We start from the raw sequence: 72,089 nt of genomic DNA on the forward strand, positions 1-72,089 counted from the left end.
CCTCTCCTGCCCTTAGTCTCTCTGCTAGGTACCACCCCATACTCACACCTCTAGGAGCACACACAGTGATGAACGGTCGGGATAGGAAATCTTCGTTAAGGAGGTAACCCCCGGACCCTGTTGGTACTCGGTTCTTCTCCTAACTCTGTGTGTGATCATCAGTGCTCATATGTGTACATACCTCCTTGCAGTGGGTAACGTGGACCCATGTGACTCTCTCAGCTTTCCTACTGGCAAAGGCAATGGTTTAATAGCACCTGGTATGGGCCTTCCCAACGGGACTGCTTCCAGTTTTTTCTCCTCAGGGACTGGATCCACACTCAGTCTCCTAGTTGGATTGAGTGAATCACCTTCTCTTGCAATTCACCTGTTGGACACAAAATCTTGGACATACGGGTTTGGTTAACAGTCTTACATTTACATTTTACATTTAGGTCATTTAGCAGACGCTCTTATCCAGAGCGACTTACAGTAGTGAATGCATACATTTCATACATGTCATACATGTGCTCTTCTCATGTGCTCTGCTAGTATATCTTTAACTTATATGTCTACCTGTTCTGGTATTTCTATTCTCCCTAACTCTGGCATTCTATAGGCTCTACCTGATTAGCTAAACTGTCATCCATCATTTAAAGAGATGGCTCTAGTAAACCAACTCTAGGGATAATATCTTGACCTAATATTCTAGCTACCATAATCATGTCCACCAAGTAAGTTGTGAATGCTTCTACCCATTTGCTATACTTATCTGTTATTGTTAAACACCCCTTCTTCCCCTCAATTCGGAATAGTTCAATAAGTCCATTTCCAAATGTTGGAATGGACATTCTACAAATTTTTTTTTTGTTCTAGTAGCATCCTATCCTGTTCTATCGCCTGCTCTACTATACTCCCCCTTTTTATACATGGCTCAAGCCATGTATCAATTCTGCTGCATTTCTTAACAATGTCTTTGGTAAGATCAGTAAATTATCCTTATGTCAGCCCTTCTCTTTTAGGATTGCCCCCTTCCATTTACCACATGTCCAATTCTCCCTGGGGCATTCATCCTTAGCTACCCTGTGCATTCCTCTATCAAGTGTCTTATCTTCTTTAAGATTTACCTACTTTCCACTAAATTATCATATCTTTTCCTAGCGAATTTTACCAAACATAACTTAAAATCAAAACTATAATACATGCCTATGGAGCCGATAGTCTCTCCATGTATTAATATCCTAACTAAATGAACCTAACTAAGTTATCCTTCTATCTTCTATTCGTATGTCTTTTCTGTCTCTCCCAGTGTTATTTCTGTCCTCACCTGTTTATAATTTAACTATGCTGGTCTCCACTCACTAACCGTTATCTAATTCTTCTGTGTCACTTTTATCTTCTCTTCCTTGCTTATGCTCTCCTCCTACTTCCAACCCATCAAGGTCTCAGCAGTGCAGGGGAGTACTAGAGGTCTCATTGTCTTATTCCATAGCTACTTAAATTTATCTCGATATCCTCAATGATCCTGGATCACCTACTGATGTCATATATTCCTGTCCTGTTGGCTTAGAATATATCCTGATACTTGACAGAAGTCTACCATTATTAAACTTATTCACAACAAAATATAATAATACTATTATGTCGATTCCATAGCCTTGTTGTGTTAAATCTCTTACACTGAATACAACCACCGCTGACTTTCTAAGGGAAAATAAACTTATCTAGATAATGTAAAAAGTACCCCTAATTATCAAACGATATTCACATAACATAATCAGATCAAAATGACTAATCTGAACTACTCCACAAAGAAAAATTATTGTACCCTTATCGTCATTCTCATTGGTTCAAATTATCCACTTGTGTGTAAGAACTTTAATTCCACCATGTGTGTATACCCCTTTAAGATATCCTGTCCCTAGGTATTTTTCCCAAAGATAGTTAAGCGCTCCCTTTTCCATAAAATAACCACTTGGTCAGCATTTCCTCATACTACACCGATTCAAAAACCCAAACGTTAACTACAAACAAAACCTAAAAATACTTTATAATTCCATTATACTCCCCCCAATCATTAGTTTTAAACTTAATTGAAAATGCGCTACCCTTGGATACAATACTGTACTTCAAACCTATTAAACTCCCCTACTTTAACATACTACTTGACTAATTTAACCCAAGATTTCTTAAAACCTTAAACCCCTTCAGTTTGTCTGCAAACCGGCCCATTCTGTTTGCTAAGAATACCCTGCCATTATACACAACTGTGTTTAATGTGCACCGTCCCTGTAAAAATAAAATTAACTCCACCTGCAATTCACTTTACTAACTTAATATTTTTCCATGCAATGTTCAAATCCCCACCAGTGAGAGTTCCTAAGGATACTCCGGCAATGATTATGAAAATAACAAACAGGGGAGCTGATATCCCCAGCCTCTCCCAGGGAGGGAGATAACCCGACCCTGGGCGTGGCGCCTTAGGTCGTGGAAACGGGAGCTGTTGTCCCATTTTCCCCAACTAAGGTTTCAGTGGTTGGAATCGAATTTTAGGGCGCGCAAATCGGCCCTGGTTTCAGTCAAAGTTCTGGAAGGGGTTGGGGCCGGAGTGCAGTGTGTAAGGTGGTGCCAAGGCGCGCCTGATTTACCTTTGACCTGGACAGAGTGTGAAGTAACTTCCTTCACTTCGTACGGTCCAGTCCACCTGGGTTCCAGCCACTTTCTCTTGTGGACTTTGACCCTCACCCAGTCCCCAACTTTTACCTTCAGTGGTGGCGAATCTCCCGACAGCTCCCCCTCTTGGACCTTGCGGATCTGTGTGGAGAGAGCTGCAGAAAGTTCCGTCAGTTTTCTCACATAGTCAGACATTGCAATTTGTTGTACATCAAGGGCGGGCATATGACCTCCCTCCCTTGGTGGACCAGGCATGACTCTACCAGTCATTATCTCATGAGGAGAGAGATGGGTGCCTGCACCTGGAGAGGCTCTCATAGCCATCAACGCCAGGGGCAGGGCTTCCACCCAAGTCAACTTCGATCCTGCACATACCTTAGCTATTTTAGCCTTAAGGGATTGATTGGCGCATTCCACGAGGCCCTGAGATTGGGGCCTGCACACCGACCCAAATTTGTGTACAATCCCGAATCTCTCCCACCAATTGCTTTATACTGTTCCTTTCCCCCAGCTCTATCCTGTATTTTTTGTTCCAAATATTCACTAAATTTGAGCTTGGTTGGTGGAGTAGTTGCCATCTTATTATCTGTATAAGTGTCTCTCTATCTTTGTATACTTAGCCCGTCGCTGGTAAAGACCAGCGATGTATTCACGGCGCGGACACCGACTTATCTCTGGTGTCCCACCCTCGTAAACAAAGTGTTATGTGGTTATATTTTATTTGTTCCCCACAACCCCAACAGCACGGCGGCCCTCAAATTGTTTAAATATCACCTTGGTATTGGAGGTCTCATGGAACGAACACCCAAATCATGCAGTCATCAGGGTTATATAGTTACAATGAGTTATATTTACTTTAATTCCTCCACATGTACATGGGTGGTCTCATCTGGTTGCCATTCCAGTAGCCCTCCCAAGTTAACGGATATATTCTATCAATGACGTGCCACACAGGCTCACAGTCTACACGGGGAGTCACACAGACTTTGACCCACACAGGATCGCCACACAGGCTCACAGATCCACACAGGATCGCCACACAGGCTCTCTATTCAGTCAAATATCTTTGTATTCAGCCTTAACATTTGTTAACACAATTTACATACAATTTAACAACAATTCATACTCACGCCCAGTACTACTGATCAAAATTTGGATAAAGACTATAATATAATATGCAGATTTTTGTTTTAACAGGCTCTGCTTACCTTTTTTTAGTCGAGCTCGTTGATCAGTTTCCCGGGGCAAGTAGAATCGCCGATGGCTCCTGCGGACAGGTCACCCGTCCTCACGAGATTGTCCTGGACTTGTCTCCTCTCACATCAACCATTTATGGACCGAATTCAGAAGTATGAAACCATCCTCTGCTACCAAGTTTTGTTGATGATCAGTTACTTGAGAAGGAGACCAAGTCAAGACGCTGGACAGGGTGGATTCAATTATAGTAAGGCAGTTTTATTAAGAGACAAAGATATTTGGCAAAGCGTGCACGGACTCGTTCGTTTAGCTCTTAGGGAACTAGCAGAAGAGAGCCCCAAAACATAGTGTGCATCTGTTTTATACAACATGATTGTAATGCTATGACGTAGGTTGAGTCTTGTAGATTCGTCCTCCTGACTGGTCGTTGAGTGGAGGGTTGATCCGGTCTCGGGTCGGTGTCGACTCCCCATTGGTCCATGAGTGTGTTCTCTGTTCCTCTAACCCAGCCCTCAGGGATGGGTTTGTGTGTGTGTGTACGTGTGTGTTTTGTGCTGAGTCATTGTCTGTGTGTCTCTGTAGTCACAAGATGTTATTGCGAGACTGGCCGCTGGCCCCTGTGATCAGGGCATTTCCTGTTTTATCAGTGCTGTGTAAGGTCTAAGTCGGCCATCTGTTTCCGTATCCGTTCAACACAGAATGTGTCTTTTGTATCAGCAGATAAGTGTTGCGCAATAGACCAGCTTATGCGATATATTTATTACAGCGGACAGAAATACTAGGAGAGAGGGGTACCCCTACACAGAACTGAACCGGATCAAAGATGGCGGACAGATATACTAGGATGGAAGCAAATGTAAGGGATTATAACGTCATAACGAATCATGCAGAAACATGTACAGTTTACAGGAATGTTAGTTAATGTAGAGACAAACGATTATGCTTTTTTTAATCGTAAAGTTCATTTACGAAAATCGCGATTTAGCAAGCTAGCTGACTAGCTAACATTAGCCAACTAGCTGACTAGCTAACATTAGCCAGCTAGCTGACTAGCTAACATTAACCAACTAGCTGACTAGCTAACATTAACCAGCTAGCTGACTAGCTAACATTAACCAGCTAGCTGACTAGCTAACATTAACCAGCTAGCTGACTAGCTAAAATTAACCAGCTAGCTGACTAGCTAACATTAACCAGCTAGCTGACTAGCTAACATTAACCAGCTAGCTGACTAGCTAACATTAACCAGCTAGCTGACTAGCTAAAATTAACCAGCTAGCTGACTAGCTAACATTAACCAGCTAGCTGACTAGCTAACATTAACCAGCTAGCTGACTAGCTAACATTAACCAGCTAGCTGACTAGCTAACATTAGCCAGCTAGCTGACTAGCTAACATTAACCAGCTAGCTGACTAGCTAACATTAACCAACTAACTGACTAGCTAACATTAACCAGCTAGCTGACTAGCTAACAATAGCCAGCTAGCTAACATTAACCAGCTAGCTGACTAGCTAACATTAACCAGCTAGCTGACTAGCTAACATTAGCCAGCTAGCTGACTAGCTTTATGGGTGTTGTGACATGAGTATGAAATTGTAATTCTGGTTGTTTTAGGGACTCCTGAAACAACCAGCAAACCAGGCTGTCGTTTTGTGAAACAGTGGATGTATAGAATCTAGCTAGCTGAAGAATTTACTGCAAATTGAATGTACAATTGTGTTAGCTTGCCTTGCTGATATTTGCCATGCAGATAGATGAAATAACGTAGCTAGCTATGTTCTTGCTTATTGTGCAGTGGATGATTATAATACCTGTATGCCTATGGATGTGTAGCTAGCTATCTAGCCGATCTGTGTATGGACCCAAACGTTTGGTATACATATTAGTTCAGAACCTATGAACCTCAGCTATCATAGCCAGTTGTATCAACTTCAAAACAGCCTGAATGACATTAATGAAGCCTATGGATTGAGTAGAATATAATGTAACTTTGTGCCAAGGATGCAAGTCGTATATACATGTAGTTATTACCATGCATGAGATCCCCACATTGTAGCCTGTACATTTAATATATTCACTGATCATGTACTATACCTTGGAAAATAAAGGTGCAGTTTAGGTATGAATGTCTTTGAGATTATTTTTCAGTCATATCCAATACCAGGAGTATCAAATTCCAGTCTTTGAATGACGCTGTGTCTGCATGTATGTATTACAATTATACACTTCAACAGTGTTTACCAATCTTGGTCCTGGGACATCAATGGTTACACATTGTAACTAATAGACTAGAAACAGGATTTAACTAGTTAATTCATATATAATGTTAAAAAACAGAACACTACACTTCCTATGCATCATGTAAATACTCTAACACTGGTTCATCTCAACATCTAATGCCCTTCATCTGCATTGATCTGATAAACACAGGATAGGTGGAGTATTTCATCACATTACACTTCATTTCAACCAGTAGCGAATGTGAAACGCTTTATTGAAAAGCTCATTAACCAAGTGTTATAAATACAAGTTTCAATCTGTACTTCAATGCACATCTGTTGTGCATTATAAAAACAGAGGAAGAAAGAGGAGGTGGTGAGAGAGGTGTAAAAGACAGAAAGGGAAAGAGGTAAGCACATAGGAGCAGGGAAGGCAGCACATGATTAATGAATCACAGTGCTACATAAATATTCTCTCAGTTCATCACAATTACATAATAGTGTCTCTCGTCGGCCCAAAGGTTCTTAAAAGCAGGTGATGAGGCGATGATGGGACTGGGGGTTGGCATCCTCTCACATCAAAACATATCTGCAGACGAGAGACAGATGGAGAGAGAGAGCATGTTTAAGCCTTGTGTTTTTATTTTTTATTCTAACATTTTTAGTCATCAATCAGGAGGTGAAATGTAAAACTGACCTTGGATCATTAACTCTGGGACTACTGCATCTCTATCTGTATTTCAATGTAAAGCATCTCTTTAATAATACTTCCTGTATAATATAAACTGACCTTGGATCATTAACTCTGGGACTACTGCATCTCTGTCTGTATTTCAATGTAAAGCATCTCTTTAATAATACTTCCTGTATAATATAAACTGACCTTGGATCATTAACTCTGGCACTACTGCATCGCTATCTGTATTTCAATGTAAAGCATCTCTTTAATAATACTTCCTGTATAATATAAACTGACCTGGGATCATTAACTCTGGGACTACTGCATCTCTATCTGTATTTCAATGTAAAGCATCTCTTTAATAATACTTCCTGTATAATATAAACTGACCTGGGATCATTAACTCTGGGACTACTGCATCTCTATCTGTATTTCAATGTAAAGCATCTCTTTAATAATACTTCCTATATAATATAAACTGACTTGGGATCATTAACTCTGGGACTACTGCATCTCTATCTGTATTTCAATGTAAAGCATCTCTTTAATAATACTTCGTGTATAATATAAACTGACCTGGGATCATTAACTCTGGGACTACTGCATCTCTATCTGTATTTCAATGTAAAGCATCTCTTTAATAATACTTCCTGTTGACCTGACCAAGTGACCTCTCACCTCTGATCATGCTGTGCCCTCTATGAACCAGTTCAGATGCAGGAGGGGTTCACCGACACAGCTGATATAACCTAGAGGATTTAGGGAGAAGGGGAGAGAGGGATGAAGTGAAGGAGAGAGACTGTTATTGAGAAAATAAGGTAGTTAAAGCGACAGTGTTCAACAGGAATCTGTGTGTGGCCTCACCTGGTGTCCACACCACACTAAGTGGCTGCAGAGTACTTTATGCTGAAAAACATGAACGGACCCACAAGGACAAACAATATAGCGTAGTTATATAAATAATGAAGTGTCTTACTATTCTCCATGGTTGGCCCTCTTGCCTATTCTTTGAAGGTGGAAGGAGCCACAGTTATACACCTGAACCTGCTCACTGCACAACACAATCCATCAATCAGATTGATTCATGAGTGTGTAGGTGTGGGTTATAGGGTGTCTAATTGTTCTAGATTTTTTAAATATGGGTGATTTTAAAATAGCCTGTTTTGTTTTTGCACAGACATCACACACTTACCTAAACAGCACCCTCACCTGAGAAGTAGAAATCAAAGGGAGAGAAACTGTGAACTGAATAACTGCAGTTGACATAGCTCAGTAAATGGAAGAATACTCTTATTGCGATGTGAATGGCTCTTAAAAGAGCCTTTGGTTGTGCATAGTGTAGTCTATGGTGTTGCCAGGGAACAGCACCCTCTTTGAAGAAGTAGGAGGTGAAGATCTCCTGCACACGAATTGCCTCTCTTGCTGCGTTGTTGGACCCCATCCTTGAAACATCCTGCAGAGCAGCAGACTCCTCCTCTGGCACACGGCGGCGAGCTGCAGATCCCCTCCTGGTCCTCGTGTCCATCCTCATGAAGTTACGCAGGACACAAGTAGCCTTCATGTAACAGTTGTTAAAGTACTGTGTGAATTTCCCCAAGTTCATATATTAATATGGCATGTCGATTTGTTATTATGCATGTCTGCATCCTGGGAGTAGGGGAGTGTGTACTTAGTACAGTACAGCACCGGTTACACTATTTACACACAAACATCTGCCACAATAGTAATCATATAGACTGCACAAGCACCAGAAACGCTGTTGTTTTGACAAGTAGCGATAAATCACTGATATCAATTAGGGGTGAAATCCGGTTGTACGTGATGTTGTAACTAACTCAACTAAAAAAACACATGAACATTTAGAGATATCTTTTACCTCACTGATTAGAGGACAACGTGCAGAAGACAGTTAGCTACTGTTAGGGTTGCGTCAATTCGAATCTGGTATCAGTACAAAAATAGTCAGCACGGAGTAACTTCTGATTTCTTTGTACTTTAATTAATGCAAACACTTGAATGGTAAATATGATGTTCGTATATACGGGCTCACTGAAACACCACACAGGGTGTTTCATTCAGATCTAGGTTGTGTTGTTTAAATGTTCCCTTTATTTTTTTTAGCAGTATATGTTGCTCCATCTATGTTAATACAATATAAACCTCTTATGTTTAGCATTAGTATTCATAAGCTACGCACAACAACTAGTTTAAGAAAATATAACCCAACACTACATTTTGGAGTGATGCATTTAAATATAGGGGTCGCTAAACAAAGGAACGCAACACTTATTTGTCATCACTCATCGATATCATGTTGAAATCAATTGTACCGAGAGGAGGGAGATGAGGTTGCACGTCCTGTTAAAACTAACAGCTCAAAAACCACACGGAATCTGGGAATGATGTGTACATCCCTGGTTAGAGGACAACTTGTATAAAACAGCTAGATACATTTTGGAGTGTTGCATTTTGATTCATTTACATTTACATTTAAGTCATTTTGGTGGTGTCGTGGAAATTCAGTAGAGAGAGAGACTTGGTCAAACAATCACCTTTATTTAATATTGATTAATTATTGCAATAATGAAACCATCAGCCCAACAGTCTTAACTGACTGTTAGGTTGAGAGTCTACCCTTTACAGACAATACACAGTTTATATAGCTTATACCCAGAATGCTTGGATCCACCCCTCCCATCTAGATTGGGGGGCACCATAAGCCACTTTGGGCTCATCCTGTCTTCATCTGCACCTGGTGTTATATTAACCCCGGGCCCTGGCCTAATTTCCCAGATGCCAGGATGTCTACGGACCATTGATTGGGGGGCACCATAAGCCACTTTGGGCCCATCCTGTCTTCATCTGCACCTGGTGTTATATTAACCCCGGGCCCTGGCCTAATTTCCCAGATGCCAGGATGTCTACGGACCATTGAGGCCTTTGTTCTACTCCTCTCTATCCCAGCTAAACATACACCATATCTTGTCTATGGAATGCAGGCTCAATCAGACCGGAGACATATGTCTCACCTGCACCACTAATCGTAGAATGGAATGTGGCCGTTTGGTTTTTAATCACGAGACATTAATCAATTGTCAGCTTCAAGCCATCTCTAGTGAAATCCATGTCCTCGACACCCAGACTAGCTGCAGGAAGCTAGAGTGGACACCATAAAACTCAGAATTAGCAGGACAGAAATATCTTACTGTTTGTTAAGTAAATAATTGTTGAATATCCACCAAATGAGGTAAATTGACATCATTAAAATACTCCTACTACAATGTTTAAACATTCTACATTGTGACATCATTACAATACTCCTACTACAATGTTAAAACATTCTACATTGTGACATAATTTCATTGATATCATGAAACAACTCCTTCATGTATTTTCTGATGTTTGATCAGAGATCTTTTATCAGAGTATCTCTTGTCACATTCACCACAGCTATAAGGTTTCTCTCCTGTGTGAGTTCTCCGGTGTGATATTAGGGTGCTTGGGTGACTAAAACTCTTCCCACATTGAGTACAGCTAAAAGGTTTCTCTCCTGTGTGTGTTCTATGGTGTGAAGTCAGCTGGCGAGATGTAGTAAAACTCTTCCCACATTGATCACAGCTATAAGATTTCTCTCCTGTGTGCATCCTCTGGTGTAAAGTCAGCTGGCTAGATGTAGTAAAACTCTTCCCACATTGATCACAGCTATAAGATTTCTCTCCTGTGTGTGTTCTCTGGTGTGAAGTCAGATATCTAGATGTAGTAAAACTCTTCCCACATTGATCACAGCTATAAGATTTCTCTCCTGTGTGCATCCTCTGGTGTAAAGTCAGCTGGCTAGATGTAGTAAAACTCTTCCCACATTGATCACAGCTATAAGATTTCTCTCCTGTGTGTGTTCTCTGGTGTGAAGTCAGCTGGCTAGATGTAGTAAAACTCTTCCCACATTGATCACAGCTATAAGATTTCTCTCCTGTGTGTGTTCTCTGGTGTGAAGACAGCTGGCTAGATGTATAAAAACTCTTTACACACTGATCACAGCCATAAGGTTTCTCTCCTGTGTGTGTACGCTGGTGTACTATCAGGTTGTTTAGCTGAGTAAAACTCTTCCCACATTGACCACAGCTATAAGGTTTCTCTCCTGTGTGTGTTCTCTGGTGTATAGTTAGATAGCTAGATGTTGAAAAACTTCTCCCACATTGATTACAGCTATACGGTTTTTCTCCTGTATGTCCCCGCTGGTGTACTATCAGGCTGTTTAGCTGAGTAAAACTCTTCCCACATTGATCACAGCCAAAAGGTTTCTCTCCAGTGTGTATTCTCTGGTGTGATTTCAGGGTTTGTAGCTGAATAAAACTCTTCCCACATTCATCACAGCCATAAGGTTTCTCTCCATTGTGAATTCTTTGATGTATTTTAAGGTCTCCTGAAGAGTTGAATCTCTTCCCACAGTCAGAGCAGCAGTGAGTTCTCTTCCCTGTGGGTCTCTGCTGGTTTTTCTTGAGGAGTTCTGATGTGGAGAGACTCTTCTCTGCCTCGTCAGCATGATGTTGTTGAGGCTCCCCAGAGGACCCACGATAGTCCCGCCTCTCTCCTGTGTGAATGGCAAAGTCAGACAGATGGTTAAAGGCCCACAACAGTAGAAATCAACTTTTTATTTGAGGTAAAAGGTGATGCCCAGAGCATACCCATGAAGTTCTACAACAATTGACGTCTGTTAAATGATTTGACAATAAAGACAGACAAGTTAGCAACAAGTCATATTTTGTCTTGTTTTCACATTAGTGTTAACTAGAAATAAGTTATTAATGCCGGCGAACCAAAACAAAACAACGACCCAAAACAACGGTGCCGCAGAAGGGGCAGACGGAGCGGTCTTCTGGTCAGGCTCCGTAGACGGGCACATCGCGCACCGCTCCCGAGCATACTACTCTCCAATGTCCAGTCTCTTGACAACAAGGTAAACGAAATCCGAGCAAGGGTTGCCTTCCAGAGAGACATCAGAGAAACATGGCTCATTGTTCTCAGCCCTCTCCTGTACTCCCTGTTCACCCATGACTGCGTGGCCATGCACGCCCCCAACTCAATCATCAAATTTGCAGACGACACTACAGTGGTAGGCTTGATTACCAAAAACAACGACAGGCCCTCGGAGTGTGGTGTCAGGAATTTTTGTTTAAATATTTGTTTTAACCTTTATTTAGCCTTCATCAAAATCACATTTTCCTATAAGAAAAATGTTATTACCTTTCTTGTTCTTCGTCAGAATGCACTCCCAGGACTTCTACTTCAATAACAAATGTAGGTTTGGTCCCAAATAATCCATCGTTATGTTCCAACAGCGGCGTTTTGTTCGTGAGTTCTAGACACTATCAGAATACTAAATCACGGTCACGAGCATGGCGCATGGCGTGACAAAAAATATCTAAATATTCCATTACCGTACTTCGAAGCATGTCAACCGCTGTTTAAAACCAATTTTTATGCCATTTATCTCGTAGAAAAGCGATAATATTCCGACCGGGAATCTGCAATGAGCCTAAACAGCCGACTGAAATTTCTCCACGGGGGCAAATCGCGCACGCGCCTCATTGCATTGACACCTAATGGGACACTTGGAAAAGGCGATAATGTGTTTCAGCCAGAGGCCGCCTCGTCATCATTCAGGTTTTTCCCGGGTTCTGAGAGCCTATTGGAGCCCTAGGAATTGTCACGTTACAGCTAAGATCCTTACTCTTCAATAAACAGATGCAAGACGCACGACTCCTTGTCAGACAGGCCACTTCGTGCATGAAACCTTGTCAGGTTTTTGCCTGCCATAGGAATTCTGTTATACTCACAGACACCATTCAAACAGTTTTAGAAACTTTAGGGTGTTTTCTATCCAATCCTGAACAATAATATGCATATTCTAGCTTCTGAGTTGGTGTAGGAGGCAGTTAAAAATGGGAACATATTTTTTCCAAAATTCTCAATGCTGCCCCCTAGCCCCAACAGGTTAAATGGGCCAACAAGTACATACGACAGAAGTGTGTTTAATACACAGCGACTAATATACACCAAAACAGTGTAAAGAGCGTGAATGTTGTAGCTATGTTTGCTAGAAAGCTACCGAGGAGTCTGACTAGCTGTTGTTGTTGAAGGAGCGTCCCGTCCACTAGATTATATGTCACACTGGCAGCATCGCCTGAACCTAAAAGACGCACATCGCCATCTGCTGACTGGAGTGGGCAACCCCCAAGCAGACACATCGACGGCCCTGAAAGAACTTCATTGGACTCTATGCAAACTGGAAACCACATATCCTGAGGTTGCATTTATTGTAGCTGGGGATTTTTACAAGGCTAATCTGAAAACAAGGCTCCCTAAATGTTATCAGCATATCGATTGCGCAACCAGGGCTGGCAAAAACCCTAGATCATTGATATTCTAACTTCCGCGACACATACAAAGCCCTCCCCTGCCCTCCTTTCGGAAAATCTGACCACTACTCCATTTTGTTGCTCCAGCCTATAGACAGAAACTACAACAGGAAACACTCAGGTCTGTTCAACGCTGATCCGACCAATCGGAGTCCACGCTTCAAGATTGCTTCGATCACGTGGACTGGGATATGGTCTGCATAGCGTCGGACAATAACATTGATGAATACACTGATTCGGTGAGCGAGTTTATTAGCAAGTGCATCGGTGATGTTGTACCTACAGCGACTATTAAAACCTTCCCCAACCAGAAACTGTGGATTGATGGCAGCATTCGCGCAAAAATGTATGCGCGAACCACTGCTTTTAATCAGGGCAAGGCAACCGGAAACATGACCGAATACAAACAGTGTAGCTATTCCCTCCGCAAGGCAATCAAACAAGCTAAGCGTCAGTATAGAGACAAAGTCGCAATTTACGGCTCAGACACGAGAGGTATGTGGCAGGGTCTACAGTCAATCATGGATAACAAAAAGAAAACCAGCCCCGTCGCGGACCACAATGTCTTGTTCCCAGACAAACTAAACAACTTCTTTGCTCGCTTTGAGGACAATACAGTGCCACTGACACGGCCCGCTACCAAAACCTGTGGGCTCTCCTTCACTGCAGCCAACGTAAGTAAAACATTTAAATGTGTTAACGCTCGCTAGGCTGCCGGCCCAGACGACATCCTTAGCCGCGTCCTCAGAGCATGCGCAGACCAGCTGGCTGGTGTGTTTACGGACATATTCAATCCATCCTTATGACAGTCTGCTGTTCCCACATGCTTCAAGAGGGCCATCATTGTTCCTGTTCCCAAGAAAGGTAAGGTAACTGAGCTAAATGACTATCGCCCCATAGCACTCACTTCCGTCATCATGAAGTGCTTTGAGAGACTAGTCAAGGACCATATCACCTCCACCCTACCTGACACCCTAGACCCACTCCAATTTGCTTACTGCCCCAATAGGTCCACAGACGACGCAATCGCCATCCCACTGCACACTGCCCTAACCCATCTGGACAAGAGGAATACATATGTAAGAAGGCTGTTCATCGACTACAGCTCAGCATTTAACACCATAGTACCCTCCAAACTCGTCATTAAGCTCGAGACCCTGGGTCTCGACCCCGCCCTGTGCAACTGGGTACAGAACTTCCTGACGGGCCGCCCCCAGATGGTGAGTGTAGGAAACAACATCTCCACCCCGCTGATCCTCAACACTGGGGCCCCACAAGGGTGTGTTCTCAGCCCTCTCCTGTACTCCCTGTTCACCCATGACTGCGTGGCCATGCACGCCCCCAACTCAATCATCAAATTTGCAGACGACACTACAGTGGTAGGCTTGATTACCAAAAACAATGACGGGCCCTCGGAGTGTGGTGTCAGGAATTTTTGTTTAAATATTTGTTTTAACCTTTATTTAACTAGGCAACCTCAGGAGGCTGAAAAAATTTGGCTTGTCACCAAAAACACTCACAAACTTTTATAGATGCACAATCGAGAGCATCCTGTCGGGCTGTATCACAGCCTGCTCCGCCCACAACCGTAAGGATCTCCAGAGGGTAGTGAGGTCTGCACAACGCATCACCGGGGGCAAACTACCTGCCCTCCAGGACACCTACACCACCCAATGTCACAGGAAGGCCAGAAAGATCATCAAGGACAACAACCACCCGAGCCACTGCCTGTTCACCCCGCTATCATCCAGAAGGCGAGGTCAGTACAGGTGCATCAAAGCTGGGACCAAGAGACTGAAAAACAGCTTCTATCTCAAGGCCATCAGACTGTTAAACAGCCATCATTAACATTGAGTGGCTGCTGCCAACATACTGACTCATCTCTAGCCACATTAATAATAAAACATTTGATGTAATAAAATGTATCACTAGCCACTTTATATAATGTTTACATACTCTACATTACTCATCTCATATGTATATACTGTACTCTATACCGGGGCGGCAGGGTAGCCTAGTGGTTAGAGCGTTGGGCTAGTAACCGAAAGGTTGCAAGTTCGAATGCCCGAGCTGACAAGGTAAAAACTTGTCGTTCTGCCCCTGAACAAGGCACTTAACCTAGGCCGTCATTGAAAATAAGAATTTGTTCTTAACTGACTTGCCTAGTCAAATAAATTTAAAAAAAATACTGCATTTTGCCTATGCCGGTCGGCCATCGCTCATCCATATATTTATATGTACATATTCTTATTCATTCCTTTACACTTAAGGTAGTTGTGAAATTGTTAGATTATGTGTTAGATATTACTGCATGGTCAGAACTAGAAGCACAAGCATTTCACTACAGTCGCATTAACATCTGCTAACCATGTGTATGTGACAAATAAAATGAAATGTTATTATATATATATTATATATAGCGCAACATAAGGAGACACTAAATGTGACAAGTTAGCATTTCAGAATACAAAAAAACTGTCTAATTTACATAACACTCCCCTTTATGTAAAGGATTAATACCCTTTAGCCTTGGCCACCGTTATCTTTTTGCTTAGTTTCCATTCTCTGATTGGCTCAGACATTAGGGCATAGATTCTATTGGTGGCGTGACCATTGCAATGACACAAAAATAAACAGACATGCACACTCCTATTGCAAGTGCCTATAACTGATTAACTAATGTTCCTGTCTTGGCCATTGGGCCTTCACAAGTCCAAGCCTATGGTGCTTACAAATGATTAACCAATGTTCCTGTCCAAAGGCCTTCACAAGACCCACAATGACCAGGTGTGTTGATCCAGCTTTGCACAATCACATGGATTCTGCTTCCATATGTCTAATGGTTAACCCTATATTGATTTTGCTTACTACTTCTAAGAAAACAGTGTAGATACTGGAAAATGTCCAATAAACTCCAGAAATGTAAAATAGGAATGGGGTTGCCCTAACGCCGGGGGAACACGAGTAAGCATAATTCACTGGAAGGGGAACACATTGCATGCCAGCCAATGTTAGTCAATGTTGGGCTCCCGAGTGGCGCAATGGTCTACGGCACTACATCTCACTGCTTGAGGCGTCACTACAGACACCCTGGTTCAATTCCAGGCTGTATCACAACCGGCAGTGATTGGGAGTCACATAGGGCGTCGCAAATTGGCCCAGCATCGTCCGGGTTTGGCTGGGATAGGCCATTATTGTAAATAAGAATTTGTTCTTAACTGACTTGTCTAGTTAAATAAAGGTTCAATTTTAAACAAATTAAAATAGTGTTTTATGATAAACCGTTTTTTACAAAACCGTCAAGGCACCAACTTTGAGAAGGTTTTAAAACAAACGTTTCAAACCAATTCATGGAATTAAACAAAGAATGAATGTTAATGAATCTAGGTATGTTTCGCTTTTAATGTAAATGCTATTAATAAATTTGACTGAATATTATATAATGACTTATCAACAGATCTAACAATTTGACCCCAACATAAAATCTACACTGGTAATTCTAGAATATACTATACATCCTAGAAACCTGGTTAAACTATCATTATGACATCATGGATGAATTCTAGAATATACTATATAGCCTAGAAACCTGGTTAAACTATCATTATGACATCATGGATGAATTCTAGAATATACTATATAGCCTAGAAACATGGTTAAACTATCATTATGACATCATGGATGGCCAGTCTTTGTATTTATAGGGTAGTGAATTCATGGGGTAGCCCTGAGCTTAACTCAAACCTGGGTCCACTGAAAGTCAAGCCAACACCTTATAACTGTTATGCCAAGATGTCTGAACTTCTTGAGGAGGTCGCTAGGTTTTGGGTTACGGTTGCTACAATAGCTTTTTCTATGAATTTGAGAATGGTAACATTTCTCCAGCCCCCATTCCTCAGCTGTTTACCAAACCAAGTCTATGGGCAGCCATTTTGTTGTTGTTTAAACCCTAGGTTGTCCCTTTAAAAAAGCCACATCACATCAAAAAGCCAAGTCACATCTGTAGTTCAAACAATAACAAAGCTGTCATTCCACCACTAGTTTGGTAATAAGATGATGATGGGGCTGGAGAAATGTAACTACTCTCAAATTCATAGACAGACCTACGGATTCAAGGACTGACCATCCATGATATCAACATTATAGTTTTAACCATGTTGAGGCTATACAGTGTTGATTTACATTGTTTCTAAACATTGGAGTAAAAAAAAGCTTATTTGGGATTGTGATGGGGTACAACAGTTGAACTAAGCTCATGAGGCCATTTGCACACACTGTACACTGTATATAGACTTTTTCTATTGTGTTATTAACTGTACATTTGTTTATGTGTAACTCTGTGTTGTTGTTTGTGTCGCACTGCTTTGCTTTATCTTGGCCAGGTCGTAGTTGTAAATGAGAACTTGTTCTCAACTGGTCACCTGGTTAAATAAAGATGAAATAAAAAACATTTAAAACATGAGGCATCTGATGGGGTACAACAGTTGAACTAAGCTCATGTGTTATATTCTTCAAGAATCAATGGCTATAAATAAATAATTTAAAAGTCTAAATATGGATGTAGCTATTGCATATTTCCCCTGTAACACCACACATCAGTTCAACAACTGCAGAGTTTGTGCCTCTGTATTTAAGACAGTACTTACTAGTGTTAATCAGGTCCTGTTCATCGTTAGAACCATTGGACGCCTTAAGATGCGTTTGGGAAACCGGGCCCAGATATAACGTTTGATCCTCTTCTTCCTCCTTTTTCACTCCAAAAACTCCACTTCCTCTTCTTTCACTGTAACGTCTTTCTCTTCTTCTTTCACTGTAACAGCCTCACCCTCTACTTGTTTTCGTATTGTAACATCTTTCTCTTCCTCCTCCTCTTTCACCATAACTTCTTTCTCCGTCCAGCAGACCTCCTCTTCAGCAGGAGGAGAGTAGCTTAGTGAACTCATGGTCGGAGATGTTAGCTAGCTAGCATTAGCGACTAGCCTAGTTCTAAGCTAACTTAGTAAACCAGCTAGCTGACAAACAACGTAAATATATAATTAAATGGGCCAACAAGTACATACGACAGAAGTGTGTTTAATACACAGCGACTAATATACACCAAACCAGTGTAAAGAGCGTGAATGTTGTAGCTATGTTTGCTAGAAAGCTACCGAGGTGTCTGACTAGCTGTTGTTGTTGAAGGAGCGTCCCGTCCACTAGATTATACGTCACACTGGCAGCATCGCCTGAACCTAAAAGACGCACATCGCCATCTGCTGACTGGAGGGGGCAACGCAGTTGAGGAACCAAACGTTTATTTTTCATTTATTTCAGAAAAGTTTAATATTATATTAAGTCGTTCAAAGAGAAGCATGTGTTGATTGATTCGTTTTTAATGAGTGAGAAATTAAAACAAACTTTACACCCACTAAATATTTGCGTTGAACCATACTTCTGACATGGATCATTTTGACCCCAGAGGCATATCTTTTATCATAGCCAAAATGTATTTTATTCAATTCTTCCAATTTTTCATGACTTTGTCAATCAACTGGTTGTTAATACATCTAAATCATGGTTTAGTGTTTCTGTATCAATATGGACTTTTAACAAATTCAAATCCTTTGGAGTCATTTTGAACCCAGACAAAAGCACCTTTGATAAATAGGACGTTTATTTCAAATCAAAATCACATTTTATTGGTTACATCACGTGTTGAGCAGATATTATTGTGGGTGTAGTGAAATGCTTGTGATTCTAGCTCCGACAGTGCAGTAATATCTAACATGTAATATCTAACAATTTCACAACATATACCCAATACACACAAATCTAAGTATTTGAATCTAGGTTTCTCTGTAGACATGATGCATCCCACCAGAGGGTGGAGGGGCACCTGTATCAGTGGTTTTGACCAGATAGACACCTGCAGACACACAGTATAGTGCCTCCCATATACTCTCCTAAGATTGGACTTTTCTATGCCACGTATCACATGACTGTGTACAAAACTGCTAATGCGGCGGCAGGGTAGCCTAGTGGTTAGAGCGTTGGACTAGTAACCAAAAGGTTGCAAGTTCAAATTCTTGAGCTGACGAGGTACAAATCTGTTGTTCTGCCCCTGAACAAGGCAGTTAACCCACTGTTCATAGGCCGTCATTGAAAATAAGAATTTGTTCTTAACTGACTTTTCTAGTTAAATAAAGATAAACATTTTTTGTTGTTGAAAACTCTACACAATCCCAAAGCAGGTTTTTAGACATTTTTACAAATGTACTTAAGTATTGAGACTCGAAATTGAGTTCAGATGCATCCTGATTCCATTAATCATCCTTGAGATGTTTCTACAACTTGATTGGAGTCCACCTGTGGTAAATTAATTGGTTGGACATGATTTAGAAAGGCACACACCTCTCTATATAAGGTTCACAGTGCATGTCAGAGCAAAAACCAAGCCATGAGGTCAAAGGAATTGTCCATAGAGCTCTGAGACATTATTGTGTCAAGGCACAGATCTGGGGAAAGGCACCAAAAAATGTCTGCAAGAACACAGTGGCCTCCATCATTCTGAAATGGAAGAAGTTTGGAACCACCAAGACTCTTCCCACAGCTGGCTGCCTGGCCAAACTGAGCAATCAGGGGAGAAGTGCCTTGGTCAGGGAGGTGACCAAGAATCCGATGGTCACTCTGACAGAGCTCCAGAGTTCCTCTGTGGAGATGGGAGAACCTTCCAGAAGGACCATAATCTCTGCAGCACTCCACCAATCAGGCCTTTATGGTAGAGAGGCTAGACGGGGGCCACTCCTCAGTAAAAGGCACATGACAGCCCACTTGGAGTTTGCCAAAAGGCACCTAAAGGACTCTGAGACAATGAGAAACAAGATTCACTGGTCTGATTAAACTAAGATTGAACTCTTTGGCCTGAATGCCAAGTGTCACGTCTGGAGGAAAATTGGCACCATCCCTACGGTGAAGCATGGTGGTGGCAGCATCATGCTGTGGGGATGTGTTTCAGCAGCAGTGCAAATTGTCCACTGATATTGGTGTAACTTCTCACCCCTTTTGGCTGTATGAAAGTTAATTTCCCCTCAGGCACACATTTGTTCTTTGATATAATGAAGGTCATTTGTGTAGAATGTACTTTTCCCCAACTCTTTATTTTTTTTTCCAAGAGAAAAACTGCTGATGCACAACCACATTTCTAAATGACACCTGGTCTATTCTTCTATTCTAACTCTCAACAGTAAGTTTAGACCCCGACTGATTTAAATATATATATATATATTATTATTTATTACAAACAACACAAGGAAGGGGTAACATTAAAGTATTAGAACATGAAGGACAAACAATACAGCATCAAGACACTATCCAACATGTATCAGTCTGTCCACAACAGAGCCATCCTTATGTGTGAGGGTGCGTGTGCATGATAGTGATATAAAATATATGTCATAGTTTCCTTTTTCATGATCACAATCTAGTGAAACCCGAACCCTCCAAGATCCCCCCACAGTTCCCCAATAGCTGTCCCTCAACCCTCCAAGATCCCCCCACAGTTCCCCAATAGCTGTCCCTCAACCCTCCATGATCCCCCCCACAGTTCCCCAATAGCTGGCCCTCATCCCTCCAAGATCCCACCCACAGTTCCCCAATAGCTGTCCCTCAACCCTCCAAGATCCCACCCACAGTTCCCCAATAGCTGTCCCTTAACCCTCCAAGATCCCCCCCACAGTTCCCCAATAGCTGTCCCTCAACCCTCCATGATCCCCCCCACAGTTCCCCAATAGCTGTTCCTCAACCCTCCAAGATCCCCCCACAGTTCCCCAATAGCTGTCCCTCAACCTTCCAAGATCCCCCCCACAGTTCCCCAATAGCTGTTCCTCAACCCTCCAAGATCCCCCCCACAGCTCCCCAATAGCTGTTCCTCAACCCTCCAAGATCCCCCCCACAGTTCCCCAATAGCTGTCCCTCAACCCTCCAAGACCCCCCCCACAGTTCCCCAATAGCTGTCCCTCAACCATTCGAGACCCCTCCCACAGTCCCCCCCAATAGAAAAAGACAATTGATTCCATTCCCCACCTCCAAGAACCCCCCAATGCACCAACAACCAAGAGAATGAACTAAAGAGAAAAAAGGAAAAGACAGAAGAAAACAGTAAACAACAATGCAAAAAAATTATAAAACAAAATAATACATTTAAAACAAAGGACATCAAGGACAACTAAAATCATAACAGCAATGCCAACTGTATATGTTTTTGTGCATGTCTGGCACTATTACATGTATGTGTGTGTTCTTGTATGTGTTTGTTTGAATGAGAGTGTGTGAATATGCATGTGTTCCAACACCTGCACGGCATCAGCCTCAGGCAAACCGGCATTAGTTGTAAAAACACTGCCACTTAGTGTCATTCAAATGTACTTTTTATTATGTTTGATTTTGACTTAAAAAAAATAAAAAACTTTTATCTTTTGACCATCTCCTATCATCTACCATGAGGTAGTCACCTGGAATGCATTTCAATTTACAGGTGTGCCTTGTTAAATGTTAATATGTGGAATTTCTTTCTTTCTTAAATGCATTTGAGCCAATCAGTTGTGTTGTGACAATGTAGGGGTGGTATACAGAAAATAGCCCTATTTGTCTATATTATGGCAAGAACAGCTCAAATAAGCAAAAAGAAATGACAGTCCGTCATTACTTTAACACATGAAGGTCAGTCAAAACGTAAACTTTCAAAAACTTTGAATGAATCTTCAAGTGCAGTCACAAAAACCATCCATCGCTATGATGAAGCTGGCTCTCATGAGGATTGCCACAGGAAAGGAAGACCCCGAGTTACTTCTGCTGCAGAAGATAAGTTCATTAGAGTTAACTGTGAAGACAACAACTATGCCTATGAGATGGTTTGAGATTAATCGGACTGCAGAGTGAAAGAAATGCAGCCAACAAGTGCTCAGCATATGTGGGAACTCCTTCAAGACTGTTGGAAAAGCATTCCAGGTGAAGCTGGTTGAGGGACTGCAAAGAATGTGACAAGCTGTCATGAAGGCGACTACTTTGAAGGATTTCAAATATAAAATATATTTGGATTTGTTTAACACTTTTTTGGTTACTACATGATTCCATATGAGTTATTTCATAGTTGTGTTCTCTTCACTATTATTCTACAATGTAGACAATAGGTAAAATAAAGAAAAAACTGAATTTGTAGGTGTGTCCAAACAATTGACCGGTACTGAATATGCATTGTGGAGGAGAACTGATCCTAGATCTGTACAAAGGCAAAACATTTACAGCAGGAACAACTGTCTATGTTAGAGAGCATATACAGTGAGGGAAAAAAGTATTTGATCCCCTGCTGATTTTGTATGTTTGCCCACTGACAAAGAAATGATCAGTCTATAATTTTAACTGTAGGTTTATTTGAACAGTGAGAGACAGAAAAACAACAAAAAAATCCAGAAAAATGCATGTCAAAAATGTTATAAATTGATTTGCATTTTAATGAGGGAAATACGTATTGAACTAAGGCCTTGCCATTTCAGATATTTTTTAAAAGATTGGGGAATTTTTTACAATTAGGAAATAATATGTCATGTTTTACTCGTACCTCAGCGGGCATTGTGAATGGTTAGGAAATAATATGTCATGTTTTACTCGTACCTCATTCGGCATTTTGAATGGTTAGGAAATAATATGTCATGTTTTACTCGTACCTCAGCCAGCATTGTGAATGGTGTCTAATGCAGTGACATACTAGACCATGGCAGTAAATCTAATACTTAGGTGTTTTTAGTCATGCATGAAAGGTCTGGGGTAGTTCTGTGGTTATAAGTTACTGACCTTGGAATACATTTCTGGCCATGCTGGCAGGGTCTGAATCAAACCCAATGTCCACCTGGTACACTGACAGGGTCTGAATCAAACCCAATGTCCACCTGGCACACTGACAGGGTCTGAATCAAACCCAATGTCCACCTGGTACACTGACAGGGTCTGAATCAAACCCAATGTCCACCTGGTACACTGACAGGGTCTGAATCCAACCCAATGTCCACCTGGTACACTGACAGGGTCTGAATCCAACCCAATGTCCACCTGGTACACTGACAGGGTCTGAATCAAACCCAATGTCCACCTGGTACACTGGCAGGGTCTGAATCAACCCAATGTCCACCTGGTACACTGACAGGGTCTGAATCAAACCCAATGTCCACCTGGTACACTGGCAGGGTCTGAATCAACCCAATGTCCACCTGGGACACTGAAAGGGTCTGAATCAACCCAACGTTAAGGGGAGGGAAGATTGGTCAAGAGGGTGATGATTATTGTTGTTCTACTCCCTGATTGTTATGCAACAACACTGTTTACAAAAGCTTTGTTAAATCAGCACAAAAGTTTTCAGCTGTGCTAACATAATTGCAAAATGGTTTTCTAATGATCAATTAGCCTTTTAAAATGATAAACTTGGATTAACTAACACAAAGTGCCATTGGTACACAGGAGTGATGGTTGCTGGAAATGGGCCTCTGTACGCCTATGTAGATATTCCATAAACAACCTGCAGTTTTCAGCTACAATAGTCATTTACAACATTAACAATGTCTACACTGTATTTCTGATCAATTTGATGTTATTTTAATGGACAATTTTTTTGATTTTCTTTCAAAAACAAGGACATTTCTAAGTCACCCCAAACTTTTGTTACACAATGTAGGAGCAGTATAGACCTAGTCTGTTCATTATATACATCTACATGATGTATTGTTACACCATGTAGGAGCAGTATAGACCTAGTCTGTTCATTATATACATCTACATGATGTATTGTTACACCATGTAGGAGCAGTATAGACCTAGTCTGTTCATTATATACATCTACATGATGTATTGTTACACCATGTAGGAGCAGTATAGACATAGTCTGTTCATTATATACATCTACATGATGTATTGTTACACCATGTAGGAGCAGTATAGACCTAGTCTGGTCATTATATACATCTACATGATATATTGTTACACCATGTAGGAGCAGTATAGACCTAGTCTGTTCATTATATACATCTACATGATGTATTGTTACACCATGTAGCAGCAGTATAGACCTAGTCTGTTCATTATATACATCTACATGATGTATTGTTACACCATGTAGGAGCAGTATAGACCTAGTCTGTTCATTATATACATCTACATGATGTATTGTTACACCATGTAGCAGCAGTATAGACCTAGTCTGTTCATTATATACATCTACATGATGTATTGTTACACCATGTAGCAGCAGTATAGACCTAGTCTGTTCATTATATACATCTACATGATGTATTGTTACACCATGTAGGAGCAGTATAGACCTAGTCTGTTCATTATATACATCTACATGATGTATTGTTACACCACGTAGGAGCAGTATAGACCTAGTCTGTTCATTATATACATCTACATGATGTATTGTTACACCATGTAGCAGCAGTATGGACCTAGTCTGTTCATTATATACATCTACATGATGTATTGTTACACCATGTAGCAGCAGTATGGAGGTCAGTGGTAAATTGTTGATAAAGATGAGCAAAAACGACTCTATAAAATAAAGAATTAAAATACTGAGCTATATTGTATGTAAAACATTTTTTGGGGGAAGTTACATTTTATACTAATACAATTGCTCAGAGAAAGAGATTTAGTTTAACATGTAATTCTCAAAAGGTAGGGGTATGAATTATTGCCACCCTTGTTTTCAATACTCCAACACCCTCCCCTTTGGAGGATAACGACACTGAAATGTTTAATGAGATTAGAGAACACATTGGAAGGGATCTTAGACCATTCCTCCAAACAGAATCTCTCCAGGTCCTTGTTTTATTTAGTCTGTTCTTATGGACTGCCCTGTTCAATTCAAACCACAGGTTTTCAATGGAGTTCAAGTCCGAAGACTGAGTTGGCCATAGAATTTTTTTGATTTTGTGCCCAATTTACAGTTTCTTTGTTTTGCTGGAAGACCCACTTATGGCCAAGAAGACCCACTTATGGCCAAGTTTCAGCCTCCTTATGGCCAAGTTTCAGCCTCCTAGCAGAGAGGTAACCAGGTTTTGGGCTACAGGATCGGGTCACCGCCTGAACCTACAGGCGGTGACCCGATCCTGTAGGTTCATGCTCTACAACATTCGCAGAGTACGACCCTGCCTCACACAGGAAGCGGCGCAGGTCCCAATCCAGGCACTTGTCATCTCCCGTCTGGATTACTGCAACTCGCTGTTGGCTGGGCTCCCTGCCTGTGCCATTAAACCCCTACAACTCATCCAGAACGCCGCAGCCCGTCTGGTGTTCAACCTTCCTAAGTTCTCTCACGTCACCTCGCTCCTCCGCTCTCTCCACTGGCTTCCAGTTGAAGCTCGCATCCGCTACAAGACCATGGTGCTTGCCTACGGAGCTGTGAGGGGAACGCCACCTCCGTACCTTCAGGCTCTGATCAGGCCCTACACCCAAACAAGGGCACTGCGTTCATCCACCTCTGGCCTGCTCGCCTCCCTACCTCTGAGGAAGCACAGTTCCCGCTCAGCCCAGTCAAAACTGTTCGCTGCTCTGGCACCCCAATGGTGGAACAAGCTCCCTCACGACGCCAGGACAGCGGAGTCAATCACCACCTTCCGGAGACACCTGAAACCCGACCTCTTTAAGGAATACCTGGGATAGGATAAAGTAATCCTTCTAACCCCCCCCCCCAAAAAAAGATTTAGATGCACTATTGTAAAGTGGTTGTTCCACTGGATATCATAAGGTGAATGCACCGATTTGTAAGTCGCTCTGGATAAGAGCGTCTGCTAAATGACTTAAATGTAAATGTGATGTAAATGTAAAATATCCTGGTAGTGGTTAAAGTTGATTTATTTTATACATTTTTGCTCGTCTTTATCAAGGGTATTAATAACTAGGTGCTTATTTTGATATCTTGTTTTTTGACTGAGTCAGGAATACAGATGTGGAGTAGATGTAGAGTTTGTTTTAAATTCTCATAAAAAAACTGAACTAATTAAACAACACTTGTTGCTCTTTGTACGTGTTGATATAATATTAATATTTAATGGAGAGAAAAAAACGTTTCCCTAAACTGCTTTATAATATTATAATTCAATGAAGAGGAAAAATAGTTTTCCCTCCTCAACTGCGTTTCCTCCCTCCAGACAGCAGATGGCGATATGTGTCTTTCAGGCGATGTTTCTAGTGTGACGTATAATCTAGTGGACGGAACGCTTCTTCAACAACTGCAGCCACCTCGGTAGCTCGCTAGCCGACAAAGTCTGAACATTCAAGCTCTTTAGACAATTTCGTGGTTTATTTGCCACTTTGCTTTAAACATACTTATGTGGAAACAACTAGCTACCCCATTAAATTTAATATTTACGTTGTAAGTCAACTATCTGGCTGGTTAAGTTAGCACTAGCCTAGCTAGCTAACATCCCCGACCATGCGCTCACTAAGCTACTCTCCTCCTGCTAAAGAAGAGGAGGTCTGTTGGACGGAGAAAGAAGCACTGGGGCTGAACATTGTCGTGAAAGAGGAGAAGGAAGAGGAGGATGTCACATTACAAAGACAAGTAGAGGGTGAGGCTGTTACCGTGAAAGAAGAAGAGAAAGACGTTACAGTGAAAGACGAGGAAGACGCGTTCAGAGTGAAAGAGGAGGAGGATGCAGTTTTTGGAATGAAGGATGAAGAGGGGGAGATTACTGTCACATTAGAGGAGGACGAAGAAGAGAAGACTGGAGAACTGATTAACACCAGTAAATACAGTGAGTACTATCTTATAAAACAGGGACATTGATCTGATTAACACCAGTAAATACAGTGAGTACTATCTAATAAAACAGGGACATTGATCTGATTAACACCAGTAAATACAGTGAGTACTATCTTATAAAACAGGAACATTGATCTGATTAACACCAGTAAATACAGTGAGTACTATCTAATAAAACAGGGACATTGATCTGATTAACACCAGTAAATACAGTGAGTACTATCTAATAAAACAGGGACATTGATCTGATTAACACCAGTAAATACAGTGAGTACTATCTAATAAAACAGGGACATAGATCTGATTAACACCAGTAAATACAGTGAGTACTATCTAATAAAACAGGGACATTGATCTGATTAACACCAGTAAATACAGTGAGTACTATCTTATAAAACAGGGACATTGATCTGGTTAACACCAGTAAATACAGTGAGTACTATCTAATAAAACAGGGACATTGATCTGATTAACACCAGTAAATACAGTGAGTACTATCTTATAAAACAGGGACACAAACCATTTTCAAGTCTTGCCATAGACTTTCAAGATGATTTAAGTCCAAACTGTAACTAGGCCACTCAGGAACATTCAATGTCATCTTGGTAAGCTCCTCCAGTGTAGATTTGGCCTTGTGGTTTAGGTTATTGTCCTGTTAGGACAGTTTTTGTATTCAGATCTCTGAAATGCTCTCTACCTACGTAACATTTAGTGTCTCCTTATGTTACGCTGGGAAAACAGTTTTCATGGGCACAGAAATCCTAAATCATTTCAGAGTTTGCAAATCCAATGGTTCTAACCGAGAGTCACCTTAACTTTATTGACGACACCCAAATGGATACTGTCATTAACGTCGTTCTTCAATAATTACACATAATTCTTAATACTGTAGCTGTTTAGTTACAGTCACATGTTCAACTATCATCAGCTGATCCAGGATATCATTTTCTGAATGACAGTCACATGACAAACATCACCACATGCAACAACAACCGAAGTGCTTCTTCATTCATTACTCTGGTAAAGACAGTTATGCTGTGCTCCACGTTGAATCCATCATCCCTAACAAATTGATGTTTATAATGTGTTATTGTCTGCTTGATTTACAGTAGGGTCTCGTTAGTCCGTTTGGAAACGGAGATACTTAGCTCATAATGTGTAGAGAACTGTTCCTTGATGGATAGGCTATTGTACAACACAGAGCTATTTTCCTATATTCAGGACATTTAGAATGGCAACACATTACAGAATAGCCTAGTGGGATTATTCACAAAATTATCTGGTGATCAGGTTATGAAATGTCATGACAAAGACATTTTAGTTTCCATGTTTCACCTGAAATATTTAATGATTTATAGTCCTAGGTCTATGTTATTGTTAGGTGAAGTTATGGGTCCTACAGTAGGTCTATGTTGTTGTTAGGTGAAGTTATGGGTCCTACAGTAGGTCTATGTTGTTGTTAGGTGAAGTTATGGGTCCTACAGTAGGTCTATGTTATTGTTAGGTGAAGTTATGGGTCCTACAGTAGGTCTATGTTATTGTTAGGTGAAGTTATGGGTCCTACAGTAGGTCTATGTTGTTGTTAGGTGAAGTTATGGGTCCTACAGTAGGGCTATGTTATTGTTAGGTGAAGTTATGGGTCCTACAGTAGGTCTATGTTGTTGTTAGGTGAAGTTATGGGTCCTACAGTAGGTCTATGTTATTGTTAGGTGACGTTATGGGCCAATTTGGGTACATTTATTTTACAAACGCTCATTGACAGACTGGTATCAAAGCTAGTCAAGGAGCATTTTACTGGTTGAAGTGTTTTTTTTAAAGTATAAAGCAGTTGATTTGCGACAACACATATTTTATTAAGCAGGACATTCAAATGAGCCTAACAATTATAATCCAAAGTAGTGTGAAATGTACTCATAAGCAACCTGGAAATGGAGGCTGTTTTTGCTGGCAGCCTGTAAGTTTCCCCACTGTGGTGAATTAGTGAATAGACAACGGAGCTTCATGTTTCCTTGAGTAGCACTCCTGATCTTTCTTTTTAATATTCAGAATACATTGTGAAAAACCAAAATCTTTGCTCACCATTTTTGCTCCATGCAGATATACTACATCCATAACTAGTGGTTTCCTCATTACCAGATATACTACATCCATAACTAGTGGTTTCCTCATTACCAGATATACTACATCCATAACTAGTGGTTTCCTCATTACCAGATATACTACATCCATAACTAGTGGTTTCCTCATTACCAGATATACTACATCCATAACTAGTGGTTTCCTCATTACCAGATATACTACATCCATAACTAGTGGTTTCCTCATTACCAGATATACTACATCCATAACTAGTGGTTTCCTCATTACCAGATATACTACATCCATAACTAGTGGTTTCCTCATTACCAGATATACTACATCCATAACTAGTGGTTTCCTCATTACCAGATATACTACATCCATAACTAGTGGTTTCCTCATTACCAGATATACTACGTCCATAACTAGTGGTTTCCTCATTACCAGATATACTACATCCATAACTAGTGGTTTCCTCATTACCAGATATACTACATCCATAACTAGTGGTTTCCTCATTACCAGATATACTACATCCATAACTAGTGGTTTCCTCATTACCAGTTATACTACATCCATAACTAGTGGTTTCCTATTTACCAGATACACTAAATCAAATCAAATGTATTTATATAGCCCTTCTTACATCAGCTGATATCTCAAAGTGCTGTACAGAAACCCAGCCTAAAACCCCAAACAGCAAGCAATGCAGGTGTGGAAGCACGGTGGCTAGGAAAAACTCCCTAGAAAGGCCAAAACCTAGGAAGAAACCGAGAGAGGAACCAGGCTATGAGGGGTGGCCAGTCCTCTTCTGGCTGTGCCGGGTGGCGATTATAACAGAACATGGCCAAGATGTTCAAATGTTCATAAATGACCAGCATGGTCAAATAATAATAATCACAGTGGTTGTCGAGGGTGCAACAAGTCAGCACCTCGAGTAAATGTCAGTTGGCTTTTCATAGCCGATCATTGAGAGTATCTCTACCGCTCCTGCTGTCTCTAGAGAGTTGAAAACAGCAGGTCTGGGACAGGTAGCACGTCCGGTGAACAGGTCAGGGTTCCATAGCCGCAGGCAGAACAGTTGAAACTGGAGAAGCTGCACGGCCAGGTGGACTGGAGACAGCAAGGAGTCATCATGTCAGGTAGTCCTGAGACATGGTCCTAGAGCTCAGGTCCTCCGAGAGAGAGAAAGAAAGAAAGAGAGAATTAGAGAGAGCATACTTAAATTCACACAGGACACCGGATAAGACAGGAGAAATACTCCAGATATAACAGACTGACCCTAGCCCCCCGACACATAAACTACTGCAGCATAAATACTGGAGGCTGAGACAGGAGGGGTCAGGAGACACTGTGGCCCCATTCAATGATACCCCCAGACAGGGCCAAACAGGAAGGATATAACCCCACCCACTTTGCCAAAGCACAGCCCCCACACCACTAAAGGGATATCTTCAACCACCAACTTACCATCCTGAGACAAGGCCGAGTATAGCCCACAAAGATCTCCGCCACGGCACAACCCAAGGGGGGAGCCAACCCAGACAGGAAGACCACGTCAGTGACTCAACCCACTCAAGTGACGCACCCCTCGTAGGGACTGCATGGAAGAACACCAATAAGCCAGTGACTCAGCCCCTGTAAAAGGGTTAGAGGCAGAGAATCCCAGTGGAGAGAGGGGAACCGGCCAGGCAGAGACAGCAAGGGCGGTTCGTTGCTCCAGAGCCTTTCCGTTCACCTTCACACTCCTGGGCCAGACTACACTCAATCATAGGACCCACTGAAGAGATGAGTCTTCAGTAAAGACTTAAAGGTTGAGACCGAGTCTGCATCTGTCACACGGGTAGGCAGACCATTCCATAAAATTGGAGCTCTATAGGAGAAAGCCCTGCTTCCAGCTGTTTGCTTAGAAATTCTAGGGACAATTAGGAGGCCTGCGTCTTGTGACCGTAGTGTACGTGTAGGTATGTACGGCAGGACCAAATCGGAAAGATAGGTAGGAGCAAGCCCGCATAATGCTTTGTAGGTTAGCAGTAAAACACTGAAATCAACACTTGCCTAAACAGGAAGCCAGTGTAGGGAGGCTAGCACTGGAGTAATATGATCAATTTTTTTTAGTTCTAGTCAGGATTCTAGCAGCCGTATTTAGCACTAACTGAAGTTTATTTAGTACTTTATCCGGGTAGCCGGAAAGTAGAGCATTGCAGTAGTCCAACCTAGAAGTAACAAAGGCATGGATTAATTTTTCTGCGTCATTTTTGGACAGAAAGTTTCAGATTTTTGCAATGTTACGTAGATGGAAAAAAGCTGTCCTTGAAACAGTCTTGATATGTTCTTCAAAAGAGAGATCAGGGTCCAGAGTAACGCCGAGGTCCTTCACAGTTTTATTTGAGACGACTGTACAACCATCCAAATTAATTGTCAGATTTAACAGAAGATCTCTTTGTTTCTTGGGACCTAGAAGAAGCATCTCTGTTTTGTCCGAGTTTAAAAGTAGAACGTTTGCAGCCATCCACTTCCTTATGTGTCAAACACAGGCTTCTAGCAAGGGCAATTTTGGGGCTTCACCATGTTCCATTGAAATGTAAAGCTGTGTGTCATCCGCATAGCAGTGAAATTTAACATTATGTTTTCGAATGACATCCCCAAGAGGTAAAATATATAGTGAAAACAATAGTGGTCCTTAAACAGAACCTTGAGGAACACCGAAATTTACAGTTGATTTGTCAGAGGACAAACCATCCACAGAGACAAACTGATATCTTTCCGACAGATAAGATCTAAACCAGGCCAGAACTTGTCCATGTAGACCAATTTGGGTTTCCAATCTCTCCAAAAGAATGTGGTGATCGATGGTATCAAAAGCAGCACTAAGATCTAGGAGCACGGGGACAGATGCAGAGCCTCGGTCTGACGTCATTAAAAGGTCATTTACCACCTTCACAAGTGCAGTCTCAGTGCTATGATGGGGTCTAAAACCAGACTGAAGCGTTTCATATACATTGTTTGTCTTCAGGAAGGCAGTGAGTTGCTGCGCAACAGCTTTTTCTAAAAGTTTTGAGAGGAATGGAAGATTCGATATAGGCCGATAGTTTTTTATAATTTCTGGGTCAAGATTCGGCTTTTTCAAGAGAGGCTTTATTACTGCCTGTCTTGAACTAGTGGTTTGCTCATTACCAGATATACTACATCCATAACTAGTGGTTTCCTCATTACCAGATATACTACATCCATAACTAGTGGTTTCCTCATTACCAGATATACTACATCCATAACTAGTGGTTTCCTCATTACCAGATATACTACATCCATAACTAGTGGTTTCCTCATTACCAGATATACTACATCCATAACTAGTGGTTTCCTCATTACCAGATATACTACATCCATAACTAGTGGTTTCCTCATTAGCAGATATACTACATCCATAACTAGTAGTTTCCTCATTACCAGATATACTACATCCATAACTAGTGGTTTCCTCATTACCAGATATACTACATCCATAACTAGTGGTTTCCTCATTACCAGATATACTACATCCATAACTAGTGGTTTCCTCATTAGAATGGAGGAGTTTCTACAACCAAATTGCATGTGCATCATTGCAATTTTAGCAAACACAGAAAGGGGCCTATATTGGAGGCCAAAAGTCGTCTGGCACACTGCTTAGGTCTTGACTGTCTTGTCAATTGTTGTACAACTTCATGGGTACTCTCTGGTCATCCCTTTTTACCTCAAATAAACAGTGGATTTCTGCTGTTGTGGGCCTTTAACCATCTGTATGACTTTGTTGTTCACACAGGAGAGATATGGGACTATCGTGGATCCTCTGGGGATCCTCAGCAACATCATGATGCTGACGAGGCAGAGAAGAGTCTCTCCAGATCAGAACTCCTCAAGAAACACCAGCAGAGATCCACAGGGAAGAAATCTTACTTCTGCTCTGACTGTGGGAAAAGATTAAACTCCTCAGTAAAACTTAAAATACATCAAAGAATTCACACTGAAGAGAAACCTTTTGGCTGTACTCAATGTGGAAAGAGTTATGCCCTGTCAGGTAGCCTGATATCACATCAGAGAACACACACAGGAGAGAAACCTTTTAGCTGTAATCAATGTGGAAGGAGTTATGCCCTGTCAGGTAGCCTGATATCACATCAGAGAACACACACAAGAGAGACACCTTTTAGCTGTACTCAGTGTGGGAAGAGTTTTGTTCATTCTAGCTTTCTGAAGAGACACCAGATAACACACACAGGAGAGAAAGCTTTTAGCTGTAATCAATGTGGAAGGAGTTATAGAAAGTCAGCTAGCCTGAAATCACATCAGAGAACACACACAGGAGAGAAACCTTTTAGCTGTACTCAATGTGGGATGAGTTTTTTTCGTTCTAGCTGTCTGAATAGACACCAGAAAACACACACAGGAGAGAAACCTTTTGGCTGTAATCAATGTGGAAAGAGTTTTACCCAGTCAAGAAGCCTGATATCACATCAGAGAACACACACAACAGAGAAACCATATAGCTGTACTCAATGTGGGAAGAGTTTTTTTCGTTCTAGCTGTCTGAAGAGACACCAGAAAACACACACAGGAGAGAAACCTTTTAGCTGTAATCAATGTGGAAAGAGTTTTACCCAGTCAAGAAGCCTGATATCACATCAGAGAACACACACAACAGAGAAACCATATAGCTGTACTCAATGTGGGAAGAGTTTTTTTCGTTCTAGCTGTCTGAAGAGACACCAGAAAACACACACAGGAGAGAAACCTTTTAGCTGTAATCAATGTGGAAAGAGTTTTACCCAGTCAAGAAGCCTGATATCACATCAGAGAACACACACAAGAGAGAAATGAGAGAAACCATATAGCTGTACTCAATGTTGGAAGAGTTTTATTTCATCTAGACAGCTGAAGATACACCATAGAACACACACAGGAGAGAATAATTTTAGCTGTGATCAATGTGGGAAGGGGTTTGTTAGTTCTAGTGGTCTGAAGGTACACCATAGAACACACAGGAGAGAAACCTCATAGCTGTGATCAATGTGGGAAGAGATACTCTGATAAACAATCTCTGATCAAACATCAGAAAATACATGGAGTTGTTTCATGATATCAATGAATTAATGTCACAATGTAGAATGTTTTAACATTGTAGTAGCAGTATTTTAATGATGTCACAATGTAGAACCCTAAACGTTTGTCCCCTGTTCTATTGATTTCAACATGATATGGATATTATCCTCAGGGGGAAAATCCAGGCTCTGAAATGGAAGAGTTACTATTTATGTGATTTAACAAAAAGTGACTAACACAAAAAGAGTTGTTACACTTACCATGTTGGTGACCCACTTGAATCAAAATGCAACACTTCAAAATGTAGCGAGCTGTTTTCTACAAATTGTCCTCTAACCAGGGATGTACACATTATTCCCAGATTCCGTGTGGTTTTTGAGCTGTTTTAACAGGACGTGCAACTTCATCTCCCTCCTGTCACACAATTGATTTTAGCGATGAGTTATGACAAATAAGTGTTGTGTTCCTTTGTTTAGCGACCCCTAAATTTAAATGCATCACTCCAAAATGTAGCTGACTGTCTTCTGCAGGTTGTCCTCTAACCAGTGAGGTAAAATATATCTCCCATTTCCATGTGTTTTTTTTAATTGTGTTAGTTTCAACAGCAGGTACAACCTGATTTCCCCCCTAATCGATATCAGTGATTTATTGCTACTTGTCAAACCAACAGCGTTTTTGGTGCTTGTACAGTTTTATAAGGTGCTTGTTTTAAAAAATACAAGTAATATGATTATTGTGGCAGATGTTTGTGTACATAGCACATTTTATGTTTAGGTTTTCAATATATCCTAAACTGTTTCTGCATATTGGTTATTGATTTGGACATGTTGAAACTGTGTTTTGACATTGGGGATATCCCATCTAGCAACATGTCATTGAAAAGCTGTTGAAAGTAGACTATGCAACCAAATATTTCATATTTACATTTCATGTAACATTTAGTAATGATTATTATTAATGCAACTAACTGACAGTTTTTGGGTACAATTATATTGACATTGTTGCCCTGCTTTTATAATATCAGGGTTCATTCTCAGATGTGCCAACCCAAATGTACTAGAGCATGACATTGGGGACTGGGCCCCGATCCAACAACATGCCTATCTAGTGAACCCTGAAAAGAGAGAGAAGCTCTGCAGTGAGGTGGGAAGTTACTACGGATATTGCAGGAGTTTCCTCTTGAAATCAGACATGTCTGTGGTAAGGACAACTTGGTTGCTGATTGTCTCAAGGGTGGGCAGTCAAAAAGATTTGTGTTTTGCATTTAGCCAGTGCGTTGCCATGGATCACAATTTATTTTGACTGCATGTTTTTCGTAATGGAGCTGAGTTTTATTTGGGTTCGTTCCAAGGGGACGAGAGTTCTAGAAACTAGTGGGGGAAAAAAAATGTTTTCTTGTTTTTAATTGTTGACAGCCAGTAGACATGTTTATATTGGTGAAGGTGAAGCTTTGATTTTAATGTGAAATGGAAGTTGTTTTCTGTTGATGGTAAGCATTCTCTTAAGGTGTTAGTCTTTTTGGTTTTTCCATCTTATGTTTTGAGGTTGGACTTTAGCATGTCTAGCTCGTTAGCACGTCTAGCTCGTTAGCACGTCCAGCTCGTTAGCACGTCTAGCTCGTTAGCACGTCTAGCTCGTTAGCACGTAGGACGCACTGATTGGTGTCACCTCGTTAGTCAGTATGTGTTATACCTGTGCTGGCTTGTCCATCTCGTTAGTGGGAAGGTGTTTCACCTGAGCTGGTCCAGGTTCTATTTAAGAGTGTCTGGCCCAGTGCTCCAGTTGTCTTGATAGATGTGGAGAGTCAACACCTTTAGTTGCTCCACCTTTTTGGTTTGCTTCCTGTCTTTAAGTTTGGTGTGGGTTTTTCTTGTGTTTTCCTCTTCTTGGGCAGATTTAGTGGGGTCTCATGGTGGGTGTCTTTTAGGTCCCAGTTGTTGTTACTAGTCAACTTTCAGTGGACACAGAGCAAAACTGCAAGATTATGTTATAATACTTTTATTGCATCAAATGGTTGTTTTATGCAACAGAATAGAGGGTTCTTAGAACTATTGTCTGTGTGTTCTACTGAGGATGGGCCTCTGGGAGATGACACTGACAGGTGATTTACAATGTCTTTTGGGTGATAAAACCTAGAGACTGCATTCCAGAGCATGAGTTAATGTTTCTGTTCTATATGGTACCAGGGAGAGATGACCCCAGGGCCAGACCCTGGTCTCTACACAAAGAGTACTGTTTTTACAGCAGATACTGTCTGCTGAGAATTATAAGTATCTTAACCTTGTGACCCGTTCTATACATCTGTTGTTGGTCATGTAGGTTGAAAGGGGTGCATCTTGGCTGTAAAATACCTTTGTACTTTTGTTTCGTGGCTCTCAACGAATCATCTGGGGGTGATTCATCTCTCAATGAATCATCTGGGGGTGATTCATCTCTCAACGAATCATCTGGGGGTGATTGTTCGACCAGCCATCATTATCATAGGGCACCCAATTGATTGACTTTATATGTGTACGTTGTATTGACCTGCTCCCTTATAAGTGAATAAAGATTTAGTTTAAGAATAACTCTGACTTGTGTGATAAGTTTGTCTCATTTGATATTAACCACCACATTTGGCGACGGGGATGTGAATCTTGACTTGGTGACCGCTCCTGATGACCTGGGTAAATGGTGCACCAGGGATCCCTCTAACTTGGGATCTCAGGGAAACCACACTGCGGGAACGGAGCAAATGGACCCACCTTTGATCTGAGAGGCAGTGAGCCGAGTGGATACCACATCTCCAACGTAGTTTAAAAAGGAAGAGGTGAGCGAAGCACGCAAAGTGGAGTTTTTAGAAAATCCTTGTAGGCTCTGAGTGTGTATTCCTGTGTGGAGGTGTAAACAGGGCCCAGTCAGGAGGCTCTGAGTGTGTATTCCTGTGTGGAGGTGTAAACAGGGCCCAGTCAGGAGGCTCTGAGTGTGTATTCCTGTGTGGAGGTGTAAACAGGGCCCAGTCAGTAGAATCTGAGGCTGAGTCAGCTATCTGTGTGAACTGGATGAAAACTAGAATCTGTTTACTAGTTAAGACCATTTATGATATAGTATAAGATAGTAAGGTGCACCTGTAATTGTTTTAAACCTGTAATTGTTTTAAACCTGGACCCCATTTTAGAAGTATTGAAAGATGTAAATGTATTTGATTCATTATCCTAGGAACTAACTATGAGATACAAATTAGAAAATATTCCTGCAGGTTAAAATATTGTTGAAAAACAACTAATTGATTAGGTATGTTTATGAATAGCATTGTGTGACTGTGATATGAGAGTTGTGTGACTGTGTCTCAATCTGATGTTTGGATAGTAACAGAGATCTGTGGTTCCTCACAGAGATCTATAGTTCCTCACAGAGATCTATAGTTCCTCATAGAGATCTATAGTTCCTCCTAGAGATCTATAGTTCCTCCTAGAGATCTATAGTTCCTCCTAGAGATCTATAGTTCCTCACAGAGATCTATAGTTCCTCCTAGAGATCTATAGGTCCTCACAGAGATCTATAGTTCCTCACATAGATCTATAGTTCCTCCTAGAGATAGATCTATAGTTCCTCATAGCGATAGATCTATAGTTCCTCATAGAGATAGATCTATAGTTCCTCATAGAGATAGATCTATAGTTCATCATAGAGATAGATCTATAGTTCCTCCTAGAGATCTATAGTTCCTCCTAGAGATCTATAGTTCCTCCTAGAGATCTGTAGTTCCTCACAGAGATCTATAGTTCCTCCTAGAGATCTATAGTTCCTCCTAGAGATCTGTAGTTCCTCTCAGAGATCTATAGTTCCTCCTGGAGATCTATAGTTCCTCACAGAGATCTGTAGTTCCTCTCAGAGATCTGGACTGCCAAAATAGCAGGATGATGTCCTCACCCCTGCCTCGCCTCTCTACCTCTGCTAGTCCTTATTCTCTTGTTGTCTATATCCATTCCATGGACTTTATTCATTTCTGAGAAGATAATTTGCACACATTTGTATGCTAATAGATTTCAGTTTGTATTGACTGCTATGTAGGTTAAATGTACACTTCAAATGCAGCTGTCCTACAACATATCTGTACCTTCTTCTTGATCCCAATTGCATTGTGTCCATGTTCTGTCCTATAAGAATTTCAAAGGAAGAGAAAATGTGTCAAAGAATAGTCTTACAAGCATTAAAAGATATGTATAAAATAAATATTGAAATATAAATATTGAAAGATAAATGGCATCGACATACAATGTAATGTAAAATAGAATAACATATTGGAGAAAGCACTAGCCAATACAGTACTGCCATACAGTAACAGTACTGCCATACAGGCCTAATATCACATTTCAAGATATCTTTGTACACAAATATTTCTCAGGCTGACTTGAAAGATTATACGCAACATTTTGCTCCGTGGCAAAACTGTGTTTGGATTCTGAAGGGCATTAATACAAAAGAGTTAGTCTAGACACTGTATTAATACCAAATCAAATGTATTTATATAGTCCTTCTTACATCAGCTGATATCTCAAAGTGCTGCACAGAAACCCAGCCTAAAACCCCAAACAGCAAGCAATGCAGGTGTAGAAGCACGGTGGCTAGGGAAAAACTCCCTAGAAAGGCCAAAACCTAGGAAGAAACCTAGAGAGGAACCAGGCTATGAGGGGTGGCCAGTCCTCTTCTGGCTGTGCCAGGTAGAGATTATAACAGCACATGGCCAAGATGTTCAAATGTTCATAAATGACCAGCATGGTCAAATAATAATAATCATAGTAGTTGTCGAGGGTGCAACAAGTTAGCAACTCAAGAGTATGTGACAGTTGGCTTAGTCATAGCCAATCTTTGAGAGTATCTCTACCGCTCCTGCTGTCTCTAGAGAGTTGAAAACAGCAGGTCTGGGACAGGTAGCACGTCCAGTGAACAGGTCAGGGTTCCAGCAGGTCTGGGACAGCAGGTCTGGGACAGGTAGCATGTCCGGTGAACAGGTCAGGGTTCCATAGCCGCAGGCAGAACAGTTGAAACTGGAGCAGCAGCACGGCCAGGTGGACTGGGGACAGCAAGGAGTCATCATGCCAGGTAGTCCTGAGGCATGGTCCTAGGGCTCAGGTCCTCCGAGAGAGAGAAAGAAAGAAAGAAAGAGAGAAAGAGAGAATTAGAGAGAGCATATTTAAATTCACACAGGACACCAGATAAGACAAGAGAAATACTCCAGATGTAACAGACTGACCCTAGCCCCCCGACACATAAACTACTGCAGCATAAATACTGGAGGCTGAGACAGGAGGGGTCAGGAGACACTGTGGCCCCATCCGATGAAACCCCTGGACAGGGCCAAACAGGCAGGATATAACCCCACCCACTTTGCCAAAGCACCCCTCCCAGGGACGTCATGGAAGAAAACCAGTAAGCCAGTGACTCAGCCCCTGTATTAGGGTTAGAGGCATAATACCATAATGCATTTGAATCCCATCTACAGCTACCATCTAAGATATTAATTTCCCTCCACAAGGGGGCGTACATGTAACGTTTCCTAAATGGGATAGTATTGTACATGTAACGTTTCCAAAATGGGATAGCATTGTACATGTAACGTTTTCAAAATGGGATAGTATTGTACATATAATGTTTCCAAAATGGGACAGTATTGTACATGTAACGTTTCCAAAATGGGATAGTATTGTTCATGTAACGTTTCCAAAATGGGATAGTATTGCCCATGTAACATTTCCAAAATGGGATAGTATTGTACATGTAACGTTTCCAAAATGGGATAGTGTTGTACATGTAACGTTTCCAAAATGGGATAGTATTGTACATGTAACGTTATGCCCCCTTGTGAGTTAATAGTATTGCATGCTGTAGCAGGCTATATAAAGAGGAAGACCTCCATTGACGATTCAGTTCGTTGTAACATCTCGTCTGGACAGGTCACCGTCCTTAGTTAGTTAGTTAGTTAACAAAGCTAACGTTAGCTAGTTCATTATCACAAAAGTGAGAACTGCTCTAGATTGGAAACTTACGTTAATGAGTGTAAAGCCACGTTGGCTTTATGGAAACGATATACAATATATGGTAAAGAATATAGTTGAGGAAATAATCCAAACCTAGTTGTGCCTAGTTAGGACATAACGTTAGCTAGCTAGCTAACGGTACTGTACTGTAGCTCATACAACGCCGACGGTCAAACCCGGCTTTCTAATATTTACGTTCATTAACTATAGTAACGTTATGGAAGATATTCACAGAAAAGCATCATTGTCTTCGTTATTCATTATTAGTATGTTATATTATTATAATAAATGATTTCGATACATATTCAGAGCCAAACATCAACCCAACTTAACCTTTTTAACTGTTGTCGCATCCAAACTTGTCACCATCGTTTTCAGTTGTAATTGCGAAGTTCCCGGAAGAAGTCCAGCAACAACAGAGGTTCCTCGATGAACCCACTTTCTAACAAGTTCTTTGAAGAACCTTTTGGGGCTGTTTTTCATTGACCAAGAACCCTACGGTTCTTAGGGGATCTGAGAACAACTCCAGTTGAACCCTTCATTTTTAGAGTGTAGTCGGCTCTATTTACTCTCAGATTCAAACATGATGATTAGCATCAACGATCAAGTCAGCTGCTGCTGCTCCAATACAGTATGAGGTGAGACGGTGAACTGATGTTGAACCGGGCAGTCAGCTGCTGCTGCTCCAATACAGTATGAGGTGAGACGATGAACTGATGTTGAACTGGGCAGTCAGTCATTTATTCTGTACTATGAGTCTGGTCTATCATTGTTGGAATTGAAAAAGCTTACTGCACATTGTGGTGGAAATTCTAACCAATAAGGAGAGACTTTGTCATTTCTTCAAACAATCAACCTTTATTTGATAAGAATTGCAATAATGTAGCTGGTCAGCCCTACACTCTGAGGTGGAAGGCCGAGAGCTCGATGACACAAGGAATACAGAAGCCTTATATAGTCAAACTATCTTGTGCATATAGAAAACACGTGATCTTGGTATGTGTACGTGTGTGGAGAACGAGACACAGACTAACTGTGATTTGGTCGTCTCGTTCTGTAGCAACAGCTAGTTATTCTAGTCTTCTAGTGAGGTGTCAAAACAACAGGAAATCACTCTAGACACAGTTCCTCTGAAGTAGATCAACGGTTCCCTGAATTGGGGCTTTGGTCTGTCTGCTGAGAGGGTGTGTCTAGAGATAAATCAGACCCAGACTGACCTGTGTGATGTAGTAGGGAGTTGTAGTTTCTCTAGAGATAAATCAGATCCAGACTGAACTGTGTGATGTAGTAGGGAGTTGTAATTTCTCTAGAGATAAATCAGATCCAGACTGACCTGTGTGATGTAGTAGGGAGTTGTAGTTTCTCTAGAGATAAATCAGATCCAGACTGAACTGTGTGATGTAGTAGGGAGTTGTAGTTTCTCTAGAGATAAATCAGATCCAGACTGAACTGTGTGATGTAGTAGGGAGTTGTAGTTTCTCTAGAGATAAATCAGATCCAGACTGAACTGTGTGATGTAGTAGGGAGTTGTAGTTTCTCTAGAGATCAATCAGACCCAGACTGAACTGTGTGATGTAGTAGAGTTGTAGTTTCCAGCAGGCCAATATTCTACATAGTTTAGCACATAAAATGTAATTAACTACAATGACCATAATTCATTGCCTTGTCTGTGTTTCTTTTACACCTGCTTTGTAAGAGAGAAAGAAGAATGCACGATGGTCAATGCTATCTGGGATCCTTGGGACATCTCTACCCTAAACCCTAACCTTAAACCCTACCTTAACCATTTTAAATGTCAACTTCAACAGGCTAGGGACGTCCCAAGGATGTATCTCTACCTGAAAATACATGATCTAAGTGATTGATAGTTGGTATTCAGCAGTCATAAAGCCTAAATTACTTTAATGAACTACTAAAAAAGTTATTTTGTCAGACAGCATAGACAGCAGCTCTACACTTTATTGACTGACTGATCCATTCATCCTTCCATCCCTCCTCAGCCTTCCTCTCCTCTGAAGACCCAGTGAGGGTGGAGCTCAGTCAGAGAGCTGTTGAGGGACTGGTTAGGAAGAACACTTCTACAGCCAGAGAGGTGAGAGGTCACACATGGTTTAGATGGTAAATATTTATGTCCCCTTAGTGGTTCATCACATCAGCAAAATTGAATATGTTCCACCATCTATGTTTATTTACATTAGTGCAAATTGTCCACTGATATTGGTGTAATTTCTCACCCCTCTTGGCTGTATGAAAGTTTCCCCTCAGGCACACACATTTGTTCTTTGATATTATGAAGGTAATTTGTGTCAAATGTATTTTTCCCCACTCATTCACCCCATCTCTTTACATTGCTTATGCATATTCGATGGCCTGACTGCATCCAGACTATGTCAAAGGCCCATCCTGGTAGATCTGAACCTAATGCAGCTTGGAGTGATCGGATGACAGAAGTCACATTTAATTGCCAGGTGTAACTGAGGCTGTAAATGCTCCATATCCATTACTTTGAGTGTTTTATATAATATGACTAAATGTGTTTCTGTGTTGCAGGGGCAGTCAAGAAATGGAACAGCAAGGCCACAGGACATGACATAAGCAGAGCTGTGGGAGACCACCTCAAGCCCCTGGTAGAGCCGGGGGTGGTGTTTACCACTCCACCACGCCTTCAGCAGGCTGGAAAAGTGGGATTGATACTGTTTTTCATACTAAGGTGGACCAAGAGTCTGTTGATTGGTCGGTCATTGGGTTCATTAGTTTTGCAATATGTTCAAATCAAATCAAGCTTTATTTATACAGCACATTTCAGACATGGATGCAACACAATGGCTTCACAGGAAAAAACTATGAAAATAATCAGAAATATTTAGTACACGAGGATAAAAAAAACAGAAGACTAACAACTGAAAGACTAATGAGCATTCTAAGGAAATGCCATTGATTAAAATATTAATTGGATGCAATATCCAACCCAAAATATAACCTTGTTTCTTAGGAGGGGCTCTGATAGACACTATGGGGGTGTCCACTGAAAGTTGACTAGTAACAACAACTGGGACCTAAAAGACACCCACCATGAGACCCACTAAATCTGCCCAAGAAGAGGAAAACAAAAGAAAAACCCACATCAAACTTAAAGACAGGAAGCAAACCAAAAAGGTGGAGCAACTAAAGGTGTTGACTCTCCACATGTATCAAGACAACTGGAGCACTGGGCCAGACACTCTTAAATAGAACCTGGACCAGCTCAGGTGAAACACCTTCCCACTAACGAGATGGACAAGCCAGCACAGGTGTAACACATACTGACTAACGAGGTGACACCAATCAGTGCGTCCTACGTGCTAACGAGCTAGACGTGCTAACGAGCTAGACGTGCCAACGAGCTAGACGTGCTAACGAGCTATACGTGCTAACGAGCTATACCAGCTAACGAGCTAGACCTGCTAACGAGCTAGACGTGCTAACGAGCTATACGTGCTAACGAGCTATACGTGCTAAAGTCCAACCTCAAAACATAAATGAAAAAACCAAAGCCTGTAACACCTTCCCCCTTAAGACAACAAATATATCCTATATTTTTGTTGGACAAGTTTGCTCACCACCAACAGAAAACAACTTGCTGTCAACAATTAAAAACAAGAAAAAACAAGTACTTCTAAATAATAATATACAATCATAATTTTTTTCTCCTTTTTCTTTCTATAGAATCCTAAAACCCACTAGTTTCTAAAACTCTCGTTCCCTAGGAACGAGAGTTTTAGCCCAAACAAAACTCAATTACTAAATGTAAATATGAATACCAAATGTACACCCCTTTGTTAATATCTATTGGCAATAATTAACTTAATGGTGAGGCATGGAATAATAAAACGTATCTTTTGTCAGGCTGAATGTTTGAAATATGAGGTGATTTGAGTCATGCTTCTTCAGTAGTAGAATAAAGACAATTAGCATTTGAATGTTGTCAATAAATGCTGGAGTGATGTAGGATTGTTAATAAAATTGATTATAGACCAATTTATTATACTGTGTCCATGTGTATAGGCTGCAAATACGTTGAAATGAAGCTGTTTTCAAGTCATTGACAAAACGACCAGAAAATACATCTTCAACTTTCACTTTCAACTACAACCGAACATATATTGGACATCTGGCATAGTCTTATTTTCAACGTCTTTTAAATTACATTTTGCTAAATGGGAATAGTGCAATGTAAAAACACAGTTTTAACGAGTCCAAATCAATAACCAATATGTAGAAACAGATTGGGATATATTGAAAACCTAACCTAACCCAACTCTATTTTTGTTAAATCTCATAAATAGTAACTCTCTCAATTCAGAGCCTGGATTTCCCCCCTGAGGCTAATATCCATATCATGTTGAAATCAATAGAACAGGGGACAAACCTTTAGGGTTCTACATTGTGACATCATTAAAATACTCCTACTACAATGTTAAAACATTCTACATTGTGACATTATTTCATTGATATCATGAAACAACTCCTTCATGTATACATTTTCTGATATTTGATCAGAGATCTTTTATCAGATTATCAATGGTCACAGCTATCAGATTTCTCTCCTGTGTGTGATCTCTGGTGCAACGTCAGATTTCCAGAATGAACAAAACTCTTCCCACATTGATTACAGCTATAAGGTTTCTCTCCTGTGTGTGTTCTCTGGTGTACTGTCAGATCACTAGATTGAACAAAACACTTCCCACATTGAGTACAGCTAAAAGGTTTCTCTCCTGTGTGTGTTCTCTGGTGTCTCTTCAGATGGCTAGATTGAACAAAACTCTTCCCACACTGATCACAGCTAAAAGGTTTCTCTCCTGTGTGTGTTCTCTGGTGTGATATCAGGTTGCTTTGCTGAGTAAAACTTTTCCCACATTGATTACAGCTATAAGGTTTCTCTCCTGTGTGTGTTCTCTGGTGTATAGTCAGACTGCTAGATGTAACAAAACTCTTCCCACATTGATCACAGCTATAAGGTTTCTCTCCTGTGTGTGTTCTCTGGTGTACTGTCAGATCACTAGACTGAACAAAACTCTTCCCACATTGATCACAGCCAAAAGGCTTCTCTCCTGTGTGTGTTTTCTGGTGTATCTTCAGATGGCTAGATTGAACAAAACTCTTCCCACACTGATCACAGCTAAAAGGTTTCTCTCCTGTGTGTATTCTCTGGTGTACAATAAGATGGCTAGATGTATCAAAACTCGTCCCACATTGAGTACAGATATAAAGTTTCTCTCCTGTGTGTGTTCTCTGGTGTCTCTTCAGACAGCTAGAACTACCAAAACTCTTCCCACATTCATCACAGGTACAATGTTTCTCTCCTGTGTATGTTCTCCGGTGTGTTATCAAGCTGGATGAATAAGTAAAACTCTTCCCACATTCATCACAGCTATACGATTTCTCTCCTGTGTGGATTGTCTGATGAATTGTAATGCCTGCTGAGGAGGTGAATCTCTTCCCACAGTCAGAGCAGCAGTGAGTTCTCTTCCCTGTGGATCTCTGCAGGTTTTTCTTGAGGTGTTCTGATCTGGAGAGACTCTTCTCTGCCTTGTCAGCATCATGAGGTTGTTGAGGCTCCCCAGAGGACCCATGGTAGTCCCGTCTCTCTCCTGTGTGAACAACAAAGTCAGATGGTTATAGGCCCACAACAGCGGAAATCCACTGTAAAAGGTGATGCCAACAGCGTAGGCATGATGTTGTACAACAATTGTCGTCTGTAATGAAAGTTAAAATTATTTGACTTAAAATGAGCAAGAAAAGCCATATTTTGTCTTGTTTTCACATTAGTAGAAACATCTAAGATTGTAGACTAGAAATAAGTTATTCATGTTGTTGAAACTCCAAGCACTTTTGGTCTCCAATATAGGCCCCTTTCTGTGTTTGCTAAAATTGCGGCACGAGGGCAAAGCACACACAATTTGGTTGCAGAAACTCCTTCCTGCTAATGAGGAAACCGCTAGTTATGGATGTAGTATATCTGGTAATGAGGAAACCGCTAGTTATGGAAGTAGTATATCTGGTAATGAGGAAACCACTAGTTATGGATGTAGTATATCTGGTAATGAGGAAACCACTAGTTATGGATGGTTTTCATAACAATCGGTAATAGGTATTTTTGGCCACAGATTTAAAAAAAAAAAATTTAATACATATTTTTTAACCAGGCAAGTCAGTTAAGAACACATTCTTATTTTTAATGACGGCCTAGGAACGGTGGGTTAACTGCCTTGTTCAGGGGCAGAACGACAGATTTTTACCTTGTCGGCTTGGGAATTCAATCTTGCAACCTTACGGTTAACTAGTCCAACGCTCTAACCACCTGCTTTACATTGCACTCCAAGAGGAGCCTGCCTGTTACGCGAATGCAGTAAGAAGCAAAGGTAAGTTGCTAGCTAGCATTAAACTTATCTTATATAAAACAATCAATCAATCATAATCACTAGTTAACTACACATGGTTGATGATATTACTAGTTTATCTAGCCTGTCCTGCGTTGCATATAATCGATGTGGTGCGCATTCGCGAAAAAGGACTGTCGTTGCTACAACGTGTACCTAACCATAAAGACATACCAATGTCTTTCTAAAAATCAATACACAAGTATATCTTTTTTAAACCTGCATATTTAGTTAATATTGCCTGCTAACATGAATTTCTTTTAACTAGGGAAAGTATGTCACCTCTGCAACAGAGTCAGGGTATATTTTTTATTTATTTTATTTCACCTTTATTTAACCAGGTAGGCAAGTTGAGAAGTTCTCATTTACAATTGCGACCTGGCCAAGATAAAGCAAAGCAGTTCGACAACATTCAAAAACACAGAGTTACACATGGAGTAAAACAACATACAATCAATGATACAGTAGAAAAAAAATAAGACTATATACAATGTGAGCAAATGATGTGAGATAAGGGAGGTAAAGGCAAAAAAGGCCATGGTGGCAAAGTAAATAAAGTATAGCAAGTAAAACACTGGAATGGTAGATTTGTAATTTGAAGAAAGTTCAAAGTTAAAATATAAATAATATGGTGCAAAGGAGCAAAATAATAAATTAAATAAATAAATAAATACAGTAGGGGAAGAGGTAGTAGTTTGGGCTAAATTATAGATGGGCTATGTACAGGTGCAGTGATCTGGGAGCTGCTCTGATAGCTGGCGCTTAAAGCTAGTGAGGGAGATAAGTGTTTCCAGTTTCAGAGATTTTTGTAGTTCGTTCCAGTCATTGGCAGCAGAGAACTGGAAGGAGAGACGACCAAAGGAGGAGTTGGCTTTAGGGGTGACCAGAGAGATATACCTGCTGGAGCGCGTGCTACAGGTGGGTGCTGCTATGGTGACCAGTGAGCGGAGATAAGGGGGGACTTTACCTAGCAGGGTCTTGTAGATGACCTGGAGCCAATGTGTTTGGCGACGATTATGAAGCGAAGGCCAGCCAACGAGGGCGTACAGGTCGCAGTGGTGGGTATTATATGGGGCTTTGGTGACAAAACGGATGGCACTGTGATAGACTGCATCCAGCTTGTTGAGTAGGGTATTGGAGGCTATTTTGTAAATGACATCACCGAAGTCGAGGATTGGTAGGATGGTCAGTTTTACGAGGGTATGTTTGGCAGCATGAGTGAAGGATGCTTTGTTGCGAAATAGGAAGCCAATTCTAGATTTAACTTTGGATTGGCGATGATTGATGTGAGTCTGGAAGGAGAGTTTACAGTCTAACCAGACACCTAGGTATTTGTAGTTGTCCACAAATTCTAAGTCAGAACCGTCCAGAGAAGTGATGCTGGACAGGCGGGCAGGTGCAGGCAGCAATCGGTTGAAGAGCACGCATTTAGTTTTACTTGTGTTTAGGAGCAGTTGGAGACCACGGAAGGAGAGTTGTATGGCATTGAAGCTCGTCTGGAGGGTTGTTAACACAGTGTCCAAAGAAGGGCCAGAAGTATACAGAATGGTGTCGTCTGCGTAGAGGTGGATCAGACATTCACCAGCAGCAAGAGCGACATCATTGATGTATACAGAGAAAAGAGTTGGAGTATATGCAGCAGTTTGGGCCACCTGGCTCGTTGCGAACTGTGTGAATACTATTTCTTCCTAACAAAGACAGCCAACTTCGCCAAACGGGGTGTCGACTATATAGCCTAGAAACCTGGTTAAACTATCATTATGACATCATGGATGAATTCGAGAATATACTATAAAGCTTAGAAACCTGGTTAAACTATCATTATGACATCATGGATGAATTCTAGAATATACTATATAACCTAGAAACCTGGTTAAACTATCATTATGACCTCATGGATAGCCAGTCCTTGTATTCGTAGTGTAGTGAATTCATGGGGTAGCCCTGAGCTGAACTCAAACCTGGGTCCAGCGACTGTCAAGCCAACACCTTATAACTGTTACGCCAAGATGTCTGAACTTCTTGAAGAGGTCTCTAGGTGTTGGGTTACGGTTGCTACAATAGCTTTCTCTATGAATTTGAGAGTGGTTACACTCGTCCTTCCCCCATCCCTCAGCTGTTTACCAAACCAAGCCTCTGGGCAGCCATTTTGTTACTGTTGAATAAACCCACACAACCCAGCAATCTGCAGTTCATACAACAACAAAGCTGTCATTCCACCACTGTTTTGGTAATAAGATGATGTAACTACAGACATATAACTACAGACAGACAGACCTATGGATGCAAGGACTGACCAACCATGATATCAACGTTATAGTTTTTACCATGTTAAGGCTATACAGTGTTGATTTACATTGTTTCTAAACATTGGAGTAAAAAAAAAAGCTTATTTGTGGTTCTGATGGGGAACAACAGTTGAACTAAGCTCATGAGACATGTGTTATATTCTTCAAGAATCAATGGCTATAAATAACTAATATAAAAGTCACAATATGGATGTAGCTATTGCAGATTTCCCCTTTAACACCACACATCAGTTCAACAACTGCAGAGTTTGTGCCTCTGTTTTTAAGACAGTACTTACTAGTGTTAATCAGGGAACGGTTTCCCAAAACCATCTTATTGCTAAGTTCACCGTTAGAACCATTGGATTCCTTAAGATGCGTTTGGGAAACCGGGCCCAGATATCCAGTTTCCTCCTCTTCCTTTTTCGATGTAACAATCATCTCCCACTCCTCCTCTTTCACTCCAAAAACTGGATCCTCCTCTTCTTTTACAGTAACATCCTCCTCCTCTTTCACTCTGAAAGCGTCTTCCTCTTCTTTCACTGTAACGTCATTCTCTTCTTCTTTCACTGTAACAGCCTCACCCTCTACTTGTTTTTGTATTTCAACAGCCTCTTCTTTCTCCATCCAGCAGACCTCTTCTTTAGCAGCAGGAGAGTAGATTAGTGAACTCATGGTCGGAGATGTTAGCTAGCTAAGCTAATGCTAGCTGACTAATAACAACACCGAAAATATGGAATTAAATCGGATAACTAACTAGACGACAGAAGTGGGTTTAAAACACAGTGGCTAATATACACTAACGCGTCTAAAGAGCTTTATTGGTTCGGCTATTTTGTCCAGCAAGCTACCGAGGTGGCTGAATAACTGTTGCTGCTGTTGAAAGAAGAGTTCTGTCCACTACATTATACGTCACACTAACAACCTCACCTTAAATTCCCAGACCGCCATCTGCTGACTGGAGTGGGTAACGCAGTTGAGTAAAATGTTTATTTAATTTTCAGACAAAAAGTTAAAGGGTAGGAATCAGGGACGTTGCTAGAATATTCATTAACCCCCCATATCAGTCAATATATTTTTTCTGTGATTTATTTTTTTCGTCAACCTTTCCATCGCATCTTAAACTTCTTCCCGGGCAGCACTAGGACCGTGGGACGCTGCTGCTGCACTAGTGACTGTTAGACTTTCTTCTGCAAAGATGGAGGACAGAAATACTAGGAGAGAGGGGTACCCCTACACAGAACTGAAATGGATCAAAGATGGAGGACAGAAACACTAGGAGAGAGGGGTACCCCTACACAGAACTGAACTGGATCAAAGATGGCGGACAGAAATACTAGGAGAGAGGGGTACCCCTACACAGAACTGATCTTGATCAAAGATGGCGGACAGAAATACTAGGAGAGAGGGGTACCCCTACACAGAACTGAACTGGATCAAAGATGGCGGACAGAAACACTAGGAGAGAGGGGTACCCCTACACAGAACTGAACTGGATCAAAGATGGAGGACAGAAATACTAGGAGAGAGGGGTACCCCTACACAGAACTGAAATGGATCAAAGATGGAGGACAGAAACACTAGGAGAGAGGGGTACCCCTACACAGAACTGAAATGGATCAAAGATGGAGGACAGAAACACTAGGAGAGAGGGGTACCCCTACACAGAACTGAACTGGATCAAAGATGGTGGACAGAAATACTAGGAGAGAGGGGTACCCCTACAGAGAACTGAACTGGATCAAAGATGGAGGACAGAAATACTAGGAGAGAGGGTTACCTCTACACAGAACTGAACTGGATCAAAGATGGAGGACAGAAATACTAGGAAAGAGGGGTACCCCTACACAGAACTGAACTGGATCAAAGATGGAGGACAGAAATACTAGGAGAGAGGGGTACCCCTACACAGAACTGAACTGGATCAAAGATGGCTGACAGAAATACTAGGATGGAAGGAAATGTAAGGGATTATAACATGATAACGAATCATGCAGAAACATGTACAGTTGACAGGAATGTTAGTTAATGTAGAGACAAACGATTATGCTTTTTTATCATGAAGTTGATTTACGAAAATCGCGATTTAGCAAACTAGCTGACTAACTAACATTAGCCAGCTAGCTGACTAGCTAACATTAACGAGCTAGCTGACTAGCTAACATTAACCAACTAGCTGACTAGCTAACATTAACCAACTAGCTGACTAACTAACATTAACCAGCTAGCTGACTGGCTAACATTAACGAGCTAGCTGACTAGCTAACATTAACCAACTAGCTGACTAACTAACATTAGCCAGCTAGCTGAGTAGTTAACATTAACCAGCTAGCTGACTAGCTAACATTAACCAGCTAGCTGACTAGCTAACATTAGCCAGCTAGCTGACTAGCTTTATGGGTGTTGTGACATGAGTATGAAATTGTCATTCTGGTTGTTTTAGGGACTCCTGAAATAACCAGCAAACCAGGTTGTCGTTTTGTGAAACAGTGGATGTATAGAATCTAGCCAGCTGAAGAATTCACTGCAAATTGAATGTACAATTGTGTAAGCTTGCCTTGCTGATATTTGCCATGCAGATAGATGAAATAACGTAGCTAGCTATGTTCTTGCTTATTGTGCAGTGGATGATTAAAATACCTGTATGTCTATGGATGTGTAGCTAGCTATCTAGCCGATCTGTGTATGGACCCAAACGTTTGGTATACATATTAGTTCAGAATCTAGCTATGAACCTCAGCTATCATAGCCAGTTGTATCAACTTCAAAACAGCCTGAATGACATTAATGAAGCCTATGGATTGAGTAGAATATAATATCATGTTGTGCCAAGGATGCAAGTCGTATATACATGTAGTTATTACCATGCATGAGATCCCCACATTGTAGCCTGTACATTTAATATATTCACTGATCATGTACTCTACCTTGGCAAATAAAGGTGCAGTTTAGGTATGAATGTCTTTGAGATTATTTTTCAGTCATATCCAATACCAGGAGTATCAAATTCCAGTCTTTGAATGACGCTGTGTCTGCATGTATGTATTACAATTATACACTTCGACAGTGTTTACCAATCTTGGTCCTGGGACATCAATGGTTACACACTGTAACTAATAGATTAGAAACAGGATTTAACTAGTTATATACAGAAATATAGTGTTAAAAAACAGAACACTACACTTCCTATGCATCATGTAAATACTCTAACACTGGTTCATCTCAATATCTAATGTCCTTCATCTGCATTGATCTGATAAACACAGGATAGGTGGAGTATTTCATCACATTACACTTCATTTCAACCAGTAGAGAATGTGAAACGCTTTATTGAAAAGCTCATTATCCAAGTGTTATAAATACAAGTTTAATCTGTACTTCAATGCACATCTGTTGTGCATTATAAAAACAGAGGAAGAAAGAGGAGGTGGTGAGAGAGGTGTAAAAGACAGAAAGGGAAAGAGGTAAGAACATAGGAGCAGGGAAGACAGCACATGATTAATGAATCACAGTGCTACATAAATATTCTCTCAGTTCATCACAATTACATAATAGTGTCTCTCGTCGGCCCAAAGGTTCTTAAAAGCAGGTGAGGTGGTGATGATGGGACTGGGGGTTGGCATCCTCTCACATCAAAACATACCTGCAGATGAGAGACAGATGGAGAGAGAGAGCATGTTTAAACCTTGTGTTTTTAGTTTTTATTCTGACATTGTTAGTCATCAATCAGGAGGTGAAATGTAAAACTGACCTTGGATCATTAACTCTGGGACTACTGCATCTCTATCTGTATTTCAATGTAAAGCATCTCTTTAATAATACTTCCTGTATAATATAAACTGACCATGGATCATTAACTCTGGGACTACTGCATCTCTATCTGTATTTCAATGTAAAGCATCTCTTTAATAATACTTCCTGTATAATATAAACTGACCTGGGATCATTAACTCTGGGACTATTGCATCTCTATCTGTATTTCAATGTAAAGCATCTCTTTAATAATACTTCCTGTATAATATAAACTGACCTGGGATCATTAACTCTGGCACTACTGCATCTCTGTCTGTATTTCAATGTAAAGCATCGCTTTAATAATGCTTCCTGTTGACCTGACCAAGTGACCTCTCACCTCTGACCATGCTGTGCCCTCGATGTAGCCAGTTCAGATGCAGGAGGGGTTCACCGACACAGCTGATATAACCTAGAGGATTTAGGGAGAAGAGGAGAGAGGGATGAAGTGAAGGAGAGAGACTGTTATTGAGAAAATAAGGTAGTTAAAGCGACAGTGTTCAACAGGAATCTGTGTGTGGCCTCACCTGGTGTCCACACCACACTAAGTGGCTGCAGAGTACTTTATGCTGAAAAACATGAACGGACACACGAGGACAAACAATACAGCGTAGTTATAGAATAATGAAGTGTCTCACTATTCTCCATGGTTGGCCCTCTTGCATATTCTTTGAAGGTGGAAGGAGAACACAGTTATACACCTGAGCCTGTTAACTGCACAACACAATCCATCAATCAGATTGATACATGAGTGTGTAGGTGTGGGTTATAGGGTGTCTAATTGTTCTACATTTTTTCAATATGGGTGATTTAAAAAAGCCTGTTTTGTTTTTGTACAGACATCACACCCTTACCTAAACTGCACCCTCACCTGAGAAGTAGAAATCAAAGGGAGAGAAACTGGGAATTGAATAACTGCAGTTGACATAGCTCAGTAAATGGAAGAATACTCTTATTGCAATGTGAATGGCTCTTAAAAGAGCTTTTGGTTGTGCATAGTGACGTCTATGGTGTTGCCAGGGAACAGCACCCTCTTTGAAGAAGTAGGAGGTGAAGATCTCCTGCACACAGATTGCCTCTCTTGCTGCATTGTTGGACCCCATCCTTGAAACATCCTGCAGAGCAGCAGTCTCCTCCTCTGGCACACAGCGGCGAGCTGCAGATCCCCTCCTGGTCCTCGTGTCCATCCTCATGAAGTTACGCAGGACACAGGTAGCCTTCACACACCTGAATTCCTCCAGGAGGCAGTCCCAGATGACCCTGGTCACCCAACCTTGCAGTGCCCTACAAGGTAACTAACTGTAGGCAATCGTTTTGAAGAAATCTCCAGTTACAAGGTATCTGTAGGAATATGGAAGACAATGTAATTATTAGACTGTTACATCACCAGGTCATTGTGGATTACTAAAGTATAATATCCCTGATAACAAATCATGATAACATTGGATTGATAGATGCATGGGCACACATATGTACATGTGTAGCATGTGACAATAACAGGATCATATCAAGGACGGCATCACAAATGAATACATAAATACCACTTGAAGCTTGATGATGAGTTGATCATTTGAATCAGCTGTGCAGTGTGAAGGCAAAAACAACAATGTGCCCCTCTTTGAGTCCCCAGGACTGAGAACCACTGCTCTTCATTGGGACCTCTTCATATGTAGACTGGCTTTCATAGAGCTCTTTATCTGAGGACAGACAACCTCACAAGAAACAGACTTCATTATAGTCAAATTACACCACACTGAATATTATGTTACTATTATCTCCGTCCTCACTTCTAGGGACAGGAACTACACAAAAGCACCTGCCCTATCCAGAATAGCCTCCTCTCTCACTGACAGTTGGGGCTGCTATCCTTTCACCCTCCTCCATGGCTGTTAGCTAGCTACCTACAAATGCATTTGGAGTTTGTTTTTTGCAGTGATAAATACATCAAGATAGCTAGCTAATATGAAGTTAGGTAGCTGGTGATATTTAATTCACTTAGCTACCTATCTATCTATACAGTATTTGAAGTTGGCTAGATAGCTAGCTCATTTAGCAGCTCATTTGAGTTAGCCTGCAATGTAGCTAGTTAGCTAATAATACATCATTTTTTTTTACATTTTCAAAATCTATTTACTTAATTACTTGAATAGGTTCTCCCAGCCATGTGGACAACTGGAAACAGGGCAGTAAAGTTTGTCACCAGAGTGTTTTAGAGGATATTACTATTGAACTATGTACCCATTTAATAACCAGACCTTCATACAAACTTGCTCTGCTGAATTCTTGACGGAGTCACAATGGGCGGCCTAAGAGGCATCTAGTCCAACTGCTGACGACGCAGTTCAGTAAAATGTACATTTTATCTTCAGATAACAAGTTAAAGGGGTCAAATACTTATTTCACTCATTAAAATGCAAATCAATTTATAACATTTTTGACATGCGATTTTCAGGATTTTTTGTTATTCTGTCTCTCACTGTTCAAATAAACCTACCATTAAAATTATAGGCTGATCATTTCTTTGTCAGTGAAAGTGGGCAAACTTACAAAATCAGCAGGGGATCAAATACTTTTCCCCCCCACTGTATCTCAGTCTATGCTGCTCTGACATTGTTTATCCATATATTTATATATTCCTAATTCCATTCCTTTACTTAGATTTGTGTGTATTAGGTATTTGTTGTGAAATTGTTAGATATTAATTGTTAGATATTGCTGCACTGTGGGAACTAGAAGGACAAGCATTTCACTACACCTGCAATAACATCTGCTGAACACCTGTATTATGAAGGTAATTTGTGTCAAATTTACTTTTCCCCTCATTCACCCCACCTCTTTTCATTGCTTATGCATATTCAGTGGCCTGACTGCATCCAGACTATGTCAAAGGCCCATCCTGGTAGATCTGAACCTAATGCAGCTTGGAGTGATCAGATGAAAGAAATCACATTTAGGTGCCAGGTGTAACTGAGGCCATAGATGCTCCATATCCATTACTTTGAGTGTTTTATATAATATGACTAAATGTGTTTCTGTGTTGCAGGGGCAGTCAGAAATGGAACGGCAAGGCCACAGAACATGACATAAGCAGAGCTGTGGGAGACCAGGGTGGTGTTTACCAATCCACCACGCCTTCAGCAGGCTGGAAAAGTGGGATTGATACAGTTTTTCATACTAAGGTGGACCAAGAGTTTGTTGATTGGTCAGTCATTGGGTTCATTTGTTGAAATCAAATCAAGCTTTATTCATACAGCACATTTCAGACATGGATGCAACACAATGGCTTCACAGGAAAAAATGAAAAAATGAAAGTAAACAACAAACAGAATAATAACAACTGAAAGACTAATGAACATTCTAAGGAAATGCCATTGATTACAATATTAATTGGATGCAATATCCAACCCAAAAAATAACCTTGTTTCTTAGGAGGGTCTCTGAAAGACACTATGGGGGTGTCCACTGAAAGTTGACTAGTAACAACAACTGGGACCTAAAAGACACCCACCATGAGACCCACTAAATCTGCCCAAGAAGAGGAAAACAAAAGAAAAACCCACATCAAACTTAAAGACAGGAAGCAAACCAAAAAGGTGGAGCAACTAAAGGTGTTGACTCTCCACATGTATCAAGACAACTGGAGCACTGGGCCAGACACTCTTAAATAGAACCTGGACCAGCTCAGGTGAAACACCTTCCCACTAACGAGATGGACAAGCCAGCACAGGTGTAACACATACTGACTAACGAGGTGACACCAATCAGTGCGTCCTACGTGCTAACGAGCTAGACGTACTAACGGGCTAGACGTGCTAACGAGCTAGACGTGCTAACGGGCTAGACGTGTTAACGAGCTAGACGTGTTAACGAGCTAGACGTGCTAACGGGCTAGACGTGTTAACGAGCTAGACGTGTTAACGAGCTAGACGGGCTAACGAGCTAGACGTGCTAACGGGCTAGACGTGTTAACGAGCTAGACGTGCTAACGAGCTAGACGTGCTAACGAGCTGTACGTGCTAACGAGCTAGACGGGCTAACGAGCTAGACGGGCTAACGAGCTAGACGGGCTAACGAGCTAGACGTGCTAACGAGCTAGACGTGCTAACGAGTTAGACGTGCTAACGAGCTAGACGTGCTAACGAGCTAGACATGCTAAAGTCCAACCGCAAAACATAAATGGAAAAACCAAAGCCTGTAACACCTTCCCCCTTAAGACAACAAATATATCCTATATTTCTGTTGGACAAGTTTGCTCACCACCAACAGAAAACAACTTCCATTTCACATTATAATCAACTACAATGCTTTACCTTCACCAATATAAACATGGTGTCTACTGGCTGTCAACAATTAAAAACAAGAAAAAAAAAACACGTATTTCTAAATAATAATATAAAATAGGATTATTTGTTTCTCCTTTTTCTTTCTATAGAATCCTAAATCCCACAAGCTTCTAGAACACTCGTCTTCCTAAAACTCACTAGATTCTAGAACTCTCGTCCCCTTGGAACGAGCCCAAACAAAACTCATCTCCAATACGGAAAAATGTGCAGTCAAAATAAATTGTGATCCATGGTAACACTGGCTAAACGCAAAAACACAAATCTTTTTGACTGCCCAGCCTTGAGACAATCAGCAACCAAGTTGTCCTTACCTCAGACATGTCTGATTTCAAGAGGAAACTCCTGCAATATTCGTAGTAACTTTGTACCTCACTGCAGAGCTTCTCTCTCTTTTCAGGGTTCACTAGATAGGCATGTTGTTGGATCGGGGCCCAGTCCCCAATGTCATGTTCTAGTACATTTGGGTTGGCACATCTGAGAATGAACCCTGATATTTTAAAAGCAGGGCACCAATGTCAATATAATTGTACCGAAAAATTGTCAGTTGGTTGCATAAATAATTATGATTACTAAATGTTACATGAAATGTAAATATGAAATATTTGATGGCATAGTCTTATTTTCAACATCTTTTCAATGACATTTTGCTAGGTAGGATAGCCCCAATGTCAAAACACAGTTTTAACATGTCCAAATCTAAACATGAAATGTGCTATATACACAAACATCTGCCACAATAATCGTATTACTTGTATTTTTTAAAACAGGCTCCTTATAAACTGCACAAGCACCAGAAACGCTGTTGTTTTGACAAGTAGCAATAAATCACTGATATCGATTAGGGGGAAAATCAGGTTGTTTGTGCTGTTGAAACTAACACAACTAAAAAAACACATGGAAATGGGAGATATATTTTACCTCACTGGTTAGAGGACAACCTGCAGAAGACAGTCAGCTACATTTTGGACTGATGCATTTAAATTTAGGGGTTGCTAAACAAAGAAACGCAACACTTATGTCATCACTCATCGATATCATGTTGAAATCATTTGTGCGAGAGGAGGGAGATGAGGTTGCATGTCCTGTTAAAACTAACAGCTCAAAAACCACACGGAATCTGTGAATAATGTAACGTTTGTCGTCGGGAGACGAGGAAGCGGACCAAAACGCAGCTGGGAGCGAATACATGTTTATTTAACACACTAGAATTAAACATGTACACAAAATCAAGGAAAAACTGTCAATACGTTACGTGCTCAAATAACGAGACAACAACCCACAAACATCGTGGGGGAAAAGGAACTTAAATGTGATTCCCAATCAGACTTCACAAGCGACAGCTGTCTGATTGGGAAATCACCCCCGAGCCCAACATAGAAATAAAACACAAAGAAAGGCTATAACCAAAACATAGAAAATAAAGCATAGAAATGCCACACCCTGACCAAAATAGCAGAGTTCACCTGGTCAGGGCGTGACAGGTTATGAATTAACAGGTATAAATGATGGGTTATGAATTAACAGGTATAAATGATGGGTTATGAATTAACAGGTATAAATGATGGGTTATGAATTAACAGGTATAAATGATGGGTTATGAATTAACAGGTATAAATGATGGATTATGAATTAACAGGTATAAATGATGGGTTATGAACTAACAGGTATAAATGATGGGTTATGAATTAACAGGTATAAATGATGGGTTATGAATTAACAGGTATAAATGATGGATTATGAATTAACAGGTATAAATGATGGATTATGAATTAACAGGTATAAATGATGGGTTATGAACTAACAGGTATAAATGATGGGTTATGAACTAACAGGTATAAATGATGGGTTATGAACTAACAGGTATAAATGATGGGTTATGAACTAACAGGTATAAATGATGGGTTATGAATTAACAGGTATAAATGATGGGTTATGAATTAACAGGTATAAATGATGGGTTATGAACTAACAGGTATAAATGATGGGTTATGAACTAACAGGTATAAATGATGGGTTATGAATTAACAGGTATAAATGATGGGTTATGAATTAACAGGTGTGAATGATGGGTTATGAATTAACACATCCCCTGCGAGCCCAGGCATTTCAATACATTCAAGACTTCTTACGGTCCATGTGCAATGTATATGGTTACCTCTCTCTGTCTCTCTCTCCATCTCTTCTTTAACAAGCAGCCATGTTGTTGTCATTCCGCTAGGGACCTGTTTTCAGCATTTTAAGTCTCCAGTCAATAACCGGTGCACTGGAATTATCCCTCTACACATGTACTGCACTGGAATTATCCCTCTACACATGTACTGCACTGGAATTATCCCTTTACACATGTACTGCACTGGAATTATCCCTTTACACATGTACTGCACTGGAATTATCCCTCAACACCCTTTACACATGTACTGCACTGGAATTATCCCTTTACACATGTACTGCACTGGAATTATCCCTTTACACATGTACTGCACTGGAATTATCCCTTTACACATGTACTGCACTGGAATTATCCCTTTACACAGGTACTGCACTGGAATTATCCCTCTACACATGTACTGCACTGGAATTATCCCTCTACACATGTACTGTACTGGAATTATCCCTCTACACATGTACTGTACTGGAATTATCCCTCTACACATGTACTGTACTGGAATTATCACATTGGCTGGCAGAAACTTACTGTTTTTTTATTGGGCCATCAAAGCTGTCTCAGTGAGAGACTAGTTGATTATGGACTAACAGTCTAACAGCTTGAAGGACACAACTCATGTTATTCTGGTTAAACAGTGAGAGACTAGTTGATTAAGGAGTGGGGATTCTTTTACAATTATGAAAAAAATATTTCATGTTTTATTCGTACAGCAGCCAACATTTTGAATGGTTCGGTAATAATATGTAATGTTTCACTCGTACCTCAGCCAGCATTGTGAATGGTTAGGAAATAATATGTCATGTTTTACTCGTACCTCAGCCAGCATTGTGAATGGTTAGGAAATAATGTGTCATGTTTTACTCGTACCTCAGCCAGCATTGTGAATGGTTAGGAAATAATATGTCATGTTTTACTCGTACCTCAGCCAGCATTGTGAATGGTTAGGAAATAATATGTCATGTTTTACTCGTACCTCAGCCAGCATTGTGAATGGTTAGGAAATAATATGTCATGTTTCACTCGTACCTCAGCCAGTATTGTGAATGGTTAGGGAATAATATGTCATGTTTTACTCGTACCTCAGCCAGCATTGTGAATGGTTAGGGAAAAATATGTCATGTTTTACTCGTACCTCAGCCAGCATTGTGAACGGTTAGGGAATAATATGTCATGTTTTACTTGTACCTCAGCCAGCATTGTGAATGGTTAGGGAATAATATGTCATGTTTTACTTGTACCTCAGCCTCAGGTCTGTGTTGGTTCCGTGGTCATAAGTTACATCTCTGGCCATGCTGGCAGGGTCTGAATCAAACCCAATGTCCAGTGGGATTGATCTGTTTGATCCAATTGTTTGTTTCAGTTTTCAGTAGTTCAATCCTTTGACATATTGTTGATTTCAACATTTTTAATTTTCAACTATTTTTTTATTTATTTATTCCACCTTTATTTAAGCAGGTAGGCAAGTTGAGAACAAGTTCTCATTTACAATTGCGACCTGGCCAAGATAAAGCAAAGCAGTTTGACACATACTCCATGTGTAACTCTGTGTTGTTGTAAAACAAACATACAGTCAATAATATGTTAGAAAAATAAGTCTATATACAAAGTGAGCAAATGAGGTGAGATAAGGCAAAAAAGGCCATGGTGGCGAAGTAAATACAATATAGCAAGTAAAACACTGGAATAGTAGATTTGCAGTGGAAGAAGGTGCAAAGAAGAAATAATGGGGTGCAAACGAGCAAAATAAATAAATAAATACATTAGGGAAAAGGTAGTTGTTTGGGCTAAATTATAGATGGGCTATGTACAGGTGCAGTAATCTGTGAGTTGCTCTGACAGCTGGTGCTTAAAGCTAGTGAGGGAGATAAGTGTTTCCAGTTTTAGAGATTTTTGTAGTTTGTTCCAGTCATTGGCAGCAGAGAACTGGAAGGAGAGGCGGCCGAAGGAGGAATTGGCTTTGGGGGTGACCAGAGAGATGCCTTGCGAAAGTATTTGGCCCCCTTGAACTTTGACCTTTTGCCACATTTCAGGCTTCAAACATAAAGATATAAAAATGTAATTTTTTGTGAAGAATCAACAACAAGTGGGACGCAATCATGAAGTGGAACGAAATTTATTGGATATTTCAAACTTTTTTAACAAATAAAAAACTGAAAAATTGGGCGTGCAAAATTATTCACCCCCTTAAGTTAATACTTTGTAGCGCCACCTTTTGCTGCGATTACAGCTGTAAGTCGCTTGGGGTATGTCTCTATCAGTTTTGCATATCGAGAGACTGACATTTTTGCCCATTCCTCCTTGGAAAACAGCTCGAGCTCAGTGAGGTTGGATGGAGAGCGTTTGTGAACAGCAGTTTTCAGTTCTTTCCACAGATTCTCGATTGGATTCAGGTCTGGACTTTGACTTAGCCATTCTAACACCTGGATATGTTTATTTGTGAACCATTCCATTGTAGATTTTGCTTTATGTTTTGGATCATTGTCTTGTTGGAAGACAAATCTCCGTCCCAGTCTCAGGTCTTTTGTAGACTCCATCAGGTTTTCTTCCAGAATGGTCCTGTATTTGGCTCCATCCATCTTCCCATCAATTTTAACCATCTTCCCTGCCCCTGCTGAAGAAAAGCAGGCCCAAACCATGATGCTGCCACCACCATGTTTGACAGTGGGGATGGTGTGTTCAGGGTGATGAGCTGTGTTGCTTTTACGCCAAACATAACGTTTTGCATTGTTGCCAAAAAGTTCGATTTTGGTTTCATCTGACCAGAGAACCTTCTTCCACATGTTTGGTGTGTCTCCCAGGTGGCTAGTGGCAAACTTTAAACAACACTTTTTATGGATATCTTTAAGAAATGGCTTTCTTCTTGCCACTCTTCCATAAAGGCCAGATTTGTGCAGTATACGACTGATTGTTGTCCTATGGACAGAGTCTCCCACCTCAGCTGTAGATCTCTGCAGTTCATCCAGAGTGATCATGGGCCTCTTGGCTGCATCTCTGATCAGTCTTCTCCTTGTATGAGCTGAAAGTTTAGAGGGACGGCCGGGTCTTTGTAGATTTGCAGTGGTCTGATACTCCTTCCATTTCAATATTATCGCTTGCACAGTGCTCCTTGGGATGTTTAAAGCTTGGGAAATCTTTTTGCATCCAAATCCGGCTTTAAACTTCTCCACAACAGTATCTTGGACCTGCCTGGTGTGTTCCTTGTTCTTCATGATGCTCTCTGCGCTTTAAACGGACCTCTGAGACTATCACAGAGCAGGTGCATTTATACGGAGACTTGATTACACACAGGTGGATTCTATTTATCATCATTAGTCATTTAGGTCAACACTGGATCATTCAGAGATCCTCACTGAACTTCTGGAGAGAGTTTGCTGCACTGAAAGTGAAGGGGCTGAATAATTTTGCACGGCCAATTTTTCAGTTTTTTATTTGTTAAAAAGGTTTGAAATATCCAATAAATTTCGTTCCACTTCATAATTGTGTCCCACTTGTTGTTGATTCTTCACAAAAAATTACAGTTTTATATCTTTATGTTTGAAGCCTGAAATGTGGCAAAAGGTCGAAAAGTTCAAGGGGGCCGAATACTTTCGCAAGGCACTGTACCTGCTGGAGTGCGTGCTACAGGTGGGTGCTGCTATGGTGACCAGCGAGCTGAGATAAGGGGGAACTTTACCTAGCAGGGTCTTGTAGATGACCTGGAGCCAGTGGGTTTGGCGACGAGTATGAAGCGAGGGCCAGCCAACGAGAGCGTACAGGTCGCAGTGGTGGGTAGTATATGGGGCTTTGGTGACAAAACCGATGGCACTGTGATAGACTGCATCCAATTTATTGAGTAGGGTATTGGAGGCTATTTTGTAAATGACATCGCCGAAGTCGAGGATCGGTAGGATGGTCAGTTTTACGAGGGTATGTTTGGCAGCATGAGTGAAAGATGCTTTGTTGCAAAATAGGAAGCCAATTCTAGATTTAACTTTGGATTAGAGATGTTTGATGTGAGTCTGGATGGAGAGTTTACAGTCTAACCAGACACCTAGGTATTTGTAGTTGTCCACATATTCTAAGTCAGAACCGTCCAGAGTAGTGATGCTGGATGGGCGGGCAGGTGCAGGCAGAGATCGGTTGAAGAGCATGCATTTAGTTTTACTTGTATTTAGGAGCAGTTGGAGTTGCACTGGGTTGGTTGAAAAGTGATATTAAACTTATAGACCATGCACTATATTGACATAGTGGAAGATTTCTTAATTTTTTTTATATATAAAAGTTTTTATTACGTACAATGCCATTCATACAAAACAAAACCATCAATATTCCAAACAAACTCAAATATAGGCATTTTTAAATTCAAAACGAAACAAAAACCCAATAACAAAAAACTCAGGGGAGCATCTTCCCTCCCCTTCATGCCTACAAACTACATCTCTAAAGCCCAACCTTCCCCTATCTCCAAGTCACTATTCTATCCCCTTAAATCATCTAAATTAACCCCAGCCCTAAACCTCCCTTCCACCTCTGCCGGGCAGCATGCTGCCCCCACTTCCTCTTCATCCTCCCCTTCAAATTTCCTTCCACCCTCCATCCACCAATCTCTCCCTGTCTTGACCATGTCCTGCCTGGCTTCCCACAGCCCCCCATTTAAAGAGGCTTATGAGAAGCCAGAGCAGAAACCTGTCCCTGACTGTCCCCCTCGCTCTCCCTACACCTCTCTCTACCCTAGCCCAAGTTAAAACAAAATTCCCTTTCACCCTACCTAACAACAGCCGTGCCCATACTACTCCAGGAAAAGGCACAGTCCCAAAAGGTGCACTGTCTCCTCCCCACCACAAGATGGTCTTGGACAGGTGGGGGATCGCGCCAAGCTATGCCGGTACATGCACTTGTGGAGGCTCAACCAATTCAGGTCCTTGAGCTTGTTGTCCACACCTTACCTTAACTAAATCCCACCACTCTAACACCCCCTCACACATGGACCGGAGGCCATCTATATCTGCAATCCCTTAAGGTGACATCCACCCCCAAAACTCTCCCCTGCAATACCACAAATTAACCCTCAACCTTTACCTCCCTGTGCCCACACAATATCCCTACCCCCGATGAGTGCAACCCCCCTATACCCCAAACCGACTCCCCTTGTCCCGCTCCCTCCTCAATCTATTAACATCCCCTCCATCCCTCCCCCCTATACCCCAAACTGACTCCCCTTGTCCCACTCCCTCCTAAATCTATTAACATCCCCTCCATCCCTCCCCCCTATACCCCAAACCGACTCCCCATGTCCCACTCCCTCAAAAATCTATTAACATCTCCTCCATCCCTCAGGTGAACCTCCTTTAAAAAACAAAAGTCAAAACCCACACCCTATAAATAACTAAAAACCTTCCTCCTCTTAACAAAATCCCTTAAACGCTTCCATTTAAACTAACAAAAGTTATAGTAGGCTCCATGAAAACAATTATAAAATCAAAAACAACAATCACCCAACTACTACCCCCCCCCCCCCCAGGAGTCTCACCCAATGCTCCCCTGCTCCATCTCCACCGGCAGGGATGCCGTCTCTCCTCCCGACGTCCCCCCGTCTTCCTCCATCTCACCAACCCAGGATGCAGGAAGGGTGTTTGGCACCTGAGTGCTCTGCATCCTGGGTTGACCACCAAACTCCTCCACTTCCCCAGCCCCGTATCTGGTTGGGTAGAGAGTAGGGGAGCCCGTGTCCCCAAACAGGAACTGCGACCCCCGCTCAGTTGACCAGCTCTGAGCCATGCTTGGTGTATCAAGCTCCACCAGGAGTTGAGGGGCTGGGGAAGCCAGCGAGGACACAGAAGTTTCTCCCGCCCCCATCACTCGCTTGGCCACCCCCTCCCCCCCCATACCCCCTTCCCTCTCTTCTTTGGCGATGGCGGTAACAGGGAGACACCACCCCCCCTCCCCCCCATACCCCCTTCCCTCTCGCTGTCCGTCGAGAGCCCCTACCTCTTCCCTCTCTTCTTTGGCGATGGCGGTAACAGGGAGACACCACCCCCCCTCCCCGCAAGCTCCTCCACCATTCCCCCCATCTCTTCCACGAGGGCGCTCGACATTCTGCTGTCCCCCCACTCCCTCTCCCCCTCTCCCCCCTCCTCCACTGGTCCTGCCACCGACTCCTTCTCCACCACCTCTCCCTCCATTGCTGCCCTCTCTGGCTCCTCCACTCCCTTGCTTCCTTCCACCTCTTTTCCCTCCTCTCCTCCCGGTTCTGCTGCTCCCGTGCCTTCTCTGTCCCCCTCTCCTCCTGCTGCCGCTCTTTGCTCTTCCTCCTTCCGTGAGGCCGTCCCCTCTGGGCCTGTGTTCGGTTCTTGGTCTGGGCCTCCTCCCCTTCTTCCCCCATCCCCCGCTCCTCCCCCAGCCGCAGACACGTATGATCTCTGACGAGCTGGGCATTCCTGCCCCAGGTGTGCTGACGAGCCACACCCGTGGCATGCCTTGAAATCGTCACAGTCCTTCGCCTTGTGCTCCCCAGATCCACAAAATCTGCACTTTCTTGTGCTGCACGAGGCTAGGATGTGGCCGTAGGCCATACAACGCCTGCAAAACGGGGGCTGACGTGCATAAAACAATGTCCCCCTGTCAGCCCCCAGGGAGAACAGAGCTGGAGGATGAAGGTAGCCGCCCAGTCCCTTTGGGTCCTCCCTGAGGAGGGCCTGGAAGTCTCTCCTCCCGTTCCAAAAACCCAGGGAGTCCTTGGGGTGCCTTGCTGAGGAGATGTCATCCATGTATCTCCCCAGAAAGGCCCTCACCTCCTCGTCCTTGACGTACGGGTTATAAATGTTCACAGTTACAATCCTGAAATTGTTTTTGCTGTTTTTTGCCAAGCTGGTTACCTCGTAGTGACACATTGGCCTCGTACCTCCCACTTCCCTCACCTTTTTCAGGATCTCGTCGTGTTTTTCTTCTGTGTGTAAAGCCACATCATAAGTTCCCTCCAACGGGTAACCTTGGAGGCAAAACACATCCTTCCCTGTCAGTTTAAGGATCCACATCAAGATAGTCCTTCCAAAAGTTTCACGTCCGAATGGCTCCATCTCCTTGTCCTTCCATGCAAAGCGAACCGTATTCGCCAGTCCGATCCCAGGGACCGACCTATTTGAAGAATTTTGCGCCATCAGCCTTATAGCTGTGATCAATGTGACAAGAGATACTCTCATTCATGTGGTCTGATTAAACATCAGAAAATATATGCAGGAGATCCACAGAGTGTAGAATGATCTCCAACACCAGACCTCTATACATCAAATCACATTGTATTGGTCACATACACTTGTTTAGCAGATATTATTGCGGGTGTAGCAAAATGCTTGTGTTTCTAGCTCCAACAGTCCAGTAATATCTAACAAGTAATATCTAACAATACACACAATCTAAAGGAATGGAATTAAGAATATATAAATATTTGGACGAGTGATGTCAGAGCTGCATAGACTAAGATACAGCAGAATAGAATACAGTATATACATATGAGATGAGTAATACATAGACTAAGATACAGTGGAATAGGATAGAATACAGTATATACCAGAGGTGGGACCAAGTCATTGTTTTACAAGTCACAAGTAAGTCTCAAGTCTCAGCACTCAAGTCAAGACAAGCTATGGGGCGCAATCGGGCGATGTAGGCTTGTACACAATCGCCCAACCTTAACACACACACACACACACACACACACTCTCTGTGTGTGGTTACAGTTGGCTAACGTATGTCAATGGTTTTAGGAACAGCAGTAACATCAGGCAGGATTTAGGCTACCAACAGCCTAGCCAGTTGTAGCTCAATCTTGGGTGCAATGTTCACGTTCCCGCACTGACTGACTGTGTGGAGGCTCATTGATTTAATGTTACGTTAGCCTACATGCTATACTAGCAAAATAAATATTGTATAGCTGTCGGCTATATTAGCCACGACTTACCGTTCTTTGTGCAGCTTCAAATGTCGAACAACGTTGGAATTTGTTGCGCCTCCGTCTGTAATTTTCTTCCCGGATGTTTTGCAAGTTGCAATCCGTTTTTTGTTGATACAGCGTAGTCTTTATATCCGAAAATAATAATTACATCACGCGTTCCAATGGTAAAACGTTTGATTTAATTACATCAAGTGTTCCAATGGTAAAACGTCTGATTTAATTACATCAAGTGTTCCAATGGTAAAACGTCTGATTTAATTACATCAAGTGTTCCAATGGTAAAACGTTTGATTTAATTACATCACGCGTTCCAATGGTAAAACGTTTGATTTAATTACATCAAGTGTTCCAATGGTAAAACGTCTGATTTAATTACATCACGCGTTCCAATGGTAAAACGTTTGATTTAATTACATCAAGTGTTTCAATGGTAAAACGTCTGATTTAATTACATCAAGCGTTCCAATGGTAAAATGTTACAGTTCATTGTGACACGGTCACTTTGCCTGCTGTTTATTGCCACGTTGGGATGCAACCTTTTTTTAATATCCTTTTTTTTATAGAAATATAATTTTACCCCCGTTTTTTCTCCTCAATTTCAATCTTGTCTCATCTTTGCAACTCCCCAACAGGCTGGGGAGGTGAAGGTCAAGTCATACGTCCTCAGACACACATTATAGCAAATACATTTTGGGTCTAAGTTAAAGGAGCTACAATTAGAATTGAATTTTAAAAAATTAAGAAAATCTCGGTAATATCTGCATTAATAGTGGAATGATCATGTTTCACAATATTCCTTCACAAAAAAATATATATTTGGGGTCAATACAAGAGGTTCAGCCAGGACACATATACCAAAGGCTGATCCTAAAGTAACCTACCCAAGACCCTACAAGAAGTTCAGTCAGGACTCATATACCAAAGACTGATCCTAAAGTAACCTACCCAAGGCCCTACAAGAGGTTCAGTCAGGACTCATATACCAAAGACTGATCCTAAAGTAACCTACCCAAGGCCCTACAAGAAGTTCAGCCAGGACTCATATACCAAAGGCTGATCCTAAAGTAACCTACCCAAGGCCCTACAAGAGGTTCAGTCAGGACTCATATACCAAAGGCTGATCCTAAAGTAACCTACCCAAGGCCCTACAAGAGGTTCAGCCAGGACTCATATACCAAAGGCTGATCCTAAAGTAACCTACCCAAGGCCCTACAAGAGGTTCAGCCAGGACTCATTTGTGGATGAGGTTTAGAATGTGTGATGGCTGGAAGAGTGTAGTGAGGATGATCCTGAAAGGGCACAGAGTGTGTTTATTAAATTATTTATGAGTTTTGTTGATAAGCAAGGCCCCATTAAGAAAACAGACTGAGGTCAAACGATGTCCCAGGGATTGATGAGCTGAGAAATGTAACGGTTCAACGTAATGAAACCAAAAAGGTAGCGAACAGATCTGTCTGATGAGCAAAGTTATTGTAAATGAATACATCTAGTGACCAAGCTAGACCAGTTATTGTAAATTAATACATCTAGTGACCAAGCTAGACCAGTTATTGTAAATGAATACATCTGGTGACCAAGGTAAAAAGAAAGGATATTATCATCACTAAATCAAGGCTGATGGACAACATCTATGGACAACTTTGATTCAACACAAGTGGCAGACATGTTTTAATTCCTACCCATTATGACATTCATTACCAAAACCACCTGACATTGCAAATTACTTTAATTACTATTTGACGGGTCAGGTGGACACATTGAGAAATGAGTCCAACTGACGGCTCCCTGAATCATACTGCAGAGTGAAGGAAAAGCAGCCAACAAGTGCTCAGCATATGTGGGAACTCCTTCAAGACTGTTGGAAAAGAATTCCAGGTGAAGCTGGTTAAGAGAATGCCAAGAGTGTACAAAGCTGTCAATAAGGCAAATCGTGGCTATTTGAAGAATCTCAAATATAAAATATATTTTGAAATGTTGAACACTTTTTTGGTTACTACATGATTCCATATGTGTTATTTCATAGTTTTGATGTCTTCACTATTATTCTACTATGTAGAAACTAGTAAAAATAAGGAAAAACCCTTGATTGAGTAGGTGTTCTAAAACTATTGACCAGTAGTGTATGTAATAACGCAAAACATAACTGTTTGTCCTTATAGGGAACCAGATTGTGACTACAACTCAGTTACTAAGTCTTTAACCACACTGTGTTGTTACACTGGTGAGTAAAAACGCATGCTTCATGCACTGTAACTTTTTGTCTGAAAATTAAAATATACATTTTACTCAACTGCGTTACCCATTCCAGTCAGCAGATGGCGGTGTGCGACTTTAAGGTAATGCTGTTAGTGTGACGTATAATCTAGTGGACGGGGAACGCTTCTTTCAACAGTAGCAGCAGTTATTCAGCCACCTCGGTAGCTTGCTAGACAAAATAGCCGAACCAATAAAGCTCTTTAGACCCTTTCGTGTATATTAGAAACTGTGTTTTAAACCCACTTATGTCGTCTAGTTAGTCCTCCGATTTAATTTCATATTTACGGCGTTGTTGTTATTGGTCAGCTAGCGGGTTGGTTAACTTAGCATTAGCCTAGCTAGCTAACATCCCCGACCATGAGTTCACTAAGCTACTCTCCTGTTAAAGAAGAGAACATCACAGTAAAACAAGAAGTAGAGGGTGAGGCCATTACTGTGAAAGAAGAAAAAGACGCATTCAGAGTGAAAGAGGAGGAGGATGTTACAGTAAAAGGAGAGGAGGATACAGTTTATGGAGTGAAAGTGGAAGGGGGGAGATGACTGTTACATCGAAGAAGAAGATGAAGGAGGAGGAAGAAGAGGAGGAAACTGGATATCTGGGCCCGGTTTCAAATATGCAATTGCTACATCCATATTTAGACTTTTTAAATTATTTATTTATAGCCATTGATTCTTGAAGAATATAACACATGCCTTATGAGCTTAGTTCAACTGTTGTACCCCATCAGAAACCCAAATAAGCTTTTTTTACTCCAATGTTTAGAAACAATGTAAACTAACACTTGTATAGCTTCAACATGGTTAAAACTATAATGTTGATATCATGGATGGTCAGTCCTTGTATCCATAGGTCTGTCTATGAATTTGAAAGTAGTTACATTTCTCCAACCCCATCATCATCTTATAACCAAAACAGTGGTGGAATGACAGATTTTGTTATTGTTTGAACTGCAGATTGCTGGGTTGTGTGGGTTTTTTAAACAGCAACAAAATGGCTGCCCAGAGACTTGGTTTGGTAAACAGCTGAGGGATGGGGGAAGGAGAAGTGTAACCACTCTCACATTCATAGAGAAAGCTATTGTAGCAACCGTAACCCAACACCTAGCGACCGCTTCAAGAAGTTCAGACATCTTGGCGTAACAGTTATAAGGTGTTGGCTTGACAGTCACTGGACCCAGGTTTGAGTTCAGCTCAGGGCTACCCCCTGAATTCACTACACTACGAATACAAGGACTGGCCATCCATGATGTCATAATGATAGTTTAACCAGGTTTCTAGGATATATAATATATTCTAGAATTCATCCTTGATGTCATAATGATAGTTTAACCAGGTTTCTAGGATATATAGTATATTCTAGAATTCATCCATGATGTCATAATGATAGTTTAACCAGGTTTCTAGGCTATATAGTATATTCTAGAATTCATCCATGATGTCATAATGATACTTTAACCAGGTGTCTAGGCTATATAGTATATTCTAGAATTCATCCATGATGTCATAATGATAGTTTAACCAGGTTTCTAGGCTATATAGTATATTCTGTAACTGCCAGTGTAGATTTCCTGTGGAGGCAAATTATTAGAGCTGTTGATAAGTCATTGTATAATATTCAGCCAATTTTTTTTCATGCCCTTACATTAAAGGCAAGACATACCTGTAAAAAATGGATTGTCATGAAACACAATTGTTTTATTTATTTAAATGTAACCTTTATTTAACTAGGCAAGTCAGTTAAGGACAAATTCTTATTGACAATGACTGCCTACCCCGGATGACGCTGGGCCAATTGTGCGCCGCCCTATGGGACTCCCAATCACGGCCGGCCCCAAAATCATGTTCTAGTGCTGTCCCCAACTAAAATACATCTTGGTCAACCAAGAGTCATCTGTTCTTTCTACCAATCGCCCCATGTGTTTTTATAAAATCAACTATATGTACTGAACTGGTCTGATGCTTTAAGCTGTTTGATTAAATAAGACACACAAATGACTGGAGGGAGCCAGAGATCAAGATAACCTAACCAGAAGAGAGAGAAATTCTGTAGTTTCCGGTAATGGGCTACACCAGCGGTCAGCAACCTTTTCCATTTGGAGTGCCAATTTTCTTTTACTGAAATACTTTATGGAATTATTGTCATTCGCAATTGATTTTTTTCGTTCAAATATTTTGTATTGAACACATACACAAGAATGGTGTATAGGTATAAAAGACAAGTTTACAGTTCTTATCTAAACATAAGAGAACAGACATTAACCAAAAGACCCAGAGTTCTGGGCACAAAACAAATATTACAAAACAAGGACAGGTAGAAAGAAAAAAGGGTCGATGTAACCCCCCCACTTATACCCCCCTTTATCCCCCCCTTATTCCACCCTATTCCCCTCCCAACTGCTCGGGTGGCGGGGCCAGCACATGCTGCCCAAAGGTAGATTACCATATGACAATTGAGAGTGCGTTAAAAAGTGCAAATTCACAGCGCCTCCTGGTCCAAGTAAGAGAGGAAAGAAAGGCTGCCAGATTTGATCAAATGTTGATAATTTATTGTTCAGAATATATCTAATTCTTTCTAAGTGTACAGTGTTTGCCAATTCGCTGAGCCATAATTTGGTAGAGGGCGCTTCCCTCTTTTTCCAAAACAACAAGATTCATTTTTTTGCCGAAATGAGACTAAGAGATTAGTTGTTTTTGGGAGTTGGTTAATCCGTTTAGGGAATCGGACACTCCCAGGATTATCAGAAGCGGGTCTGGGT

General features: G+C 41.2%; 1 protein-coding gene and 1 pseudogene across 1 annotated transcript in view; one reads left to right on the plus strand and one right to left on the minus strand.

Annotated features, from left to right (window-relative positions):
- LOC115186498 (zinc finger protein 431-like) overlaps window positions 1-10,375 on the minus strand; it is a gene marked incomplete at its 5' end in the record, with an annotated part of 134,846 nt that extends 124,471 nt beyond the window's left edge. The window contains one exon of the mRNA XM_029746120.1: window positions 10,338-10,375. Coding sequence (XP_029601980.1) covers window positions 10,338-10,375 — 38 coding nt within the window. The remainder of the gene's footprint in view (window positions 1-10,337) is intronic.
- A 20,676-nt stretch (window positions 10,376-31,051) lies between these two features.
- On the plus strand, window positions 31,052-34,052 carry LOC115186499 (zinc finger protein 180-like; annotated as a pseudogene).
- The last annotated feature ends 38,037 nt before the right edge of the window (window positions 34,053-72,089 follow it).

The sequence above is a fragment of the Salmo trutta genome, unplaced genomic scaffold (genome assembly GCF_901001165.1).
Source record: "Salmo trutta unplaced genomic scaffold, fSalTru1.1, whole genome shotgun sequence".
Classification (NCBI taxonomy): Eukaryota; Metazoa; Chordata; class Actinopteri; order Salmoniformes; family Salmonidae; genus Salmo; species Salmo trutta.